Genomic DNA, 72089 nt, shown 5'->3' with positions numbered 1-72089 from the left:
GAAGAACTTTGTTGAGACCCTGAGGAAATGGATGATGGGCTCATGGGCTTCCTTGGCAACCAATGCAAGTGCACTTGCGAGGAACCCACTACGCTATAAATCATAATTTCTGTGAAGTAGGGCAGCAGCCACTATGCCATTTTTCGTCATTCAACGGAGAGCCGCGATACCCGCTTAAACATGTAAGGCTTCATGCGCACTTTGTTGGTGTTGTGCCTGATGACGATGAAGAATTATTGCAGAGCCCCTTGTAGTGGGTTGGAAGCATCCAACAGCCCACTCGTCGCGCAATTCGCATTGTGTGACGCCTGGTTACAGAACTCGCGTTGTGCGGTGCGTGGTTGTTATTTCACTCTTCTACTACACTAAATTACATATGTTAATGTGGTTCCTTCTGGACATGAGGCCTGTATAGCGTCGTTTTGCAAGGCAGTTCCAAGCACCGGCATGGCTCTGAGGTACAACACTGGGCTCCCACGCAGAGGGCCCAGGTTCGAAACCAGTTTCATCCTGGAGATTTTTTCTTATTTCGTTTTTTTTCTTATTTCGAGCGATAGTGGTTACGGACACCGGCGGCGGCGGCGGCGGACAACTACGCCACCAAAAACGGCCGTTGAAATGATCTCATAACAGCTTTCGCTGTAAAAAGCTGGTGAGACACTAGGCGTCAGAGCGTGGGCATCTAGGTTCAATATCCACTACATGACATTCATATACATGTTTTCCCAAGAAATTTCAAGCAATAGCGTGATTCTGTGGCAGAACAGGTGCTTGCCACGCAGACAGCCTGGGTTCAAATCTCACTCGTACACTAGATTTCTCATACCTATTTCATTGGCATCTTTCTCAATGTTTAGGTCACGGACAAGATAATTCTTTGTTCACAATCAACGATGCCGACAAAGATGCCGACACCGGAATTTCTGCGAAACGAGCTCTCAAACGCTATCGCATCAACACTTGTCGCCAAGCGTGAAACATATCGGCTGGAGGCCTCGCTGTAGCTCGTCTGCCTATCCCTTTGTCAGGAACATGGGTTGTGAATGTTGTTTCCCTGCCGCAGCGTGCTTCGCAAGATTCACCGTGTTCAAAACATTCACCAGAGTATGAAGTTCGGCATGTTGGTAATGCATAACTGACCACGTAGTGCATAAATGATCACATAGTGATCACGTAATAGCAGTAGACGACCCGTTTCTTGTCAAAAATTCCGGTTAAGTTCTGGATTTCATCCGACTTCGTTCTAATCAGCACATGTGTGCATTTTCCATTGACGTAAAAGACCTGTATTATTCGCTGCCTCTTGAATCACTTCTTTAATTCGGTTATTAAGGTTTTTCGTTATGTGGACGATTACTTGATTTTTTGTAGTGGTGAGGACTTTGAAAAGGTGGTAACTTTCGTGAGCAAAAAATTTGAATTAAATGGAGGAGGACAAAGCTTTACTAAAGAGGTGCCTCAGAATAATGCAGTACAATTTCTAGACATTTTCTTAACGTTCCAGAAGAACCACGTGTGTTGGCAGTATTCTCCCAGATTTTCGAAACCGATGTTACATTTTTCGTCAAAGCACTCGAAAGTTGTAAAAAACGGCATCGCCATGTCTTGCCTTAAGTCAGCCCTCACCAAGTCGTGTGAGCACAAAATGAGTGATAGCTTTAACGCAGAGGTTACACGTCTTTGAGATGTAGGGTATCCTCGTGATGCAGTGGCCACGGTCGCTGAACGTTTAAAGAAGTCTATTGTGTTAAGTGCAAGCATGGTTGTAGAAAGCGATAGGAAGAAACGTGTCGTAGGTATACTGTACATTCATCGCGTATCTCACAGGCTAAAGAAAGTAGGAACTAGATACGGCGTTAATGTTGTTTTCACGGCCGCCAATAAGCTAGGTAAGATTTGTGCCGCTGTGTAGAGGAAGAATGAGGGAGTAACAGACAAGAAGCGGACCGATATTTGTTTCGTAAAACACACCAACAAATTCACTGATTGCCGTACGAGTGTGGTGTATACGATTCCTTTCAGCTGCGGCCGCTTCTACGTAGGACAGACGGGCCGATGCATCAACCAGAGATTGTTGGAACATAAGAGATCGCTTACAGGAGGCTCACCTTCTAATCTGTCTTTACATTGTCGAGATTGTAAGTGCACGCCAAAATTTGATGAATGCGCAGTGTTGTACCGGCATAGAAATGAAGAAACGCGCCTCATGATTGAAGCATGGCATATCGAGAATAGTGGTAGTGCATGCGTGAGCCAACCGTCGATTAACTTGCATAAAGATGAAATCAAATGCCTTAACAGTTATCTTCCACGTAGACCACCACGCGTGCCGGATTGATAGGTTCGCCTGTTGCATGGGCATGCGCAGATAAGTTTTCGTGCCTTCTTTCTTTTCAGCCGTTGTGCGTCTCTTCAGTTGTTAGTCGGCGTTTGTGGTGTCCTGACTTTTTTCTTCTGTCCGTGTTTGCACGCCCTGTCTTTTTAGAATGAATACTTACCAACTAGCTCAGCTCTCTGTTATTCTAATCACTTCTTTGTTGTGTACAAGAATGCATTGATAAGGTAAATAGTATAGCGTTTCAGAACAGTGCTGGTGTGCCGTCTAGTAGTTCTTAGAACTTTTATCCATTTACTTGAGAGCTACCTTTATCCTTTGGGATGGGAAGCCTCATCTCCAAAAGGAGGGTATATGCATCGGGTCATGTATTGCTCCAATCTTAAGTGACTTGTTTTTAGCCAAGCTTGACAGAACCGTTTCCGGCGACCTATGTGACAAGCATATCACGCGCATTTTTAGATTTGCTGACGACTTCCTCATTCTTCTTGACGGTGACCCCATGTCCTGTGCTCTAGACATCCTCAGTTTCATTAAAGAGCGGTTTAAACCACTCTTGCTAACTTACGAGTTGCCAACTAACAACACTACGATTTTTAGACATAGCCTTTACTTTTCACCAAGACTACACCTGTTGGGCGTACCAGACCAAGAGCAACAAAGCTCTGCTTCCGTACCATTCCGCCCACACAAAACTTGTTAAAAGAGGTATTCTAAACTTGTACTTTCGCAAGGCATTACGGAAGTCTTGCCCCCATCTAATGGCCGCCAGTTTTAAAGAGCAAGCAGAGCGACTTTTGAATGCCAGGTACCCCTCTCACATACAGGTTTCAGTCGCGGGAAGTTCGGTGAAGAAGCTTCAACTATCGAAACAAGCGCTCCCACATGTTGAGCCAGTAAGGCCTCAGAGGCTTGCTGTAGTCCCATATCTACATGGAGTCTCCCACAACTTGAAAAAGGTTGGGGAGCGGGCCGATGTGAAGGTGGTTTTTTTCTGCCCCGAAAAAGCTGTCGTACGTGTGCACTAAGGATGTTTCAAAGGCAAAAGGAGGTTGCTCAAAAAAGCAGAAAATCCCGTTCGTCACGTGTACAGCAAATGCAATCTATCAGATACCTCTTTCATGCGGCAAGAAGTACATAGGACAAACTGGCTGCTGTATTAATGACTGGCTCCGGGAAGATGCTTGTAATCTCAAGAATGGTCGCGATGGTTTCTTGGCATTGCACTGCAGCACGTGTGGCTGCAAACCGCTTTTTCATGACAACGTTATCGTGGGAAAAAACAGAAATAAAACGACAAGGGAAATTATCTAGGCAAAGAGAATTTGTAGATTAGGGCTGAACTGCGTCAGCACTCCCTCTCTCGGGCTTTGTTAAAAAAAATTGTCTTTCCTGAGAATGTAAGACTTTCGCGCATGACAATTGTGGGCTTCTTGAATGATTTGTTTGCTTTTCGCATTTCGAGAGTATATATGTTTGCGCTTCTCGAAATAAACCTTCCCTGAGGACCTCTTCCCTGAGAGAGAACAGGCGGGTAAGCGAAGCTTGACTTGTGCGTGCCTGACCTACTGGTTCTCTTTCTTTCTTTCTTTCTTTCTTTCTTTCTTTCTTTCTTTCTTTCTTTCTTTCTTTCTTTCTTTCTTTCTTTCTTTCTTTCTTTCTTTCTTTCTCTCTTGTAATTCCGGCTACTGGGCCCTCCATCATAGATGCGCCGCTGCGTTACACACAAGGGCACAGACTGGTGATGCAAAACTATCGCTAAATTAACTATCAATAGCATCGACAGTCTGTTTGAAACTATCCATTGTGTAGGCGAACTATCGATAGTACTGCAATCGGTAGACTATCGATGGTATTATCGATAGTGCAATCCGTTTTCTTATCGATATTACCATTGGTAGTATTACTAAGCATTCTTTAATAATGCTGCTCTCGCCGGACGATATTACCAGAACATTTGCGATACACTACTGTTCGCAAAACTAAGCTCGTTTCGTTTATGGGCCATTTTCTGGTGAATGAAATCTATGATTACCGCACTGAAAATGCCAGAATATGTCCATTGATAAAGTGGTACTCAAAATAAGCAGTCACACCTTACCAACAACAGTTAGTTCGTGATATTTTTTTAATCACGAAATGCAACATAAAGTCGAAGTCGTGACTTTCCGTCACATGTAACGGCTTCCGTTCCGCTATCGCTGAACCGTTCATATTAATTATCGTTTGTCAGCCACGCACACTGGTGAAGGAACAGTAGCATGTAAACTTTCTTGCCCGTCAGCCTGCTCGTCCTATCTGAAATGATCTGTCCAGTCACGGAGAACACACGTTGTGGAGGTACTGACGCTGCTGGGATGCACAAGTACTTCGTAGTCATTTGAGATAGCGACGTTGTCGAGCATTGCCAACACTTCCAGAATTCTAAAGGGTTGCTCTTCCTTTCGTCTGGGTGAAACTCTAGGTACTGGCGAACACGTAGCTCTGCGTTCGGGGTTGCTGTTGAGGGTTCCTGTTGGTGCCACTTAAGGAACCGCAGAATTCGGCTTCCTGCCGCAACATCGTTAAGATCGACCTGCTGTCTATTTGTTTCAGCTGCAAGGCCAGCTGGTTTTTCCGACAATCGCCGGCTTAGTTCACCAATCAAACAAGTTTTGGCGCGGTCTGCGTTTATTCGCATCGAAAACGCTCGCTCCTGTAGTCGTGCGTCCAGCAGTGTTGCCAGAGGTGTTAACTGTCTGTTTTCATGAGTGTCCATTTTGATGATGCAAGGAGGATATGCACTCTAGAAGAACTTCTTTACCAACTTCAATTTTCAACTCTGACTCGAAACGCCCTTCCAGCTCTCGTGCAATACCACCGACCACAGAAATTGCCAAGGAAATGGTATTTATACTCATCTCCAGACACTAATTTCGCGGCTTCCTCGAATGACTTCAATGCTTTCAAAACTTTCTCAATGAGTGCTGTATCATCTGCTGGTAACGGGCTTGGTGCCCGGGGCAACTTTCATAGTCTCAAAGACCGCGCTTCTCCGAACTCCAAGGTCCCTTTAGGTGCGAAGAACCTTGTGCGCTCGTGATATCGGCGTCTCCTGTCGTCCTAGCCCGTCACGGTAAAGCAAGTGGCAAATAAGACGGCGTGTTCGCTCACCAAAAGCTCGCGAGAACGCGCGCTCGCCCGCGAGAGACATGCCCTTCTCCGAATGGCAAGTAAGACGGCATGTTGGCTCACGAAAAGCTCTGTTTCTGCGATAGATGCTATTTGTAGCAATGAAAGGACGCTGTCATCTCATTGCTATTGACGTGTCTCTCTGGAACACGTCAATAGCAATAGCAATAGCAGGTTTTGCGTTAGTGGAGCTGTAGCTAGCCCAATTATGTAGCACATAAAAGATGCTAAACCACCATGTCGGTGTTTGCTGTTTGAGCTTTAGCGAGGGAACCTTACCGACACGCTCTTGCTCTTATCGGAGCTTGGCGGTAGGTGCTTGACACCGAGCGGTCTGCAGAATTGCTGACTGCTGGTTGTAGAAGTTATATCACCTGGGTCTGCAGAATTTCAGACCAACGTGATACGACCTACCGATGTTGCTTTCTCTGCTCGTTTTTCTACGCCCGCGGGCGGACTGAGGTTCGTTTCCAATTCGCGGACGCATATGCCGCTTCCGTTCACGATTTTTACTTTCATTAGCTTGCTTTGCTGATCCGTGAAAAGATATAGTAGGTCCGAAACTGCATAAAAAATAAAGAAAGAAATATCGGTGGTTCTGGTCACTTCATATTGTAGTAAACTATATCGAGCGGTAGCGCTGCCTTGTCCGTCCTGTCATATTTGTCATCGCCAACATAGACCACGCACTCGGGGAACCAAGTTTATGCTGTGATGAGTTCGCGCGGTTGGTTTTATACTATTGATAGTACTATTGAAATTACAGTCGATATTACGATCAACATTATTATCGATAGCGCTATCTATAGTTCTTGTTACCATCGATAGTGCGATAGTGACTCAACAATCGATAGTATCGATAGTACCATCGATAGCTCTGCGTCACTAGCACAGACAAACTTATATTTGCCGGTGTGACCACTGCCTCCTGGACCACTCCTTTTTTGTATGAGCTTCACGCTGAATTTTCTAAGGTCATAGATCGCCAACGTTGTTCCACCAGCTACTCTGCTAACGAAACTGTATTACTTCCTCATCGATCGATAGAAAAGCCAACAAAATACAGCAGATGTCTTGCTAAGAACTGCCCTTGGACAATAATGGCACCAACAGCTAGCGCTTCGGGTACGTCTCAGCTATATATATTCACTGAAGCCTGGAATGCACCGCACTTGCACCACCACCGCCGGAACCCGGTCCCCCGGCACTGCGCTGCTGTTGCCACATCTTTTCTAACACTTCACCAGGAAGATAGCATTTCCGCTGGATACCATAGCTTATCGTGGGTCTGGTTGTGAATCGATAGATTCACAGCCAGACCCACGATACTTCCGAAAAACATGAAATATTGTGTTTACTGTGCGTAACAGCTGCAAGCAGAAATTATGACTGGGGAAATTTTAAAGGTGCCCGATCGCATGACGAGAAACCTGCAGCAGGACTGATGCGTGCGCGGCCGTCCCTAATTGTTTTTAATTTTTTTTCAGTAAGGTATCTTTTCTTGCGGACGTAGGTTTGCTATGCAAGCAGCGTGTTAATTGCTGAACATTGCTCGAAATGAGGTAATGTTTCATGTGCTTTCAGAATGTCATATGCCGGAAGCCTTGGTAAATGTCGTTTTTCTTTCTCTCCTTGTTATTTTTGATTGGGCTCTCCACTCCCCAACGCAGCGCAAAACGCGACCGCTTTTTCGGGTTGGCGAGGCTTGTTACCCTGAATACGGGCAAGGTTGTCGCAGCCGCTTCTGTAAATTCCAGGTGCACAGCTCTACTTTCAAGTAACCGATTAGAATCTGTGGTAGCCTGGCAGTAAACGTGTTGCGTTGCTAATCTCGAGGACGCAGATTTGTTTCCCAGTCCCCGCGGTCGTATTTAAATGGGTGCGAAATGAATAAACAATGGTAAACTTACGTTTCAGTACACATACAAGAACCCGTAGTAGCTAAAATTATTCCGGAGGACCTGTTCCGGCGTGCCGCGTACCTAGTGATGGTTTCTGCGTTCAACCACGCAGTTTACTTTATGAGCATTGTTGGCCTTCTGCAAATGTCGTTTCACCGGTTCATCAGACGTTTTATTATATCACAACCTATTTATTTTTAAATTGCCTCTAGTATACAAAACATAGTCTTTGATCTGGACTGTTAGCAAGTAAGCATTCATTGCACTGAAAATAGAAAGGCGTAATCACATCATCAGGTTTCGCCTATCAGATGTGTAATAAGCGCACACTACAAAACCCGATTTGAAATATGTGAATTTAGATGGCACGTGTCCACTTTTATCAAAATTTGAATGTATCATATAGTATAATGAGACACATACACGGAAACCTGCGCTAAATGTTCGCTATTTTTATGTTGCTTTCTTTATATCTGTATTTATATTTCCTGTTGCACGAAGCATAGGCCTGCGCTTGGCCGCGAACTTTCTGAGCGCATACTTGCCAAATGGCCCGATCCCCGGAATGTGTTATCCGTGAATATGACTTGTGATTGTACCAGCAACGTTTATTGTGCGAACTGTGCTGCAGAATTATTAATGAAAAGCTATCTGGAAAGAAGTTGCTACGTATATTATTGATTTCGGCATACTGCGAAAAGATCGTCTCTCTCTGATATTAACGAAATCATCACGTGGAATCCTGCTACTTGCGAAGGCTGATTTTAAAAACTGCGACGAACGCTTCCAAGAATAAAAAGAGTTAGAAGGGATCGTGTATAAGACAACCGATGAAAATTTACGCATGGGAAAATCCGTAGCCCCATTGCTGAAAAAATTGCAACGAAATAATATATTAGGCGCAGAAGAGTTTCATAGAATTATTATAATTATGGTGTAGCCGTTATGATATATTCCGGCCTGGTATTTTTATATCGGCCATCTTAGCTCCAACTGGCGTTTAGTGACGGAAGCATTTATTATATTATTTCACCATTTTCTACGTTTATTTAAACGTTAATCAGTATAAACATTTACGAAAACTGGATATTTCATTCGGCAGCCGTTTAGTCGCATACACTCTCGTGCTTCCATGCGAATATCTCCGTCTCGTATTCCCAGCGTAAGCTAAACCCGAAAACGCAAACGATGGTGCGGCGGCCAAGCCAGTGCTCAGCCTGAGTGACCAGGGTTTTGGTTAGGGATCTATCAGTAGTGTGTCACCCTGGCCCGCCGCTGTAGACCGTTTTAGCTGAACGCCTGTTGAACACAGCGCTTCACAATACGCTGCATTATCGATCGTCACCGGGTCATCAAAGTGAGATTCTTGGCTGTAATAAAAGTCATGCTGCGCCGGTAACCCCCTGGCTGCTCATGTTACAGTGAACTCTCAATTGAGTGAACTTCAAGGGACCTAAGGAAATAGTTCACTTAACTGAAAGTTCACTAAACTGAATATTCACTAGAATATGGAACAGCATTGGGCACAGCAGACATTAGAGTCAAAAGTGTGAAATGCAATTTATTTTGAAAAGAAATCTGTAATTTTCATTTGGACTGGTACCCTTAAAGCGCAAGAAGAGACAAAACTTTTCAGAGTCTACGTTTCTGTGCACTGCCTCTGGCCCAGCTTGTTGCTAAGACACGAAGTCTCGCAACTTTCTAACATACTCTACCGCCTCGGCTAGAGTTACGGGATTTGAACCTGCCTCAGCCGTTACGACTTCCTCGTCGCACTCTTTTTCTTCTGGTTGATGTTACAAGGGCGCACGGCGCGTGAAATGCGCTGTTGTTTCTCGAAATGAAGATGGCCGCACAATGCCGATGATGCCGATGAGACAGACAAAAAAAGAAGGGGCGAGCTGATGTGCACGTGGCTCGTTTTCGTCACCCGCACGGCCGCTTTACCTCGGCGGCGCCGCATGCACAAGCGATGTCGCGCCGCCGCCGATGGATGGGCGATTTAGTGGCGGCTCGCATCGGCTATGCCAGTGCTGCAGTGCACAAAACTTCGTTGCATTGATTTAAAAAATGAGCCTGGGTCCGCGGATCAAGTTCGTTCAACTGAAAAATTCACTATTCTGAAATTCGTTCAACTGAAAGATTTTTGCATAGAATGCATAAGAAAATCGCCGGGGATTTTCAAAAAGTTCGTTATTCTGAAATATTCGTTAAACCGACGTTCGTACAAGTGAGAGTTTACTGTAGTAGATAATACCGCATGGTCTTCGTGTCTGATAACCGCATGTGAAAGAGAACAAAGAAGATTGGACTGAGTCGCTTCTTCGCTAACTTAAGGAGCCGAACAACGCAAGGTTGTCTTAAGGGTGACAGGCTTAGTGGAGGTGCTGGGTACGACTCACGACTCACCCCTAAGCAGAAGGCCCCGCTCAGTAGCTCGAACACAAGCCCTGTGCCCGTGAACACCCCAGTTCACAGAGCAAGCCGCCGCTAGCGAGACCTTCCAGCGTGGACATCAGAAGAGGCTACTGAGACAGCGACTATGACTTCGTCGCAAGTCGCCATGGAAGCTCCTGCGTCTTCTACGCCGATCTACTGCACCGTGCAGCGCCCGCTGATTTCTAGTCCATTTCATGGTGGGCTATTTGAAGATGTGGACGGCTGACTTTGTGAGTTCGCACGTGTCGCAACGATCAACCTTTGGGAGGACGCCGCCAAACTCCGGAATGTGTACATCTGCTTAAACGACGGCGCCTGAACATAGTTCCTGAACGAAGTTCGTGTCTTGACATCCTGGCGCAGATTCCAGCACCGCCTTTTGGAGACATACAGGAGCGCCGACCACTGTGAACGTGCTGAGCGTGCACTGCAGTCATGCATTCAGATGCCGAATGAGACCGTCACGCTGTATGGCTAAGAGATGACATGGCTTTTCAAAAGCGCGGATCCCGCTATGCCAGAAGAAGAAAAGCTGCGCCATGTTACGCGTGGTGCGAACGAGCAGCTTTTTGCAGGTCTGGTGCGAAATCCTCCAAAGGGTGTCGACAAATTTTTAGCTGAAGCTGCAAGAATGGACAAAGTACTTCATCACCGGTCGACCGGCAAGTGAACGCCGTATGATGTCCCAAATTTTGCCCACCTTTGGTAGAAAGAACGGCGAATGAACTCGCAAAATCATTCGCTCTGTAGTCCGTGAAGAACTGGGAGAAGCTGTACCGGACAAGACCAACCGAGGTCGGCTTCAGCACCCGTGTCATCCCCAATGAGGTCCAGCAGGGGTTGCACACCCATCGTTAACAACCGATGCCAAGCGGAGCGGAACCGGCTCCTATGTCTACTGATAGTCGTCGCCATACGTGTGCGAATGTCTTGCGGAATTCCATGCCGCTTTCTAGCCCCGCAGTTCCGATTCAGGCGATGCTGCTCGTCGCGACATCGACCTTCGCCGAACACCCACGCGGAAGTCGGATCTCTATGTCCGATGGACGACCCCTTTGCTACCATTGCTGTGAGGCCGGTCACAACTACCGGAAATGTCCGCACCCTGTGTCCGTACCCGGCAACTTAGACTGCGCGGTTTCTCCATTAAGTCACCTCGTCCCCAAGTTGGTCAAAGGCCAAGCGAAATCTAGGAGTACCTCGCTCAACAACGTGCACCCTTTTCACGACGTCAATCGTGGTCACCACCTCCGCGACAAACCGAAGCCATTGAGCCACGTGCCGGGACGATGGCACGGGGACCCTCCCCAAGCTCTCGTCAGGAATACTGAAGGCAGCGACGTTTGGGTCGAGGTCGCTGGGACTCAAAGTGCGGAAGACCTCCCATCGGCGTATTCTGCTGGAGGACACGTTGAGCGCTGCTGGGTCGGAGTACTGCAAGAGTGAAAATTCGTGCGCCAACGAGGCGGTCGCCTGCCTCGTCATTCATGACTGTTCTCGTCGGCTCATTCTCGGCATTGACCTCCTTCGATAGTACGGCACAATTTTAAATCTCAGCGAGCGCATGGTAGCCTTCTCGACACAACGTGCAACAAAAGGAGACGCCGATAGCTGTCGTTTACCTGCGCTGCGTGTTGCTGACGACAGTGTGACGCTGCCGCCGCGAGTCACTGTTTTTGTAGAAGTCACGTGCGAAGACGTGCGAGACGGTGACGCGAACGAGGAAAGCAACCTGTCGCTTTGGATGCTTCAATGTTTATGCGCAGCCCGAAGGGTTGTGCGTGTTTGATGGATGGTCACTCATATTCCTCACTAATTTAAACTATGAACACGGCATCTTTTTTACGGCACCACCGTGGCCTATGCAGACCCTTTATTCGACGTGACCGAGTGCTTTGGGTCCGAGGAAATCAGTGGTGATGATAAGTTTCTTGACCGCATCGACGTTAATTCGACGCTTTCGGCCGAGAGGAAGGCTTCGCACTACATGACCTTCTGAGTGAACTTCAATCTTGCTTCGCCTCTTCTTTTAAAGTCCGCCAAAGGCCGCTCACGAAGCACCGAATTATTACCCACAGTGACGTTCCCTTTTCCGACAGCAGCCTTACCGCGTTTCTGCTGAAGAATGCGGCGCTATTTAGACTTACATAAAGGGGATGTTCAACGATGGTGTCATTCAGCCGTCGAGCAGTCTGTGCTCCTCACCAGTCATTCTAGTGAAGAAACACGGAACGCTACGATTCTGCATTGATTACAGGAAGCTAAATAGCGTAACAAGGAAAGACGTTTACGCGCTTCCACGGATCGATCACTCTCTCGACAGGTTACGGCACGCCAAGTATTTTTCGTCCATCGAGTTCGCAGATAGAGGTTGAAGAGCGAGACCGAGAAAGGACGGCGTTTGTAACTCCAGACGGGCTTTATGAATTCCGTTTTTTTTCTTTTCCTTTCGGCCACTGTTCTGCTGCAGCCACTTTCTAACGGATGATGGAAAACGTTCCCACTGGCTTGAAGTGGCAAAGCTGCACTGTATACCTCGATGATGTTGTCATCTTCTTCGAGATTTTCGCAGAACATATGAAGCGCCTAAGAATGGTTCTGGAAGCCATTCGCTCTGCTGAACTCACTATAAAGCCCTATAAATGCAATTTCAACATCGAAGAGCGGAGATTTTAGGGACATGTCGTCAGTGCGGATGGAGTTCGGCCTGATGCAGACAAAACTGCGGACGTCGCCGCCTTCCCTATTCCGTCAGACAAGATAACAGTGAGACGTTTCCTCGGCTTGTGAGCCGATTATGGTCGATTTGCCGCCAACTTCTCAAAGGTAGCCGAACAGCTCACCCGATTCACTCGAGATGAAGTGCCCTTTGCCTGGACCGCAGAGCAAGAGACAACAATGAGACAGCTACGCCAGCGAATGCATACAGCATCTCTTCTAGCCCATTTTGATGAGGATGCTGCTACTGATGTCCACACAGATGCCAGCAACGTCGGACTTGGCGCAGTCCTCGTACGAAGACACGCCGGCGTTGGCATGTCATAGCTTACACCAGCCGTACACTCGTTCTGCTCGTTGTCCCCACCAACATGCGTGATGACATTCACCTTGCATGCCACGACGAGCCCACGTCAGGGCACTTAGGCTACCCTGAGACTCTGGCCAGAGTGCGCCAGCAGCACTCCTGGCCACGACTGTCGGCTAGCGTACACCGCTATGCGAAAGGCTGCCGCGAGTACCAGCGTCGCAAGACTCACCCTCTAAAACCCGCCGTTCTACTTCAACCAATTACACCACCGAGGGCACTGTTTGAACTCTTGGCAATTGACCTATCTAGGACATTTTCTTTTGTCGTCCTCCGGAAACAAATGGATTATTGTGGCAATGGATTACAAGACTTGATACGCTGAGAGAAAAGCGTTACCCCACGGCACGGCATCTGAAGTTGCTAAGTTCGTGCATCATAATTTACGACGCCCCGTCATGTGTGATGATGGACAGAGGCACGTCATTTGCAGTCCAAAATAATGGAGGACATTTTCAAGTGTAGCTACACATGTCATCGAAAAACAACAGCTTATCATCCACAACGTAATGGACTGACAGAGAGGCTCAATAAGACCATACCAGACATGCTGCGAATGTACGTGGCGTTTTCTTCCATACGTCACGATTTCGTACAATACGGCGACACGGGAAACAAAGCGATTTCCCCCTTTCTGTTTTCGCTACGGCCACATGTAAACCATACTCTGTGCTATGTTTCCGTGCGATAATGATGATGAACTTGGTTCATACGCTGAGCAATACACTCAGTACGCCGAAGAAGCTCGTAAACTGGCTCGCATAAACATCGGTCACCATGAAGATGCAGATGCGCGACGTTACAACCTCCACCGTCGAAACCACTGGGTGTGGACCCCCATCCGACGACCAGGCGTTTCTGAAAAGCTTCTGAGCCGTTATTTGGAACTTTCATTTTTCTTGTGTTCGCATAGCGCAGGTGTAGGTGCGTCCTCCTTAGTTTTCCTGCCGGTACTTGGATTCGTTCTGTCTGGTGCCCTGCGCCTGCGTGGGTCTCCCTTCATTTTTTTCCTTTACAGTATCGAGTCACTGCTTTCAAAGGGGGGACTATGCCGCATGGTCTTCGTGTCTGATAACCGTGCGTGAAAGAGAACAAAGTAGATTGGACTTGGTCGCTTCTTGGCAAACCGAACGAGGTAAACAACGCAAAGTTCTCCTACGCGTGACAAACTTTTAGTGGTTCGTGGCTCAACACAGCAACTCTTTTTTGGATTCAACCCTCCGAACTCGAGAGCTTAAATATGCGCCATAGTCGTCGCTTCCGTATAGCAGCGCTTGGTGCGTTGTTGTCATGTTGCGTTGCTTTTTACTTTTATAACGTTTTATTCACTATTTCGCGTTTTGACGTACAGAGATGAATGTGGTGAAGATTAATGGCTTGAATGATTTTAAACTAAATCTAATGAAATGGAACAAACGCGTCCGACACGAAGCTGCTGAATCGTCATTCGTTTTGGAAACGCAGAGGTTACCTGACGAACAGTTAAACTTCGACCATGAATGCCACGTATTTAATCGGCTCAACTTCGCTATAGCTTAGATTATTTTTACCAGGATAACCCTTTGCTAAATGTCATCAACGTTTGTCATTGGGTTGGAGGGATGAGGCACAACGTGTCACTGGTAGCACATGCACGTGTAAAAGCTGCACCATCAGCAAGAGCAATAAGTACTTCATTTCTTTGCATGAAGCAAAGCTGTAACTATTTCTATGAAGACAGGTTTCCCTTTCATGCAATTTACGATTAAGATGCAAGATGAATCAATCATCATAATGTTTTTCATCGCGCCAGCGTCATGCGCTGAACATTAGTCTAATATGTCGCAATGAGCAGACACATAAATTAGTGTGAGCCAGCGCACAAAGTCCTCACCCTGTAAAAACATGAAGTGTTGCGCTGCGCGCGTGTAGGCATCACGAACCTCAAAGAACTATATGTACAGCTTACTTTGCAATAATCTGGTGTCGAAATAATTGGCGGATTTGTAGGATTTCACGTCCCGAAGGAACTTAGGCTATAAAAAACGTCATAAAGGATGACCACGGATAATTTTAGAAGCCTGGTTTCCTTTAAGGGCACTGAAATCGCACAGTACCCGAGCCTCTGGCATTTCGGCTCGATCGCACTGTTAGTGTCAATATAGGGGAAGATTACACTGTTTAATCTTACATGAGCTAAAAGGTGCAAAATCTTTGAGCAGGCTCCAGGGGCTGTCCTGAAGAAAGAATCTATTTAGTTATTGTAGATGTATTAGCAGATCTTGCGATATCAGTCAGTGCGCGATGAAGCCTTGAAGATGAAAATAGCCTAGCAAGCAGCAGGCTATACAATAACTGCCTTGCGCGTTTACGCATGATTTTGTTAGATAATCAATTCTCGCCGTTACTGTAGGCGGACGTGCCATACTACTCAGGCTCGAGCAGCATAATGACGTGTGAGCTAATCAACAGCTTGGCAGAGCTTAATAAGGCGAGAATAAGAGCCCACAGTGACACTTTCGATGCGCCTTCAGTGTATGCTATTACGAATATGTTTGATTGCTGAGTGTATGCTTGATTACGAATATTTCAAAATGAAGCTGCAGTTTTGCACCATGCTGCCATATATGTGTGCACTGGGCATATTTTCTTCTATTTTGCTTTCCGGTGAGTACTATATTCATCATCATCATCATCAGCCTGTCTACGCCCAATGCAGGGCAAAGGCCTCTCCTATGTTCCGCCAATCAACCCGGTCCTGTGCTTTCTGCTGCCACGTTAAACCTTCAAACTTCTTAATCTCATCTACCCACCTAATTTTCTGCCTCCCCCTCACGCGTTTGCCATCTCTTGGAATCCACTCAGTTACCCTTACTGACCACTGGCTATCCTGCCTACGTGCTACGTGCCCGGCCCATATCCATTTCTTCTTGTTGATTTCAACCATGATATCCTTGACCCCCGTTTGTTCCCTGACGCACTCTGCTCTCTTCCTGTCTCGTAAGGATACACCTATCATATTCCTTTCCATTGCTCGCTGCGTCGTCCTCAATTTAAGTTGAACCCTCTTTGTAAGTCTCCAGGTTCCTGCTCCGTAGGTAAGTACCGGTAAGATGCAGCTGTTATATACCTTCCTCTTGAGGGATAGTAGTAGACTACCATTCATGATTTGATAATGCTTGCCGAATGAACCCCATCCTATCCTTATTCTTCTACTTTATTTCACTCTCATGGTTCGGCTCCGCGGTTACTCCCTGTCCTAAGCAGACGTATTCCTTTACAACTTCCAGTGTCTCGCCCCCTATCGCAAAGCGCTGTTCCCTGCCAAGATTGTTCCACATTGCATTAGTTTTATGCATATTAATTTTCAGACCTACCCTTCTACTTTCCGTATCCAGTTCAGTAATCATGAGCTGTAATTCGTCTTCCGCATTATTCATCAATGCAATGTCATCAGCGAATCGCAGGTTCCTGAGGTAGCCTCCATTAACTCTTGTCCCTAATTCTTCCCAATCTAGGACCCTGAAAACCTCCTGTAAACACGCGTTGAATAGCATTGGAGAGATCGTGTCTCTCTGCCTTACGCCCTTCTTTATTGGGATTTTGTCGCTTTCTTTATGGAAGACTAGAGGGGCTGTGGATCCGCTGTAGATTTCTTTTATTATGTTTGTATAGGCTTCGTCGATGCCCTGATTCCGCATTTCTTTAATTATTGCTGCATCAATGAAGAGCAAATGCTGCCTTTTGTTGACGTGCGCGCATTTTTTTTCTAAAAATATCGCCCTTGATATTCGAGAAAAAAAAACACGTTCCTTAGCACGAACATCAATTTGCACAAAACCAAGTCTGTTCTGGAATATTGTCGAAACTTTTTAACCTAGCAATTGGTGCACCTAGGCGTAGTTTTTTCACGACCGGAAATTCCGTTCAATACGCTGCAAAATTCGATGAAAATGTTTAATGAGAATACTGAGAGTGCAAACACAATTATGGTGATCATTCCTCTTGGAGAAAAAGAGTGCAAGAAAAATCTATGTCTGAATTCTTATCTGCACATCATAACCTCGGCGTGAATATGAGGTGCGCTGCATGAGGTGCGTGCCTCAAGGGCAGCGCACGTCATATCCACGCAGAGGTTATGATACATTGCATTTGAGGCACACTGGAATAATTTTGATTAGCCAGCATAATTTCATGCTGACCTCAATTTCAACACACGTGCATGGGCATTTTTGTATGTTACCACAATGATATGCGGATGTAGAGGCGTAGAGTCCAGCCCACGCCCTCATTTATGGCTGCACAGTGCCATGGGCAAGAACCCACCGCGGCGGTTGATATTATTACGCAGTTTAGGCGACTGTTAACTTGGAACGAAAAAGAAAATTGAACTTAAGTTCTTCTTTTCGAGTGTATTTCGTCCTCAACATTTACAGCGCTCCTAAAGAGCGGGAAAATTGCTTCGACAGACTACTCAAAGACGCACTCAAGGAAACGAAGCAGCGGTTACTAATTGTGGATACAGCCTGGGAATACGAGAGTGCTAACTCGAAGGGTCGACGGTTGGCACTAACGATTGTAGTGCAAGGATAAACTGTCCTGACAGACAAAGCCCAGCCAACGAGAACAGGCAACAGTGTCAGTCGATCCCCCTGCCCGGACCTCATGCCGATAAATGATAATAGGCATCAGGGATGGCACAATTGAGATCAGACATTCATTAGTGATTACAACATCACAGAAAGAGGGCTGACAAAAATGCGAACAAAATTGAAGGAACGTAAAATACGTTTAAGCCATCGGGGCAAGTTTCGAAAGCTGCATGAGCAACAAGGTGTTTATGGGTGCGGTGAAGGGAATGTGAAACAAAAAACTCTTCAAAAGTGCGTCAGTCAACTACTCAAAACTTCCTTGCGACAACACCAACACTTCAGCGCAACATCACGACAAACCGCCGGCACGTCATCACATCACGACGTTGACAGACACTTATTACACCTACAGAAGGCTCGCCACAGCCTACAGAAAAGATGCAAAACTCAGAAATGCAATAGATAACTCAAACAACGAAAGGCCACGTTAAAAGCTCAGCTGGAAACTTAGCCAATCGACCTCAGGCTAAACACCCGGAAAAGCCCATGCACAAAAACCCAGGGTTTTCTGCACGCTGCCAAAAACTAGGTAATGCTAAGAAGGCTCACCGATCTCGATGAAGCCAATTCAACGAGCAGCAAAACTTTTCAGAAGATCTGAAGACAAACAAATGGGGACGATTTGGACTTAAGAACAACTTAAAGCCTACATTCTGCACCGTTATCAAGAGAACATCCTTATCAAGCGAACATTGGGAGGATGCTGATATTACCGTGATCATGCAAATCAAGCAAGCATAAATCCTGAAATCATGTGAGGCCCACCTCACTGATATCATGCTTAGGAAAATTATTTGGAAACGTAACTTTGGCCATACCTTCTGCCATATCTAGAAGAGCAAGCTTTACTGCCGCCCACATTGTTCGTTTTACGACGGGTGCTATCCACTCAGGACGCACTGACCCAAATTAAGGGGAAGGCAATAGAACGGATAATCAGCCAATAAGCGAAAGCCATCCTCGCATTACACCTCAAATGCCCGTTTCATAACGTAGCTCACGATATAATACTCACCATTGTAGCATCAACCAACTGCATACGAGCTTCTCTCAAAGATCGCACACCAACATTAGGAACTGCATACGCACGGTCAGACCCCGTCCCCCTTGCTGGAAAAGGCACACCACAATAATTAGTACGCTCTCCTGCGCTATTTATTATAGCAGTGAACAGACAGCCACTACAAGATGCCATACTGGGAACCGGGCATGCCTATTGGCTGATATTTCGATCTCAGAGGCTCAGATGCTGATTCGCAGGACACGCTACCAGTGCAGTACATTATCACCCAACAATATGCACGAGTAGGCGGAAGTATGCACATAGCACAAGAGAGAGAGAGAAAGGCAAGGAGGTTAAGGTGGGGGTTCCACTGCAGTGTAGTTTCATTCTGAGCCGCCAGAAGACGCCACCAAGTCACGTTTGGAAAAAAGAGAGGAAAATGCGCTCTCCGGCCGTCGCGACAGCGAAGAGCCTCTCCCTGCTGCAACTAATCCACTCTTTTCAGGGGCGCCGCTGCTCCTTGGAAAAGTTTCAGATGTGCTTCACGCCCCCCCCCCCCTTCCCGCCCGCTCCCCCCCCCCCCAAAGAAAAAAAAAAGCACGGCCCAGAGAGCCTTCGTACTCCCATGCCACTGTCTAGAAAAGAGGTGCCTCTTTCTCCTGGTAGTATAACTATTTACGCGCCGCTGCCGCAAGGGCTGCTTTTTTTTTTTCTCCCTTTCAACGACTCCTCTTTCTATCTCTCCTTCTGTGATGACCCTCGCTCACTTGTCCCTGTCCCCAGCGGTGCGGTTCTTTTCACGGGAGGAACAATTGCGCTGCAAACCGCTCACGTAGGCTGCCTGGCCAGCTGCTCTCCGTGACATACAGTGCCGAAATGCGGGTTTGGGTGACAAACTCTATCGCGGAGGTCACATCACAAGCGAACCATGAGACATCACATCCTTCCGTGTACAGTGTACTTATGTAAATAATCCCCTCTGTCGCTGTCGTTTACTCCTACCTCATTTACTGATTGTCACTACTCAGTCATCTGCTTGAGCTAGACAGCGGTCATCATAATAAACTCTCATTTTTCTTTGTTCCATTTCTATGTACTTCCTCAAGTAAACAGCCACTTACGTCTACCACTCTATATGCCGTTACACACCCTGACACAATCGATCTATGTACTAAAGATTTTATTTCTCTCGAGAAAGAATTGACAGCAATATTTTGTAGAGAGAACGCTATAATTATGCAGTAATTATTCTCCAAATAATTGTGGTGACATGAGGGCTTCTATTCACAGTTTATGAATTATTTGCAAATGCTCAGGGAAGTTCTGTTCGCGTACACACACACACATATATATAGAAAAGTGAAAAAAAAAACACGTGTGCGAAGCAATTTTATTTACGTTTCACTGGAGGTCTAAGCTTCATCAGATAAAGCTCGGACACCGAGCGGAACGTAAATAAAATTGATTCGCACGCGTGTCTGACTTTTCTGAGAATCTTTTACCGAACCTAGAAACCCTGCGTCGTTTCTGAGTGTGTTACACACACACACACACACACACACACACACACACACACACACACACACACACACACACACATATATATATATATATATATATATATATATATATATATATATATAGATATATATATATATATAGATATATAGATATATATATATATATATATATATATGATATATATGAAGATCGGCCTCCGATCGAAACGTCGACAAACAAACAGTTTTTTAGAAGCGTATACCTTTTTCCTATATATATATATATATATATATATATATATATATATATATATATATTTGCGCAGTAGAATTGACAGCAATCTTTCTGCGCCAAAAGTATGCAGAAGACATCGTTCATCGTTGTCACTGCAATTGTGCTGGAACGTGAGACATGGTGGTCTGACAGGAAGAAAAAGAAAGAATAAAGACGAGACTGCCTCCAGGATAGCATTCAACTCTGTCCCGTTGTCAAACTCTGCCGTTTGTGATACCTGTAGAGGGTCGTGACGCTATTTCTGCGGCCCTTGTTGGGAACACGGCACAGTTTTACCCTGACCTGCAACACGGGGTGTAAGCAAACTGCCAGCTGCCTCAAGACGGAGAATCTGCTTGCCAAAACTTTCCTGTACTGAGTGGAAGCAAGATTTGGTTAAAGCGTTATGCAACATGCTTTACAATACCACGCTTTACCAGTTTGCTGTGAGAGGACGAGTACGGCAACAGAGGTTTCTTCCCCCGTGGCTCATATGCCCAACAGACGTGTTCAGCTGCATGTGTACCGTGTAAATTTTTTGCGCTGAGCAGTTTAATAATGGAATACCAACTAGCCCAATCCCACACTATACTTCAGCGCCTGACCTGTCTGCTCCCTTCCAATCCCTTCTAGAGTGTTTGTTTTTGCTTTGCGCTAATATGAATACCTTATAGCGAAAGAGGCACGCCCGGAGTTCGCACGACGGGAGGCCACCGTTACTCTCTTCGTGATTTACGGCCTGTGATTCGACCGGGACTCGCAATACCATCCCTGTCTGACGTATTACTGCAATGCGCCTTCCTAGCGAATTGCCATTGTTAACATGAACGCGATGCGCATCTGTCGCTTTCATGTAAACGTGTTTTATGCACAGCGATACCAACTATACTTTTTATAAACTTATCGTTTTCGAAAACGCTTCTCTTCTGTCTGGCTACTAGGCGCAAGTCCCAGTTCGGCTACGTTGGCTCGTCAGCCTTACGACTCACGCTACGAGTTTACGACCCGCTATCCTCAGACATCGCAAGTTCTCAGCACGGCAGACTTTTCAAAGACGTTGAGTTGTTAGCTCCTACGTTTCTCCTTCAGGCGAAAGCGGCGGCTGATTAAAGCACGAGCTGAGCAAAGAAAACAGAGAGGAGGTGTTCGATCGCGTGTCACGAGCACAACAGCATGCACTGCGCAGATATCGAGGAATAGCTGTTGATTTCAGCCGCCAGTGCAGCAACACAAGCCTACAGGCACGCGCCTAAGATTCCCGGCCGGAGGGCTATCAATCGGATGTCACTGTCTTCCGACGGCAAAGATGTGTTGCGTGGACGATGTCATACTTCGGGTTTCCAGCTCACCACATCAGCATTGGACGCAAATTCCCGCTACCGCAAGAATTGCTGCGTAGTCACCGATATGGTCTGCGCACAAGGATATACAGCAGCGAATGAACCGGGACCCCAAGCGTATCACGCATGTATGCCACCTGCCGTTTGTAAAACCTTGCCTGAGGAGGTTACTGAAGAAATAAAAAAACTTAGGAGGCCTACTATTTAGGGCCGAAACATACAAATCCAAGTGCCAGAAGAGATGTAGAGTAGACCATTCGGAAAATCCCAATGAATATGTGCCCGCACATGCCACAGGGTGACCGCAAATACGGCCGAAGCTTACCACTAAGGCTTTTTATATAAACTTTATTTGTGATTCGAGCAAACAGGTATACAACTTTAGGTGTGAAGTTTGCGATACTGGGCTGACAGAAACCGCGTTCCACACCCCAAAGTACAATCATTCAAAGCAAGAGCAATGAATCAGAGAAATACGCAAAGTGAGCTCGCAGTCCTAGGCTGTAACCGCAGGCTGTCTAGTGCACGGAAATATATACGCGGGTGTTCCTGGATTTCGTTGCCATGGAAATGCGCCTGTCGTAGGCGGAAATCGAACCCACGTCCTGAAGCGAAACAGTCCGATGCATAACTTGCCAAAGTATATGATAGACGGCGAATCGGAGCGAGCGTATCCTGCCAAGTTCCGCTTGTAGCCTAATCTAGCAAGTACAGAGCACAGCAAGCCCAGTTGAACGGGATGGGTTACTTTCGCGCTCACGCACTTTTGCCCGGGGAAAATGCTGCGACGCATAAAGGAAAGGAAGCCGGTACCAAAGAAATTCGAGTGGCCTACATTTTTTAGAAGCGGAGGTATACATCTTAATTGTGTTTTAATTGTTAATTTAGTTAGTTTAACTCTGCGGTGTTTAGTTTGTTAGCAGTGGCAGAAAGAACACGCAGCAAGTACAAAACAGTGTCGTGTCATTCCTATATATGTGTGCCTTATCTCGTATTTATGATGTTTATTGCTGTGGATTCATATGAACAAGCCCAGCAAACCACACCTCTGGAAAACGACATTTTTTCTTCAAAAAAGGAAAGAAAGGAAAGCTGAGGTGCTATTCAAAACATACTTCGCCCACGCAGATCTACCTCAGTTCCCTCGCATCGCACGCGCACTGCCCGTTTTTCTGCTTTCTTTTGTCTGCCGTTGCACACCCCTCGGTTTTAGTGGTCGCCCGAGTGGGGCCACAAACATACGCACGCACACGAGGGGGGCGTTCCGAGAGTACGGCTTTTTTTTTTTTTTCACTTGACGCCCCCCTCCAGCCACACCGGCACTTGCCCCCACCCAAGCTATGCCAGCTCTCTCTCTCCCCCCCTCCTCCAGCCGCGATGCAAGACGGCTTTGCACCCCCCAAGGCGCCCATGCTTCACACTTGCTTTCACGCTCTCCCGCGCAGCCGTCTGAAAGGCAGACAAAAAGAGAAGACTTGCAGATGCTGGGGCATGGTCTGAAGTTGACATTCTCCCCTGAAGTAAAATGTTTTCGAACGCCACAGTCGGGGAGACGGGGAGCTTTCCAATGCAGCGCTTTTCGTGTTGTCCGTCTAGGTGGCGCTAGAGGAAGATTTTCGTTGTAGTGATAGGAATAATGCAGATTTCTCAGTGTTCCTGCAGTATTTGTGTGTGATTAGTGTGTATAATTATATAAGGAGACCGTAACTATTATATTTTAAGCTATGCATGCGGAGATTTCAGCGCAGTTTGAAGATTACTCCACTTTTGTTGACGTTTTCAGCATGAAAATTAAGACAGTTTACGAGCTTCGTATCGCATTTCTGCTTGCTTTATTGAAAAACGCTAGGTCCAGGAAATAGATCGGGGACTATAGTTTCTCTACGTGCAAATTCGGCCATGGAACTTCAGTAGCTTTCCACGAAATGGGCCACGGTAGGTCCCTATATTGAGAATATCGCCCACTTTAGATGAATATAATTTAAAAGTAGCACGTGCACATCGATGACATTGGGTATTCAGACGGAAAATCTTATCCTCTACATACGCCCCGAAAATGAACTTTCTCTAGCGAATAGTTACTGGACAATCTGCTGCGGAAGTTACTAAATTTGGCTGTTTTCAAAAGCTCAGCAACAAAAAAGTAGAAGTCCAACATCAATTTGCTACGTTGAGAAATAGGTAAATATGTCTTGAATGTGCTGCGCAAAGAACAGTGCTGTAACTGTAGCAGATTTTTAAAAAAATGGTCACTGCTGAGGCACAGTCAGCCAAAACCGTGTAACTTGCGCTTATTCTTGGCTATCCATCCCCAAATACTAATGGTTGACTTGTTTTAATCAATATATTTGAAAAGTACAAAGATCAAGCTTTTCAATGATATAAAGTCAACTATGTAAAGCACGGAGAACAGCCGCCGCGTCGGTTGGAAAGTGACAAAAAACGACGTGTTCGTGCCGCCGGAGTGAGACCGCCGCCTTAACCAGAATTGTAGCATCCGGTTGCTACCCTACACCAAGGGGATTCCTCCTCAATGGCTCAATGGCTAGTAAGAATTCCTCAATTCCTCAAACTCCTCAAAAATTCCTCAATGGCTATAGCAAGAAAATTCCAATAACGCCTACCTTGGACCTGAGCTCACGATCGCTTCGAAAGTGAATCCAAGACATTTAAAGAAGTTACGGTTCCTGGGTCTACTCATCCAAGCCAACGCGAAGGCGACGTAGACCATGGCGCTCCCTGACAAAAAAATCCACGCATATCCACGAAGTTAATTTTGAAGAGTGGGGCGCAGCTCGGATTGTTTTGGTAAACTGGAATCACCCGTGACATTGTCCACTCTTTGTCACGCAAATACGTGACAACACGTGTGTAGAGAAAAAACATTTATTTGTCATAGTTAGCATGTCCTGTTGAGTTCTGGATTTCGTTTCCTTTTCATTATCACCGCTTTATGATCCGTGAAGTGCAGAGGAAATAGTTCTTCAATCAAATCTAACCTGAAATTGGCAAAGACAAGGTCTAAGCACGTCCCCCTTATGGTTGTTGGCTGTTTGCAGTCATGCGAAATGCATCGTAGAGCCTATCGAGACGTCATATACTGCACAAGCCAGTCGTTGTCGGTGATGTCAACGTAAAAGTCACCGACTAGCACGAAGGGGTTGTTCTTGTACTTTGTTTCGTAATCGCTGATTGCTAGATCGACGTACTTTTCTACGCTGCCTCGGGAGAGATTCGGAACCAGGTATACTGTCAAGATGACGGCTCGGTTGGATAGTTTCACTGCAGTGTGTTCTCCGTTGTGAGAGGGTGTGCACCGCAGTGCCATCTCGTACACTTTTACTTCAGCGCGCTGTCGCGTATTTTTCCACAGATGTTTTATTGTTTTATACAGTTTCGATTTTTGTTCGGTTTTCTGTGCATCCTCTCGTGTATTTTTTTTTTTCGATTTTTCGGTGGGCCCTCTCATGTACTTATTTTGTTCTCAGATATATTTAATTCAGTTTTGGTTTTGCTGACGCGGATGGCGCAGTGGCGGTCAAAGCTAGGTCTTCAGGGCTTAGCCCTCAAAAGCATATTAATGATGTATCCGCATGATCCACAGGGTAGCCAGCAACCGCCATTCCCAACAATAATCGGGCGTAATTTGCAGCACATGCGCCCTAATCATAAGCCGCATCATCTATCATGCCACTGACCACTGACTCATTCAAACACAAACCCTAACAGCTAACGTCATCATGATCTCCGTCACTATGTGCACAACAGTGAAATGGTCACAGGCATCCCTATCTACGCATGAGTATCCTGAATATTTGCAGCTGTGAATAGATGAGTTTATGAGAGAATTTATGGAAGCCCAGAGGGTAGAACAGGTTACAAAGGACTGTAGTGTACACCGACTGGAAGGCGCGTCCTCAACAATTAGCATACCCAACGTGAGCGTTCGTCAGAGTGGCATGCATACCTTGAAGAAGCATCCATAAAACCTTAAGGTGTGGAATGTGATAGGACACTGCGCTTATTTACGGTAACAGTGTTGATACTTTGATACGAAACGCCTCAGACTGCCCTAACCGCTTGGCAAAGTGACAGCGTGGCCAACTGAAGGACCAAAGCTGCGTTATCAGCAACAGTATGGCCTGAAATTACACGTAAGTCGAAGAATGGCATAGCCTGCGCTGTTAGCACTTCAACCCTCATCCTAACCTCTTGGGAAAGTGGCCGCGATGGGCCAACTGCAAGGACAAAGCGGCGTTTATCAGCAACAATATGCCCTGACACTTACATGTAAGTTGAAGAATTTGCCATAGCTTGCACTGTTAGCACTGTCCCTCAATCCTAACCTCTTGGCAAAAGTGGCAGCGATGGCCAACTGCAAGGACAAAGCTGCGTTATCAGCAACAATATGCCCTGACAATTACACGTAAAATGAAGAATGTGGCATAGCCTGCGCTGCTAGCACTCAACCCTCAATAAGATAACAAATACCATAACCGAATGCCAGCAAGCACGTAAAAGTGTATGCGCAAAACCGTATCTCCCTGGCTGCTGAAGAAATCCTTCACCGGAAAAAAGACGTCTTGTTAGTAGACCTTGTTTGGACGCCTGGGCATGCGTCTATCCCTGGAAATGAGCGCGTTCATGCGCACTCCTGAGGCATCACCCTCGAGGCAACTGCCACGGTGGTCTAATGGTTATGGTGCTCAACTGCTGGCCCGAAGTTTGCGGAATCAAATCTCCGCCGCGGTGGCCGCATTTCTGTGTCAATAGCCCGTGTCCTTATATTTAGGTGCGTGTTAACGATGCTCGGATACTCTAAATGTCCGAATGCCTCCACTACTGCGTCCTTAGTATTCATATTGTGGTTTCGGGCCGTAAAATCTATGCAGTTATTATTACTCACCGTCCAGGCGCCAGCGTAAAGCGAGGACAACCCAGTTAAGGGGGGAAACGATATCAGTCACATAAACAAACACATACTAAAGCACTGCAGACTATCCTGTAAAACATTCTCTCCGCCATACGTAAAGCATCATCCATGCCATTGTTCCCGTTTGGCGCCAGCTCCAAACTAACACGTTCCCAAACCTTGCACTTCGCCACACGTTTTACCCTTTCTCACTATCCTGACCGTTGTCCCTTCTGTGGAGGACACCCAAGCTTCTGCCATTCCACGTGGGAATGCGACAAAGCGCCCGGCCTACCTAGGACACTCAATCCTTTTCATTCCCTGTGGGAAGCCGCTCTTTCTAGCACAGCGGGACGACCAGCGGCGAGTGATTGACCGGGTCAGCCGAATAGCTGGAGCAAATTGAGCCGTGTAATGAGCGCTCCACCTAGTGGGACTTCACAAGAAAAACGCAGCAAAATTAGACTTTCCTGCAACCACTACTAGTACTACTACTAATACTACTACTACTACTACTCCTACTACCACTACTACTACTACTGACTATCACTTTTCTCGGTCAGTGCAGCCATTGCCGAATGACTCCCGTGATTAACTATTATATTTTGTAGTGCCTACATAACAACCACTCGGCAAGTAGTCACAATCGGGCACAGTTAGTGTGCGTGGCATCAGTAATGACAAATTATTTATTATAATCTAGCGCATTGAAGACATCCTTGATTCCTAATGTTAATAGCAGAAGCATCATGATTCTACAAAGTTGTTTCAAGCAAAAGGCTTTTACATTTTACGATGAGATGGAAATCACACAATCACCAAACAAGATGGCACACTGCACTCAACGCTTCCCTTTTGTTCACTACACTGCTATACGTTCTTCCATATCAGCCATGTGAGCAGCAGAACGAAACGAATCTCTCTATAGCAGGGGTCGGCAACCTTTTGAGGCGGAGGGCCAAGACTTATGAAGCCGACACGGCTGGGGCCGCAATGCAATATATGTGGGGTGTGTGGGGGGGTGGAGAGGCTTTGCAGATAAACAGAAAGACAAATGGGCAAATTGACAATAATAACGTAGAAAACACAAAAAGATATGTTTATTTTCAGCACGCATGTCGCAAGGTAGCAGTGCATAAACATAGTGTACAAGCAAAAAATGAGCTCTGAATGTGACTTCTGGAGCTGAACATCCTTAGCGAACTCGCAATATCTACATTTAGCCTGTTTCGCAAGCGAGCGACTGAGAGGCGGGGACCCGCGGTGATCGAGCGGCACCAGGACGCTCGGACGCGGATTCGTTTCACATCACTGCTCTTGCGCTGCGCGCGCCTCTACGATGCGCAGTGATGGTTGTGCAAAGTGCCCGTTACCTGGGGGTTTCCTTTCTCCGTGTTCGCTTGTTTTGGTGCGTTTTGGTTGCGAGTTTCACCAGCCTTCTACTTCGGTGCTCGATTTTCACGTTTATTTCTGTTCAAGCTTGCTTTTTTTTTACCACGCAAGTATTCTTGCAGGCTCATTAATACACTTGGCCATAGAAAAGAAAAAGAAAAAATTACACCATTTCCCGCTAAAGGGGACCATGAGGCGATGCGAAGCCGGAGCACTTGCACGATCGCGATCCGTTGGCGTTCTTTGGGCATGGTACCGACCTCGCGTCGTGGAACAGGAAGAGGAACGCTACGCGCGTCTTGTCTTCCCTCTAGCCTGGGCGTTAGTTCCCACAGGGCGAGCGGGGAACGCAGTCGGCAGGCGTGCGAGAGGGGGGCAGCGTAGGAGAGGAGAGAGAGGGGGAGGGGACGCGCATGCGCTGGTGCTCATCGCGGCATTGCGCAGGACAGAATTTCGGCATGTCTAGCCCGCGTTTCAGAGGAAGAGTAGAAAGGGGGAGGGGAGAGGGAAAGTGGAGAGGGGGAAAGAGGAGAGAGAAGGTGGAGAGGAGAGGTGCAGAGGGTATGCGCATGCCCAGTAAGGGTCGTCACGCCGCACACCACCACCCCCGGATTGAACTCCGCCATAAGATACTTCGCATCTAAAAATTGGTTTTGGTAGTTTTAAGCTTTCACAGGGCATTCGGTGGGTTTTGCTCTCGAATGCCGCAAGGCGTTGGTGCGCCGTCTGTGCTGGCAACCGCATGCAAGCGGCCCATTCGACTATATTGTGGGTTTGTGAAGGAGCTCGTCTCTCTCTTCGCCTATGGGCATTCCAGAAAAGAGGCGGCGGCAATTTTCGTCTTCGGGGTACATGGCCATTCAAAAAAAGAAAAACAGCAAACTATTCGAAAGTGCTGGACCAGAGCAGTAAACAAGAACAAGAACAAGAATGTCCGGACCTATGTTGGTGCCACGATTCGATAAAAATGTAAAAAAAATATTGTTCATCTCTCCATCATAGAAATTGGAATAACACGAAAGTAAAGCGTGCCCTTACAGAAGTAACCGAATGTTTACTGCACATTGATGTAAGAGAGTTTGCACAATGTGTATTAATGTCTGGCAGCTATAACACCGTTTAACGCGTACTTAGCTTCAGGTGCACGTTACAGAACCCCTGGTGGTCGAAATTTCGGAGCAACTCCACTACGGGCGATCCCTCATAATCACATCGTGGGATTTGGGACGTTAACTCCAGATAAATTATTATATTTATATCACTGTTTTACGTGAGCCACCCCTTTGATGATTGGTGGTAGATCTACATCCCGACGACTAAGGTCCATGTTAAATGATTAATCAAACCCTTGTGGTAGCTGTAATAGTTAACGGTGGAAGCGTAATCAGAGAACAAGTTGTGACAGCCAGAAGAGCGTGGCATATTGGATGCTGAACTTGATCGCCATCCCGCGGCATGTTAAAATGTAATTGAACACCACGACCGGACTAGAGGGAAACGCAGAGCGCGTCCTGCTGCCCCGGTAGCCCATCTGCGATTTTTCTCGGGGCAAGTGCCTAGGCGGGGAACGCGGTGTTACAGCCAGGTGAGGCAGGCGCGCGTCGCCGAGCTATTTTTTATTTGATTAGCGTGATGCTATGAGCGAGGCCGACGCTTTTACGACGCTGGGGTAAGGTCACCACCTCGCGGTGTGTTAAGGCATTGACAAAATTGAACTTCTATTGAAAACGCGCCGAATGGGACGGACGTGTAACGCGTTGCAGGTGCTAATCGCGGAGACCACAGTAATGACGAAATACTTTAGCGCTCCTAGAGGGCAACACCGCCCCACCGACCGGGAGAGTGGTAGAAATAAAAGGCGCGCTTGTAAAGCCTCTAGAGTCTGTGACCATGGCGCAGTGGATTGCGTGCCCGGCATCTGTGGTTGCGGGCCGAGCGTTCGTGGGTTCAATGGGGGTTGAAGGAACTTTTTTCTTTGACATATGATCGTGTAAATTTTTTCTACGTCATTTCCGTGACGGAACTACGTCACGGAAGTCTTGGTGGACCCCGGCATAAAACACATTCGTGTTGAAAAACAAAAATGGCGCGTGCAAACGATTTTGTCTGCTTTGATGGAAGCGCCGTAGAGAACAACAAAAGGAAACGAACGGCACTTCTACACTGCTACGTCGTTGCAGCGGATGTCGTCTGCGAGGAAAGCGAGTTTCTCCCGGCGCGCGCGCCCACTCCTCAACTCTACCCGTGCAGTCACGTGCTCCTCACGTCACTGCTCCCTTATTGGTTGACCTTGGGCAGACGCTCTGTCGCGAGCGAATTTTTTCATCTGTAGCGAAGATCGCAGCGTCCTTTGGTCGCTGTTAAAACCTATTTGTGGGCTCCTGCGACGGCAGCCGCTTCATTCTTGGAGCAAAATCGCTGTCATGTGAAACAGGCTTTCAGGTTGGTGGCCGACAGGCGCAGAAAGTTGTGGAGGTGCTCATTGGTTACTTAGGGGAGGGGGGTGTTATGACCTTACGCCCGGTGCCGCATAATACAGCCTCGCGGCCCGCAGGTTGCCGACACCGGGCTTATAGCAGTGAAATACATTGTCACACCGATGTTCGTTGTTTATAAATCCGACCACACAAAGAAAATGTTTTAGGGGCGTAGCTCCTCTAGTCTAACCTTGTCACGTCTCCGTTGCCGGCGTAAACGGATCTCCCGTATGATGCAATAGATGGCGCTGTCATATAGAAGTACATACAAACTGCAGTTCAGGGGATATTCTAGATGGCGCTGTACACAATCTGTGTCGTCATCACCATTTCTCGTCTCATTTCCTTGATGGCGTTGGTCCAATAGAATTGTGTGCAATATGGCGCTTGTGTGAATCGACACTAGATGGCGCTGGAAGTGCCGCTGCTCTCCGATTGGCTGCTGCGCGGGCTGCGCGGGGATGCGCGGGGAGCGAGCGCCTCTCATTCTCCTGGATCGTCGCCGTACGGGTCGGAACGTTGGCGGAGCATGGACGATGCGCAGCGGCGGGCGCTTGCTCGGCGGCAGTGTTTCGCAGCGCTTGCTTGGCGGTGCGTGCCAAGGACGCCGCTGCGAAACAGGCTCAACGAGAAGCGAATCCCGAGACCATGATTGCTTGAGGAGCTGCGCCCAAGCTCGTCATCATTCACCCGTCGATATGCTGTATTTTTTTTTATAACTGTACGTTTATATAACAGCGTGTTTATATATCACTGTGTGAAATATACTGGCACTTTTAAGTCCTATGTTTCTGCATTTGATAAACTCGCACTTTAGAAAATGTGTAAATTGACTATAACCTTTAGCTGACGTACATAACCAGCAAATACTCAACAAAATTCATTCTTTCCTAAAACACCAAGCAGTGCGCACAACACAATTAGGCTGTTAAGAGAATTGCGAGTAGCGCTCGACCATTGTCGCTCTTCTTGTATTTTACGATCAGTTTCATCATGAATATGCCGATAAGAGAAGCACAAAAATTAAAATGCTATATTCGCTATGGTCTTGGCCAGGGCTGGGCTACCAGCGACCACGGGCCCCATGCGGCTATCAGGGCAGTATTATGCGGCTCACACCACGACACCACGGATAGGACGTTAAAAAACGAACACTAACGGATGACAAAGAAAAACTAAGAGAAAAAGTTCCGTCGCCGGCAATTGAACCCTGACCTTTTGGTTCGCGACGATGCGTGCTGGGTGGCGTCACCCATGGCGAAATGGACGCTCATGTACTATGCTCCACAAACGCGCCTTATATCTCTCACACAATCTGTCTCGCATGATGCTCATGGTCATCTGTGAGCAAGGAACTGAAGTACAGCGTCATGACGCTAACGAACGCCAATAGGGAGCGATTTCGCGACGACGCAGTTAAGGCATCTCGATACCAGTGAAGAGCGCAGGCCACGCTAGCATCGAGAAGTCGCCCTAGACGCAGTTACCTTCTTCGGCTTTCGCTACGTGTTCGCGTGTGACGGCTGGTTGTCGGCGTAGTGTAGCCACTACATACACCAACAGTGTTTCTGCTCCGCCTTCTGCTTCGAGTGCGTTCACGGCTCAAGCTACGAACCTCTGTCTCCCGTGTTGCTGAAGCGCATTGTGGTAATGTATGCATGAGCATAGGCGTAGTTTACCCCATTACTCGCCGTTCCTCCCCTCAACTTACGATGCTTCGAAAAAAGTGTATGTCGAGTACCAGTATTTATTATGTGGCAGTGTAGATAGCTGGGCCAGTTGGTATGAATCCATGGGATTAAACAGCGCAAAAATCAAGACGACGCACACAGGAAGATGTGCTTGTTGTTGCCATGTTGTTGCCACACAGGAAGAGGTATTATGTGCTTGTTGATGCCATGTGTGCGCACGATTTGCGATATGCTGGGTCCAGATATATGTTGACAACTTCAGCTACCAGGACGGTTAAATCAGGGTCTTGGGCGTTAGTTGTCGGGATGGAGCTGTGCCACTAGTCGTGAATGTGGTTGCATTCACGTGAAACGGTGCTATGGTACCATGGCAGTTTCGTGGCAGTTAAAAGCCATTCGACGCAAAGAGCGCAGCTGGCCTGACGTCATGCAAGGCTGCGCTCTGGGATTGAGACCACTGCGCGCAGCGCCCATGGCAGTTTAAAGCCGTGGGTGTAAAAAGAGAGAACTTAAGATATAAAGAAAGAGGAAGCAAGCATCGCGACCACACACCGTGCCACCTCGCCAAGCCACGAATGCGCAGTAGCTAAGCCACGCCATCGACGGAGACACCGCGCGCAACCTCCGTTCTAGAGTGCATAGCCTGGCTGTTTCTGATCGTGCCGAGGCACGTCTATAGACTGCTAATTAGCATTCTAGTGGGAAATTATCGTCAGAACATATAGGAGAAAATAAGAAATAAGTAAATTATAATAAAATTAAGAACGAACCAGAGAACAGCCATGGAGCGTCCTAAGAAATTGCGTACTCCCAGGAGGAAGCCGCGCATTTCGACGCTAGACGTGTCAGTCGACGGGAGTACGAGCGGCGACGGGCCCTTGCTTCGGCGTGCCAAGCTTTAAGGGACTCAGAGCACACTTCAATATTTTTCGTTTGCATCGATACATCAATCTATTTGCTGCTATAAAAATTGATCTGCCCATATTTATTTTGGCCCATATGTAATCCTACGGAGTGTGCGTGCATGAAACCCTACTACTACACATAGATACAGCAGCCACCACACTAGCGCATCCCCTCAAAACCGTTCACAACGCGAACTGTGCATATTCTCTCGTACGCAGGGGTTGATCATCAAGAAAACTCTCGTATTCGAGCGTTAAGCACTTTATTCACTACAACACAAAGGCTTCGAGAACTAAGCTAAACGCCGACTGCAGTAGTAAGTAGTAGCAGTAGTAGGAGTAGTAGTGGGAGGAAGGGTGAAATATTGATTGAGAGTGAAACAGCGTCTGCACTTCATAAGGGAGTGCGGAGCAGCGTCATAGGTAAACGAAGAAAGGAGTTAAACAAAGCTCAGATAAAAGAAAAACTCGAGATGACTGCAGTCTGTGAAAGTGTATTGCTTCTTCGCGAACTATGGAATTCACTAATTTCGATCATTCTTTTGCATTCACCTCAGTTCAGCATTACACGCACTACAGCGCTGCAGCGCAGCTGAAGGCGTGCTCCGGTATCTCTCTTTCGTCGTTCTTCATAGGCGCGCTGCTCCACGACCGTGCCATTTGTGCGCCTGGGCTCAAGCGACGTGCAAACAACACCATGAACGGTTTCGATCATTTTAATGCATTAGTTCTTCGATCGTTCACCCGGGCAATGCTTCAGTTTAATGCTTTGAATACACGTTTAAAGCATTAGAGTTATATAATCTCTTGTGGCCGGAAATGAGTGGTGGAAGAAGTAATGTATTAAGGTTAATACTTCCACTGGTCTTTAGATGGCACTATGGGTTTTGGCATACGGAAAACGAGCGGAAGAAATCAAGGTGTGTCAAGGGGTGTGTCATATGCAGCTCCAAAAAGGTAGGCTTGAAAGCACGGAAACAACACGACAGTAACGCCGACTATGACGGAAGAGGCGCGGAGCGGAGTAGTGTGAGGAGCCAATACAAAATTTACGTGCGCATGAGCAGGTATGGGGCACCGCCTGCGAGTCGGTACACGTGCGTGTCTATGCGAAGGATACTGTGCGCCATCCTACGAGGCTGAGCGGGGCAAATGGAACATTGGTGAAGAACCAGGTGTTGTGTGAGGGAGATGGCATTACCGCTATGTCACGTCGCCCTCGTTCTCGCTTTCACAAGCATGCGTTTTTCACGTCGTTCTTGTCTGCGCAAGCTCTCGCCTGAATTCCAACTTCGTCTTAGTCTTAATAATATATAAGCAGCACAAATAACCCGAAATGAAAAACTTGGTAGTATAGAGTTGCAAACGCTCAGAAGCCGCGTTTCTTACCCACGGAGTAAACTGGCGCAACCTAGACAGAAGGCCTGCTAATTCTCTTTTATGGCATCGAGGTGCTTCGACTAATATTTCGAAATAATCGTTTTCGTCATGCCAAGTTTTGCAATATAAATTTCCGTCTAAGAAGCTCCCGCTGGTGTCGCCGTCGCCGTTTAATTGAATACGTCACATTTAAAAAAAAATTGGCAGATACCACGTGTCGTGGGAATCGATGTTATGCGAAGCGTGCGCGGGATGGTGACACATTGAACGAAACGTTACGGAATGGCGCCAGAGAAATATGGAAGTGGTATACGCACTCATATGTTGAAGAGTCGATACTATTATATAGGCAGTTGTTTACAGTTGCGTAGCGACAGCAACAGACACATGGGTGTTACGAACACCAGACGCAGTAAACTGATATGTAGGGCTTATATTCATCAATACTGGATAGCGCGAATCCGAACAGGCCAACGAAGCAACACAGACGCACAGGACAGGCGCAAGTCGCAACTAAGCTTCATTCAGGAAAGTTGCCCTAGATATATACACAGCCGAATGGCACGCGCAGGCGCACTGCACGTACGTTACAGTCACAGTTACAGTTGTAATGCTTATACTTGTCCGTTATGACGGGAGAATGCACGCACGTTTCGCGAACCCGTGTGTATGTGTAGAAGGTGTTCTGACAGTACTCGAACAAGGTCATCATCACGGTGATCAGTGAGCACCAGCAGCTGGACCGGACTTGTTAATCGGATCCGTTCATGACCCGGTTACGAGGTGTCTAGTGTAGTTAACTGCGAAGTATAGTACAGCTGGTGGAAATCGTTGATGCCGCTAACTATGAAATGATCTTTGATGCCTCCTGTCATGGAATCGGCAGCGAGGTCTTTTGAGGCCCGTCCACATCCAATCCGGCTTTCACGCAATATAAGGACCAAGCATTTTTCGGTCTTGATAAGTCAATGGTCAAGACACCGGTAATGATGAGAGGCCTGGTTGTCTCAGCAGATTTATTGAAGGAAGCAGTGACGCCGGTTTTTGCGTAATCCCCGTGGTCCACGTTGCGGACCATGTGGACGCGTGGATGGTACTTGAGCATCTTCCAGCGGTGTTCTGTCTTCAGTTTCCTCACTTTCCTTGCGTTCGCCGGGTTGGTGTAGCGGTTAAGGTGCTCGGCTGCTGACCGAAGGTCGCGGGTTCGATCCCGGCCGCGGCGTGTCGCAATTGGATAGAGGCAAAATGCTAGATGCCCGTGTTCTGTGCGATCTTGGTGCACGTTAAAGAATACCCAATGGCCAAAATTTCAGGAGCCATTCTCTACGGCGTCTCTCATATCATATCGTGGTTTTCAGACATAAAACCCCAACAATTATTATTATTATTATCACTTTCCTTGCGCGTCATTGTGTGTGTTCACGGTTATTCTGATGGTTGAGACTCTGTATCACTTGTGGCGCATACCCGCATAACATTAACTCTTGTTTACGGGTATGTGCCACACGTGACTGAGAGAAAGGGTTTCATGACGTACGCGACAGGTATTTTGCGTACTCATGTAATGGCCAGTGAATCGTGTTCGACATACACTGATCCCATGCTAGGCCAATTTGGTATATTACAAGTTATGGAGACGACAGGAGAGCGCCCAGGCGTAGGCGGCTAGATAGATAGATAGATAGATAGATTGAAACGGCTAAAGTGCCCGAGGTTCGCTAAGAAATGCTTCGCATTTAATAATAATAAAAACAAATTCAACGCCAGCATATTCAAGTCCGTTACTCCACTTCCAGTTGGCCGGATAACTATTGTCGTACAACACATCAGGTGCAATGCTATGAAAGTCAGCGAGACTCCTTGCAGTAAATGCGTTCGAAAAAAGAAATACTTTACGACCCATATTGTGATTCCCGTTCGGTTTTTAGTCTCAGTAATAAATGAACATGTTTTTGCTTTTAAATAAACAAACTCCGATTTTATACGGTAGTCTGTAGATCTTGTGGATGGCTTAGCGTCTGTGTTTTCATATTCCGACCTCCACGGTAAGTTCCAGTAGCACGCAGCCAGAACCAACCACGGAAGCCACGTTTACAACGTCAAAATCCAAGCGCGAGACGCGCGGACTTTAGCATTTTGCTGGCCGAACTTCTTGAATAACTTCCACAGCGTTGCATCTGATGTATGAAGTGGAATGTAGCTGCCAGGTATGCAGTTACGGTCTTACGGTCTCTTCAATTTTTAGGGGCGAAGCTCCTTAGGGTGTGGGTCGTTCCTTCCTCTGTAGTAGTAGTACAAGAGAGTAGTAGTATGTATGTAGCCAGCTCTTTAAGGAATTACTCACTATATGAGCAATTCACTAGATATCATAATTTACAAAACATCGTAGTGTTCATTGATTTAATCACACCAAAGGCATACTTGCGGGCGATATACTCTAGTGAGCTTTCAACATTTCGTCCTAATGTGCATGATAACAAAATTATTTCTACGAAAACGCAAAGCACACCTTGATCAAGATGTTTGGTTCTGGGACGCTTTATGTGCAGTATACGCCGTGCATTGTTCGCGAAGCCGGAGCGCTTGCACGATCGCGTCCGTTGGCTTTCGTTGGTCATGCTACCGACCTCGCGTCGTGGAACGCGAAGAGGAACGCTACGCGCGTCGTGTCTTCCCCTCTAGCCTTGCCGTTATTTCTCACAGGGCGAGCGGGGAACGTGGTCGCTTTTGGCGCGCTTTCTCTTTCGCTCGGGAGCTGACACTTTCCATGCATTTCACCGATCTCAAAGCGGTGATAATAAAGGGACCACGTAAACCAACAGTACAATAAGAGTTTGATGTTTAATATATACACGGTTTTGAACACTCTATATATGATGTGCTTGGCGAATTTCACGGAAAACTTTCGCGATTTACCGATGATTCCCTCCGGAGCTTCGCCCCACTCATCATCATTCCGCCCGTGTTATAGGGCCTCTAACAAAAAAAGGCCACTCAGGGGAATTGAGTAAGAAATGATCGTTAGCGTCCTAGATATCATATCACTTCACAGAAGTTGGTGGAAAACGGACACGTTTTATTCTCGTTTGCACACTAACACTGAATGAAATATGCAAATGCTACTGAACATTGCTGCTCGTGGATGTCAACAGTGCTCCTTTATTAGTTGCATTTTAGTTTCCGGAAAAAGTGGCATTACACCTGTGCGTTGCTGAAGTTTGAAAACATTACAAAATTATCCTCTCTTTATCCTTTGTCATAAACGAGGTGCCCCATCATTAAGTTTGGTGACACGTCGAATGCCGTGCATTGTACTTGGATTTCAAATTATACGGAGAATTTTTCGAAGTAAGGTTCTATTTTGTAACCTGTACGCGCGATCACATGGCAAGACCTAAAATGTAAGATCCATGAGGATGTAACTAAACTGCATGGATTTGACAATTCGTCTATTCTCTTAATGTATTAATGTGACCTGGTTCAATGATTTCATAATAAGGTCACTGGTTGTTGGAGATGCGCGCTGGTCGCCGGTCGATGTACTGTGGCCGATGATGCTCAAAGTTAAATTTTTCAGAACATCATGTCGTTGCCTTAATATAATCACTTCGGATACTCCGGTAAAATGACTCTTCATTTTAAATGCGAAAATTCTTGCGCTGTAGAAAAGCTAGCATCGACATATTTTATTTGCAGTAACACATTTAACAATGCGGTATGTTCTCCGAGTTTAAGGGAATGGCCCAAAAAAGAAAAATAATATTCTTAATTGCAAGGGCAATGGTCGTATGCCACTTTGGTAAAATTAATTTGCCTTTCTGGAATTGCCGCAGAAGTGACAAAGACGAGTGGTGAAACTTTTGAGCGAATTTACTACGAAAGTGATGATCCAGTCCATGCGCCCCAAGAAGACGTATCAGTAGAATCAGCGAACAATGTTTCTGCGGCGAGGAATCTTTCTGCGACGACTGAACACTCCGGAATTTGGGGATTTTGTGAGTATTCATGTGCATGTAAATATATTTCTTGTGTCAGAAGTAAGACTCTAAAATAATATAAATTGCATTCGTATACGCATTTCAGTATACGCATTTCAGTGATGCAAGAGCAAGGTTGCCGTTAATGGCTATTTTGCCCCAGGTTGTCTACATTACATCCCCATCTGGCGACGGATAATTCAGGCTCGCTGTATGGCTACATTTTGGCTACGTTGGAGCTTGTGTTCTGTCGCAAGAGGTCGCCATTTTCTTAATATTTGTAGATAAAACACAGTTTGCAAGCTTTTCTGTCCTGTCAGCCGGTGCGTGAGCGTGTCCTTCCCCCTCAAGCGGCTGGTGCTCAGCCAGGCAGGGCAACGCAACGCGCGGCGGGCCGGCATATGCGGAGTGGAGAAGTTGCGCGCGTGTTGGCAAACGCATCAGTAACCCGATTCTCGCAGTAGCCGCTATTTATGCTGGTGCTACGCGCAAGTTTCTATTTCTGTGGCGCAACGGTTGTTCTTGTGTGACCTTGACAAAAATAGAGGTCCCCAACAAAATGAAGCGGGGCTGTTCATTTTCACGCACATTCCACTGTCTAAAATTGGACTGGTATTATGTGAACTCTATAAACAAAATTCGATCTGCAGCTTGAAGGAAAAACTGCTACTACGAATAATGTTCCTCACCGAGTTTTAGGCTGGAATCTTCCATATTTGCTTTCTATCTGGCAAGAACTCCATTCTACGTAGTCTATATGAAGGCGCACTGAATTTACCACAATGTATTTATTTGGTACTTATTTGCGGCTTGAAGACGAAAGAATAGAGAAAATATGCGCTCCCACTTCCATGGAATTGGTCATTCAAAATGGTGATATCTATTGTTCAATAGTAAATATCACCGCGCTTGCACCATGTGTAAATGGTTGAGCAGCGATGCTTAAACGCGCGCCCCGGCTGTTTATCACAGGGTTTAGCACGGAGCGATTCCACCCAGTGAAAGTGTATTACTAACGAAGACGTGAAATGTGGATCTGAATTTTAATGAATGGTACGGAAAGCCACAGAATTTTCACAAAAGGTACAGAAAGTCGTTTCTGAATGTTGCCTATGCTCCACTAAAGATTTTCATTTGAGTACCATGCCTCTTTTAATTTAAGGCAGCCGTAACTTATGCGCCCTAACCTGCGTGGCAGCAGAAAGCACAGGACCGGGTTGATTGGCGGAACATATGGGAGAGGCCTTTGCCCTGCAGTGGGCGTAGACAGGCTGATGATGATGATGATGATGATGATGATGATCCTGCGTGGCCTATCCTGTGCGGCTTTTCAGATATGTGCAACAGAAATTGGGAAAATCCCACTACTCAGCATTCGTCCACTAAAAATTAAGAAGGAAACAGCCCAGCAAACGGACATACGCCCTAGGAATTTGTGCGGCCACTCAGAAAACTATCATCATCATAACCGGGCATGTGCCACAGAAATTGGTAGAATCCCACTACACAACACTAGACCACTAATAGGAAGAAGGCAACAGTTAGCCCAACACTATGGAACAGGGAAGGCAACGGCGGCTGCAAAAGACCCCGAAGTGATTGAAGGCCTACCCCAACGACGAGCTGCTCATAGATTTATGAGAGGTACGAATGCTTGGTTTCAGCGCGAGCTCATGTGTCTGCAGTTTGAACAACCATGTCGGTTCTGCTACTGTATGAGAAGTGCGATCGCTTGGTTGCAGCGCAAGTTTCTGCCTATGGTGTTTGGACATCCGTGTCCTGTCTGTGACTGTGTGTGGTTTACCTAGAAAATCTCTGCACTGATAATCACCGTAGAAAGAACCTAGCATTGCCTAGCTAAGGCCTCGCTAAACCTAGAAGCAACCTACAAACCGCCCTCATCGCCTAGACTAAGTATATAAAGAACCTACCAGCAACCAGATTAGTCTTCGGAATTGTCTTCTTTCGCTGTGTCAAGCCTCACACGGGTGCGTGCAAGCTTCACCAATTTTTTTTTGCTGTTACATGTGTCGTCCCATTGAATGACATCTTAAAGTTTAAGAAATGAGAGCATGTGTGGCTTGCCTTGGTGCTTCGTGCACAATACAGAGAAGGCGTTTTAGCGGCATGCCTATTTTTCCTATATTCATTTCGCGACAACTCAGTGGACCAGTGGTTGGTAGTGGGATACGCCCAATTTCTGTGCCACATTAATGGTTGCCCACGGTCGCTCCTTCATTTTTAGTGGAACAGTGGCGGTTACTAAGGCTTATCCAATTTCTGTGGCGAATAACTGCACCAGAGACAAACTGCTTATGGGCATGCGTATGTTTCGGCAGATGCAGCTCATGTTTAATAATTCACTTATAATAGGCCAATGTTCGATTTGGCGATGAAATTAAATGTAAAGGCTACATTGCCTACATTAAGCTACAATTATGACGCCTATCGAAGTACACCCAATGGCAACCCTGTACACGAGCTCGAAGTACGTGAGCTCTTCCGCGTACGCGAAACTAAATCCGTCTCATATTTCAACTTAATGTATACTGTTACGGAGAAATAGGAGCACTGGCTCACTTCGAAACCACATATCAGATCACAACGCCGTCTTCACCTTCCTCCCAGACGCCTTTCAGTATATAGGTCACTATGCACTGTTACAGTCGTTGAAAACCACGCAACACAACCCCAGGCTGCAAAAGCGCTGACCCGTGGCGTCTATGGAGCAAGAACAGAGGGCGGGGGGGGGGGGGGGGGGCAACGCTTGAGCCTTGATACATGGATCACGTCACGGGATAAGAGAGTAGAAGAGGTTGCGGAATTATAAGAAAGGATTTCGCTTGTAGCTTCTGTCACTTGTCGAAGAAAACGGTATGGGCCCGTGTAACGAGGAACCAGCTTCTCAGAAGGGCCTGGACGTCGCGTTGTGGACCAAAGAAGAACGCGCAAACCCGCTGGAAATCGTTCATCGCGATGCCGCTCGTTGTAACGGTGCTTCTATGTGTCTTGGGAAGCCAATCATATGTTGGGGGCAAGCTGACGGGTGTAGTCACCGCGGGCAACAGCGTCGTGTGTGTATTCCGTGGTTGACTCGGCGGCAGTCGGAAGGTGTCCAATGGCAAAGTTGGTTCGCGTCTAGACAAAAAAATAAAACGGTGAGTATCCAGCATTGTCGTGCTGCAGAGAGTTGTACGCGAGCGTCACGTAAGGCAGTGCAAGGTCCCAGTCACGATGGGGTGCTACAAGGTCGTGAGCTTATGCTGGGTGGAGTAGGAACGCAGGTTATCGTTAATCACTTGAGAAAGAAAGGTACGGCCTTGGTGTGTAAGCATTTCCCGTGGGTCACCATGCACTGAAATAAACCACGAAGTAAAAAAAGTTAGCGACGTCTGTGGCGCAGCTGGTTTTCAGGGCTCGTGTGATTGCGTGGCGGGTCGCGTAATCTGTAGCAACGACAACCATTTGTTTCCTGAAGTTGATGTTGGAAAATTACCGAGAAGGTTCAAACCGACACGGAAAAAGGGCTCCAATGGGGTCTCGATAGGCCGAAGATACCCGGCACGAATTCCGGGCGGCTTCTTGCGGCACTGACAAAGTTCGTCGGCGTTGACATTACGCGGCGCAGAGCGGGCAATGTCAGGCCAGTAGAAGCGGTGACGCACACGGTAGTATGTGGGAGAAACGCCAGGTGAGCAGCGGTTGGGGCGTCATGCAGCTCGAGGAGGACGTGGAGCGCAGGTGCTCTGGCGCCACCAGTAGTAGGCGCGGTGCAAAACGTTGTACCGGCGGTGCAAAACAAATGTAAAGGGCAATACATTCTATGAATGATTCGTTGATTTTCGGTGTAGCGAAATAAAAGCCATATCTAGGGCAAGATTTAAAGCCGAATGGAGCATATTGCGCATATGGAAAATCCCGACTTCGCAAAAATTTTATGCAAAACATGCATTTCTGCGGGATTCGGGTTCTGTAGTGCCTTTCGAGGCACTCACGAAAGCAGAACAAAAGATGAAAAACGCTACTCAATGCCGCCGTAAAACGTTCTACGGAAGGCTGCAACCTTAAAATCAAATCAAATCAAATCAAATCAAATTTTATTCATTCATGACATAATGCACAAGATAAGGATATACAGAAGGAGGTCCCGTAGTGTAAACTGAAATGGGACCTCCTATGCAATATTAACATAAATATTTGATTGGCAACGACAGTAGCAAAGAATAAAAATATTACAAAATTCAATAATAATGAGATACAGATACAAGAAAAAGACGATGTTGTCATAAACTATGTGTCATCGATAATAAAAAAATATACGTGCAAATAACATGAAAAGAGAAAAAATAAAACAACAGTTTGAGGTGAGATGGCAAGTCGAAAAACCAGTTATACAGCACAGTGAATGTCACATAACAAGAACTTTTTCAATTAATAATAATATCTCGGGTTTAACGTCCCAAAACCACGATACGATTATGAGAGACGCCGTAGTGGAGGGCTCCGGAAATTTCGACCTCCTGGGGTTCTTTAACGTGCACCTAAATCTAAGTACACGGGCCTCAAACATTTCCGCCTCCATCGAAAATGCAGCCGCCGCGGCCGGGATTCGATCCCGCGACCTTCGGGTCAGCAGTCGAGCGCCATAACCACTAGACCACCGTGGCGGGGCAAAACGTTTTCAATTCATGGCGAAATTTATGGGTTTTTTGGATTTTTATTAGAACTGGTAATGTATTCCACAATGATATGGCTGCAAAGTGAACTGTTTGTTTGCCATAATTAGTTCGCACTTTGGGCAGAATGAAGTTGGTATGCTGCACGAAACGAGTTGGGTTAGTATTAAGTAAAGATGACGAAGGAATTAATGACAATGAGATTTCTTCATTAATTTGAAAATAAAAGTGGCGAGATTGTATTTTGCAAGGGCGGCAACATCGAGAATGTTATTTTCTTGAAGTAACTGTTTAGCATTACTTACGCGTCACTTAGATCATTATCAAAGGAGGTTCTCGTGGATTCTTTTGTTAGTTGAATGTCCAGGTACCACCGTCTGCTGTTTTTTCTGTTAAATAGCAATAGAAACCTTATCAAGGTTAGGTATATGCGCGAAAAGTAGCTTGTCGTTAACGTGCGTGTGAATAAAAAAAATGTATGCCAGCTCAAGCACTATCAAACCTAAGGAAGTGCGAAGTTTTGGCACCCAGCTTTTTCCGTTTGTAGAGTTCCCACTGCTCCGTTTGCCAAACAATTGATGACGCTAATGTTTGAGGTAATCATGGTTGGTTTCCCTGTCACGAGTACAACTTTGCTAGGTAGAGTGACGAACACGGTGTGCGACACGTGGGCTATATTTTGATGCGCTTTATCGGCTTCCTCTTTGGTACGGCAGTTGAGGAACGCGTCGTCTGCAGCTAGTTCCATCTGGTTGTTTCCCCCCATCACATATAGTGACGCAGCGCCGGCGAAGCGCTAGGGGAGGGGCATTCGCTCGCTCGGCGAGGTGGTGGCGCCCTCTTTTGCGCATCGCCGGAGTCACTCGCATGTTTCGGAAAATATTTTTGCGATTTTAGGTCAATTATTGTTATTACGTTTTCCGTTATTTCTGTTAATTTTACTGTTTTAGACTTTCTCCGTTCATTTTAATATGACTCTCAGCATTCCTAGCCTTGTATGGCATGTATTGAGCGCTTTACTGTGAGCGTGATCACACCACCTGAGATTCATGGACGAGCAACGAGCCGGGCACATAAAATGCTCCGCCCTTAAAAAAATTAGCGCGGCTTGCACTATGTAGCGCAAGGCTGGGTCCCAGAAGAGCTGATAGCCACATAGCTGTCCCTGGCTTGGTATGACCTTTACACTCTCACCTCTCTCTTTCTCACACCTTGCTACACTCTACATTGGTATCCTTTTGTGTCATCTTTAGCGCGACAGCCTTAAAGAGCTCATTTCACTGAAATTGCGGTGTCGGCGTCAGCGGTTGTGAGCGAAAAACAAGCGTTGTCGATGAGCTAAACTTCTAGATAGCTGGAAATAGCGGAATGTTAAATAAATTCGTTGGACTGGGAATCTAATCTAGGACTTCTGCGTGGAAAGCACGAGTTCTACCACAAATACACGGCTGTGCTCTAAATTGATTCGAAAAAAAAAAACGCTACATGAACGCTATGTAGTGCGAGTGGCGTCATTAACACGTGTAATATTCCGCGGCAGAAGCGCAGCGAGGGGATGGTTCAAAGGCCCATCAATTACAAAGCACACAGGCATGGTTAAATATGATTATCAGCAACAGCCTCAATAACGCGTGCAGCTGTGCAGGGGCGCATATTGCCTTGCGGACGCGCAGTGGGTACTTCGCCAACTCGCAAAAGGAGAATTTTGTCGTAATGGGCACTTTGCAACTGCACTTGCAGTAGGCACTCAAGGATAGTTTAAAAGGACCAATTTACCGGCGCGCAGACCTTCCTTTTCTTGCGGCACGAAGCTCCGCTGGCGTTTGAGCAGGCGATGCGAAGAGAGCCCAATTACGCATTTGCGCTCTACGCTGGAAGGCGAAGATCAAGCGTCCTCCAAGTTTTCTCTATCTTTATTGTGTCTGTTGCTTTCTCTCTCCATCTGTCTCCCTCTATTTCCTTCTCCATCTTTATATCTTTTTCTCTCTTTCTTTCATTTCGTTCTCTATATTTTTCTTCCTTTCTGTCTTTCTCCATCTCTCTCTCTCTCTGTGGTCATTCCCTCGCCTTCTACCTTTTTTATTCTTCCTTCCCTTTCTTTCTGTTCATTTCACTTTTTCTCTTTCTTGTTATCTGTTTGTTTCTCTGTCTGAGTACTAATTCTCCCCACGTCCTTTACCTCCTCCTCACGCACACTTCCATTTCGCCCATTCTTGCTATGCCCTGCCGGCGTGCCTGGATAGCCGAGTGGTTACGACGCTCTGGTTTGCATAGTGGGTACGCGAGTTCAAATCTCGCCTCACCAAGCAATACTTTTAGCCAAGAATTCCTTTCTTCTTTTACAATGAGTCACCTGACGCTGCCAATTGAAAGAAGACATGTCCCACATCTCAGTTATGGACTATTTCTCAAAGGGATTTGATTTGGCGTTAGGGTTCAAGAGACACATCGACACAGGTTCACTTTTTTGCCGCGGTGATGTTTCAAGGCACAGCGGTCGCGTGCGGCGATTCACGAATAAATATGATTGAGACCAGTCCCGTTTATGTAGATTACCCGATCAAAGCGTTATTAATCGCAATAGGGGAGCAAATAATACGAGTATCAATTAGCAAGGTGACAGACAGTTGACTGCCCGTGAAGCCGCGTGCCGCAAGCGAAACATCGGCGGGCTGCTGTGTTTGAGTCCCCTGACAGCGTTTGCAATATTGCCCTGGCCTGCGTGAATTCCCTGAGCCATGTGTACGTTAATGGCAGTTTAGTTCAGCGATGTTCGACGCTCTACGCTACTTCTTGGCCGGATTCTACAATTGTACGAGGCCCCGTCGAGTGAACATGCGTAGGGCGCAATTACCCGAGTCACTCAATGGCGCTGCACTGCCCCGACTTCCATATTTACCTCGCTAGAGAATGAGCAGCTTTTTATGATTCAGTTAAACGCAAAATGTCAACTGTAAACGCCTTGTTCGGTATCTTTATATTTGCCCTTAGGTCACTGCACAGTACTACCCTTAGGTCAAATAGTCTAAATAAATACACTTTGCAAATCATTGAGAATAGTTATGTATAGTGTGTTCCTTGGGCAGAGTATATAGTTATCGCATTTTTTTATTTTTTCAGTATTCGACATGTCTTGGTTATGCCACCTTGCCCAAAGGCAGTGTGTGCCGAAAAATGGCTGCCCCGAGAACCGAAAGTCGTCTATTTTTAGTTGTCGAAGCGGATATGCTTGTTGTAGGTTTGGTAAGAAGGATTCCTTTCAATGGTTTTGCTTTCACCTATAGACTGTTACGTAAGGCATATGGGCGCCGCCATCATGGGCTGTTAAACGAATGTTTTCTTATTTTTGTAGCCCCTGACGCGAACTGATAAAGTCAGGAAACGCCGAATGCACCAACCCAACAATTTTCATGTGTATGCGCCCGCCGTAACACTGTTCGCTTGGTTGTTCAAGATAAAACACGGCAAGGTTAACAGCCCAGTATGGCGGCAACGAAACCCTTCCGTAAAATAGTCTATAAAGAAAAACTTAAATTGCGTCACATGAAATATTATAGAAGTATCGCATGCGCACAGCTGGGTTGCAGAGAGAAGAATAAAATAGTGATCTATAAATGTCAAATTATCCGCAAGAGAGCGTGTGCAGATCACCAAGTCGAGATTTTCACTGCCGATATTATAGAAAACACTGACAGTTTCGCCGCAAGGGCGGAGCAACGAGTGCGATAGCAACATATAAAAGCAATTGTTGCTGGGCTAGTTGGTTCATAACACTAAACTGCGGAGGGCACGAAATATAGATAGGGCACGAAATATAGATGAACACACAAAAGAAGGACGGCCGCGAACTCTCAACAATCTTTATTGTGGGAACATTTTTCGACAGTGAAGATAGTTTCGAGTCAGCGGTTGTCGTGTGCTGTGTGAGTGTTCTATGTCCCGTACTGAATTCGCGCGCTGTATTTAAGCATTGGAATTTTATGCGCAGAAAGGCTAGCAGCTTGACACTGGCAGTGCTCTGCTTAAGTAGAAAGAAGGACGCACAGTTGTTAGTTCACGCTCGTCCTCTCTATACCTGTGCGTTCTTTTCGTGCGTCCTTCTTTTGTGTTTCATCAACGCGCTACAAGTGTCCACTATGCAAAAGCAACAAGCCCCTACTTTGGCTCTTCTAGCCAGCAGGTCACCCCTTCAGCAAACATAGCTGCTATGCGAGCGGACTGAGCTTCATGCGGTCTATAGCTTCAACTGAATTTGTTTTTTAAAGCAAATGTACAAACCTTCCCCTCAGGAGATAAGCACGGGCAACTATACCTTGTAAGGTCAAGTACAGGGCGGACGCTCACATCCCGACTCCTGCGACAGACAAGCGGGCCGAAAACGTTTCAAGCGCGCCCTTTGCACCACCTCCCGGTTTCTGTCACCTCAGGGCTCTGTCTACCGCCTGTGTTAAATCGTCTATATAAATAGCTCGCCATTTGTATGCTGGAGAGCGCATGTTGCGTGGAGGAAGGAGTTTAACGCGACTCGCTTGGGAACGAGGGGCCGCCGGGTCGAAACCCCGGTCGCGCGCTTCGGGATATATATATATATATATATATATATTGTTACATCCACGAACGGGGTTTATTGAAACGCGACGCAGCGGTACCCTCAGCGGCCTTGAGTTTCTCACCGAGGTTGTCGCTGTCGCAAGGCACGTCTTCTTCCTCTTCACCTCTATCAAGCCCAGACCCACTACACACAGGTGCACATACCCGAACTACGGTTCTAACATCTCTCCGCGCGCAGGCGAAGCCCGCCGGGCGAGTCAAACAGTCTCTCTAGGATTGAATGACTTTAAACGGGCAATATGTGTAAGTTCAGTCTTTGCAGCACGTCGGCCATTGGCGTGGAGGCAAGCAACGCGGTACGTCACTTGGCTTACGCGGTCGAGAACAACATAGTGTACAACATGGTGTACCAACAGTTTTTCACATAATCCACGTTTTCTCACTGGTGTCCAAAGCCACACGAATTCACCAGGTTCATATGTCACGTGTCGGCGTCGGCGGTTGAACCGTAACTTCGAGCGTTCTTGCGAAGCAAGAGTGCGCAAATGAGCGAGACGTCGGGCCTCTTCCGCACGGCACATTGTCTTGGAAATGCAGAGATCATCGTGGTCTAAAAATGGCAAAATTGTGTCGAGTGTATAGCGTGGCGGTCTAACATAAAGAAGAAAGAAGGGACTGTAGCCGGTAGTTTCATGCTGTGCGGTGTTGAATGCATACGTAATGAAAGGCAGAACATCGTCCCAGTTTTTGTGCTCTGATGCGACGTACATGAACAACATGTTTGTGAGAGTTCTGTTCGTGCGTTCCGTAAGACCGTTCGTTTAAGGAAAATAGGGCGTAGAGTGCCGAAAACTGGAAGCACAGAGACGAAGCATCTCTTCGAACACGTCTGCCGTGAACTGGCGTCCACGATCACTAATAACGACTTTGGGAGGTCCGTGTCGGAGAATCACGAAGTGTAGCATGAAGAGGCACACGTCACGTGCAGTAGCCGATGGTATAGCAGTCGTCTCGCAGTATCGTGTCAGATGATCGGTGCACACGACGATCCAAAGATTTCCGTTGGAGGACCACGGAAAGGGACCAACAAGGTCAATTCCAACTTGCTCAAATGGAGTTCTTGGTGGCGGCACGGGGTGTAGTCGACCATGAGGAATACTTGTTGGACGCTTGCGACGTTGACATTCGTTGCAGCTAGACACGTGTTGTTGCGTGCTCTGACGCATCTTGGGCCAGTAAAATCTTTCTTGAAGGCGGCAGAGAGTCCTGATTGCTCCTAAATGGCCAGATGTTGGATCATCACGCATGGCTCTTAAAATGGAAACGCGGAGACGCTTCGGGACTACCGCAAGATATCGCGAACCAGTAGCAGAATAGTTCCTCTTGTATAGTAGCCCGTCGCGTGTAGCCCGTCGCGTATGCAGAAACGAGTAGCCGATGATTTGCGCCCGTTAGCAAGAAGTTCCTGTAAAGTACTGTCCTTTTGCTGCTCAGTCCTAAACGTATTCTTGTCAGGAAATGCTGACTCCAACGATGCGATGTACCCGTCGAAGTTGTCCGCGTCACAGTCCGTTGTGGGAAGCGGCAGCCGCGAAAGGCAGTCTGCATCAGCGTGCCGGCGACCGCTTTTATATGAAACCGTGAAGTCGTACTCCTGTAGACGAAGTGTCCAACGTGCAAGTCGACCGGATGGATCGCACGGATTCACCAGCCAGCACAGAGAATGATGTTCAGTCACGACGGTGAAGGGGCGTCCGTAGAGGTGTGACCGGAAACGTTGTACTGCGAAGACCACTGCAAGACACTCATGTTCTGTAACGGTGTAGTTACGCTCAGACTTGCTTAGGGAGCGACTCGCATACGCCACGACATGTTCTTTGGTATTGGCGCGTTGAACCAAAACAGCGCCGACCCCAACGCCGCTAGCGTCCGAGTGCACTTCTGTGGGAGCCATAGGGTCGAAGTGTCGGAGAATCGGACGGGACGCAATCGGAACTTGAGTTCACAAAAGGCGGACGCACATTCCGGGGTCCATTCGAACCATACGCCTTTTTGAAGCAGGCATGTCAGTGGGTGCGCGATGTTAGCGAATGGAGGAATAAGGCGACGGAAGTACGAACATAGTCCCAGAAAGCTCCGTAGTTCTTTGACTGAGAGTGGCTGGTTGAAGGCTTCCACTGCAGCCGTCTTCGCTGGATCAGGTCGTATGCCTTCTTTGTCTACCAAGTGCCCTAGAACAAGTGTTTGGCGCTCTCCAAAATGGCATTTCTTTGAGTTTAACTCCAATCGTGCTTTTCTTAGACATTCTAGCACAAGGTCGAGACGTGTGTTGTGCTCACGGAATGTGCGCCCAAAGATCACTACATCGTCCAAATAACACATGCAGACTTCCCATTTCAGGCCGCGCAAGATGCCCATGAAGCGCTCGAACGTGGCTGGCGCATTACACAGCCCGAACAGCATCACATTAAATTCGAAAAGTCCGTCTGGTGTAACAAATGCCGTTTTTTTCCTGATCTTCCTTGTGCATTGGTATCTGCCAATAGCCTGACCTCAAATCGACAGATGAAAAGTTAGAAGCCGATGAAAGGCAATCTATAGCATCATCGATCCGTGGAAGAGGATATACGTCCTTTTTGGTGATAGCGTTGAGGCAATGGTAGTCAACGCAAAATCGCCATGAGCCGTCTTTCTTCTTAACCAGGATTACTGGGGCTGCCCACGGACTGCACGACGGCTGGACAACATTTTTCTTTAGCATGTCATGAACTTGTTCATGGATAACCTTGATTTCCGAGGGTGACACACGGTATGGCTTCTGACGGATAGGGCGATTACATCCCGTATCAATGCGGCGCTGTATGCGAGAAGGAGGAAATGATGGTTGATCCTCCTTCTGGGCAAAGTCAAAAACTTCGGAGTGTTTCGTGATAATACTCGCCAATTCACGACGCTGGTTAGTGCATAGCTCTTTGTTGATCATAGCCATAATTGAGGAGTCTATGGCGTGCACTTTATCAGAATTAGACTCATCTGGGGAATCGCGGCTCTCGGCAAGGTTGGCAAGAGAAACGACTTGCTGTTCACGAATCGCCGCCTGCTTCAGACCCTCCGGTAGTATCGTGGGTTTATCGGAACAGTTGATGTTCCATAAGCTAGTGCACCCTTGAACAACTGACAGCGTGCAATAAGGTATCAGAACATTTTTCTTCATGCAACTAAGGTGAATCGGTTCCACGGTAGCGTCAAATGTTTTGTCGGATGTGGGGGAACAAATGACTGGGACACACTTTGCTGACAACGGCGGTACAACTGTATCCATGCATACGTAAAGGGCACTTCCGTGACAAGGCGGATGTTCCATAAACGCAGACGGAATGCTCGAATCTACGGTAATTTCTCCCGTTCCTCAATCAACATTAGAACCGCACAGCTTCAGGAAATCTAGGCCCAGTATTACGTCATGCGTGGCATGAGGTAGAACTGCGAAATCTGCGTTAATGACATGACCACCCAAACTAACTTCCACACTACACACACCAACAGGATGTAGGAGCTCACCACTCACTCCGCGGAACGTATCAGTACGGTCCCAGCAGAACATCACTTTTCGACCAAGAAGGCGCTTGAACGCGAAACTCATAACTGAAATGGTTGCTCCTGTGTCCACTAAGGCCAGAGTTGAAACGCTGTCTATCCACACACAAACCTTATTCTTGAACGTACAAATGGACGGAGGTATTTCTGTCGAAATCGAAGAATGTCCAGCGACCTCACCTCCAACGGCCGCGTCGAATAGTTTTCCGGAGGGGGCGACTGGTATCGGCGCCGAGGAGACGGCGAACGGATTCCTCGAAGAGCAGGCGGTTGTGTCAAGCTGCGATCGGAGGCCGGAGAGGGGTTTCGCAACATCCCTGGTCTTAGGTTGGCCGAGCTTCCTGTGAGAATGTAGGTACTTGAAGCACGAGGTCGGTCAGATGTCTTCGAGCGGTCGTACCGCGGCGGCTGGCGGCGATGGCAGTACCTCACAATGTGGCCTTCGACGCCGCAGCTGTATCACACGGGCACAGGTCGTGCAAATAAATGCTGTTGAGAACGCTTCGCCGTGAAGGGTCGTCTCACCGGATGCGGAGGTTCAGCAGCCTGGACTGTAGCTGTCTGTCGCTGTGTGCCGCGGCCGGGACGAAAGCGTTGCGCATACTGCTGTTCAAATGCCAATATGTCTGGATGCGGCCACATTCTCCCTGGTTAAGTGGTGTCCGCAACGCACACTGACGGTGGCAAAGGAGCACATGGTGCTACTGGCGTCGAGTAGTGCGGAGAATAGGTGACGTCGTGTCACCGCATTCTTCACGCACAATTTGCCGAATAGTTGAAGCAAGGTCTGCGGGCGGACTCACATCGACGCTGGCGACGGTTGTGACATTAGCCAGACGCTCAAATTTCGGTGCAATGCGACGTGTCTTCAGCGTCTCAAAGGTACGGCACTGGCGCAGAGCATTCGAGACAGAGGTAAGATCTTCTCTACCGATCAGCAATAGCCTCAGCGGCCTTTTGTTCACACCGAGGTTGTCGTTACCGTAAGGCACGTCTTCTTCCTCTTCACCTCTCTCAAGCCCAGACCCACTACACACAGGTGCACATGCCCGAACTACGGTTTAAAAAAATATATATATATATATATATATATATATATATATATATATATATATATATATATGCGAGGATGAAGTTCAATGGATCCGGTGGGAAACGCATTTGACGTTAGTCAAACTTGTTTTGCACGTTTTGTCTTCCTTCCTCAACTATCTATATATATATATATATATATATATATATATATATATATATATATATATATATATATATATATATATATATATATATATGTACACAGACGTTCTGACTGCCACCGCCATTATACGGAGACTCTCGGCCCATATATAAAGATAGATAGATAGATAGATAGATAGATAGATAGATAGATAGATAGATAGATAGATAGATAGATAGATAGATAGATAGATAGATAGATAGATAGATAGATAGATAGATAGATAGATAGATAGATAGACATGGTGACGCCGACGGTAAAAATGCTCCGGTAGTGTCCACATAATGGCTACGGCAGTGAAAGCGTGCTGTTCTTAGCTCCACAAGATTCGTGACATGGCTGGTTCAATGTGATATCAGTTTGCGTGGGTGTAATCTGCGCTTCAGATCTTTATCCTGCGAACTCTGTCTCATTGACGTTGTCTATGAAGCTGCCATCCTGCTTAATGGTATGAAGCGCCCGAAGTCTGGATCACGGCGCTAAAGTTCACGAAATAAGCACGCACATAGTTACTCTTAGCAATTCACTTAGCAATACACATAGTAAATCAATGAGAGAAGTTGCATTTCTAACGTGTTCTTTGTGCAGAATATGTAGTTGTTGCAATGTTGTAGTTTTTCTTCAAATTACTTTTATGCCTCAAAGAATCTACTTGAATAATATGTCGTGATGTTCTACAGGTTTGATCTGATGAACGATACCTGAATTCTTTTAGCCCTGCCAGCGTAGAGACGTTGTGCCCTTGCGAAGGAAATCACGTGACGCAACCATATAAACTTAGCTACTGTTTCTTGAGGAGGTACTTCGGCAATGACATTCACAACTGTTTCAGGGCCGGCTGCAATTATTCTCAAGTATGCATTCGTCACAGTCCTGTGCACTATGTCTCAATCTCTGGAGCTACGTAAATTTTACTGCGTAGCAGAGCAGCACCTCAAGCTCATCAGAAAACAAAAGCGTCAGGGCAGTATGAAGATTCATGTGAAGATTCAGCAATTTCATGACATGCTGAAACGTGATGGCAGGAGAGGGAGGCAGCTTCGTTAGGTGCCCTCTCATGTGTTATTTATGCCAAAATGTGGCATTTCGGATGCGTTGTGCTGTATTCGGCAAAGTGACCAAGCGCCCCATACTACTTCAGGCGTGCACGGTTTCATCCACATGTGTTTCATGAACACTCGCACACTCTTATAATGCTCATTAATCCGAAAGAAAACGTGAAAAGGGGTCTTGAATGGCAACGTGTCTGATCAAACGTGGGACGTCTATTTCTTGCGTCATTAGGAAAAAAAACAAGGCTGATCCCTCCGTCATGGGAATTGGTATAACACGACAGTGAAGTGTGTCTTCACATATGTAGTTGTGTAGTTGGGTATATATTGCGCATTGATATATGAGAGTTTGTACAATGTCTGTTGGTGTTTGGCAGCTACAGCACCATCAAACACGAAGAAGGACGCACGAAACGAACGCACAAGTCTACTCAGGACGAGCGGGAACCAACATCTGTCGCAGTTGTTACATTTTTGTGTTTAAGCAGTGCACTCATTTTGCAAACGCGGCCGCTACAACGAGCGAAGTGACGTTCGTGCGCTCTGTGACTTCGACGCTACCTTTGCAGTTAACGCACAAGACGTACAAACCGCCCCCATCACGAGATAAGTCCCGCGCACGGGCAACCACGCCCTGTAGGGCAAAGTACTGATGTATATATACAGGTAGGAGGCGTGCGAGCATCACAGCGGGCGGGGCGACGACCTTTAAAGCGCGTCCTTCGCGCCCTTCGCGCCACCTGGCTCGTGATAATTAGAACACGCTGAAGTGATACCGAGCTCTGAGTACCGACATCGGTAAATGGTGTACATAAATAGCTCGCCGTTAGGGAGTTGAAGAGCGCACGCTTTGTGGCCGAGTCGCTTAGCGCCGCGCACTGTAGAGCGGGGGATCGTGGGCTCGATTCGAAGCGACGGAACTTTTTGTTCCAGATATTTTCTTTGTCATCTGTCAGTGTACATTTGACGACGCCATATCCGTGGCGGAAATACGTCAGTGAAATCTTGATGGGCCCCGGCATAAAACACTTTCGTGTTAAAATCTCAACTACTAGTTGTTTCAATAGATCGGCGAAGCTGCTGCTGTCTTCCACATTTTAACGCTCTTGACGCTGTTATGTTTCCAAATTAGAACAAAGTAATACTTATCTGTACTGAAATTATTAACTGTCCACCCCGGTTGTAGAGTAATTCCGGTGCTTAGGACGTCACAATATCAACCGTGTTCCATCCTCCCTTCTCGCAGACCGATCATAGCTTCAGTCTCTGTACCACAGGACAATTCCTACGGGTCACAAACTGTTGACATACTTCAGGTTTCGCCTTAAGCCTTTCTCTACCGAAGATGAGATGAGCTCGTCCGCATGGTTTGCACCGCTCCCACCGAAAATGAGCTAGGCTCATCGACGACGGAAGAAGCGTTTGGGGGCGCCGAAATTAAGCTACCTTAATTCATTTTGCTGAGTTCTCTTTGGCTTGAGCAGATGGCAGAGAAAAAGAAATAAAAAAACGCACTCAAAGCATGCATCTCCGTCAAGAAGACTTGATTCTGGTAACAGGAATTAGGATATGGTACACTCCTCTGAGCGCGAGCGAGGCACGCGCGCAGGCAACAGCTTCGCATAGAAAGAAAGCAGGAAACACGCTTCTTCGCCAAAGTTTTGCGGAAGGAAGAATTTCAGTTGTCGTATACTCTAAAAAAAGAGTATGTGTGACTCCTTTCGGGTAGTCCTGGCTTGCCACGCATATGACTCTGTTTAAAGGGGTCATGAACCACTTTTCCAAGTAATGATCTAATGGCCTCAGTATCGGAGTGTACTGCCTCCCGAATCGATTGCCGCAAAAATTTCTCGAATCCGTCAAGAATCAGCGGAGTTACGGGGGTTTGGCGCACGCTCCCAGCGCTTTCTCTCTTTTCTCGTGCCGGCGAGCGCACTGGAAGCTAGACAGGGAGGGATGGCATGGGGGAAAAAAGTTACGCCAGCGCGCGTCATGAAACGCGATCGCTCTCCCGCTGTGATTCGCTTGCGCGAGTGCGGCTACCTTGTACTGAGGAGTGCGGCGCCGGCAAGTGGCGGCACCCCGCGGCAAGAAGCGCATCTGATCCGAACGCCGCTCTCGATTTACGTCGGCTATCGGCCAATAAGCATGCTATGTCTCTTGCGACGTACAGCGGACAGACGCCCCGCCCACCGACGAGAGTGAGAACCGGCCTCTGTTTGAAAAGAGGGTGTCTGGGGAAACGGCAACTTCGCGTTCCGCTTGTGGCCATTACGCGGCGCGCACGACTGTAATATTTGGCAGAGCAGTTCATAGCCGTGTCAGCTTTCCGCAGGATGTGTTTTTTCAATCAGCCCAAGGGGTGCTTCATGACCCCTTTAAAGAGGCACGTTAACTCTTTTGCGGGTCACACGGCTCTCCGAAGTGTGTAATGACTCACGAAGGGAGTTGATGTGCCTGTTTTAAGAGAATCATATACGTGGCAAGCCAGAACTCCCCAAAAACAGCCAAATGACCCTTTTTTTCTTTCTATACAGTGTACGCGTGCCGTAGTGACTACAAAGAACAGCATGCTTTCTCTAAATCATCGTATTTGGACAACGATCGCGATTCGGCAGCCGGCTCCGTTACATGTAAGCAAACCCCGCCGGCACGTCCGAGTTTTTTTTTTTTTTTTTTTGACGGGCTCGTTTGGCTTAGCGCTTAATTTTTTTTCAATATCAGCGATATTTTCTGCACGGAAGACTGGACAAGTTAGGGCACTTTCCGTGGTGCAATGTACTGAAGTCAATTTTCCGCAGATTTGCAGAAAAATATATTTTTTGTATCATGCGAAGAAAGCGAATTTCCATACCTTTTTGGTTGTTTATGACACGTAGAAGCAAATAGGCAAATTTAAAAACATATCGCTATTTTTGCAGTATTTTCGGCCAAACAACTTGGTAAAGAAAGTGTTAATAAGCATTAGCTACAAACGCGCTGAATGCGGTCATTCCACGGCGTGTACTCTTTCATGCGCCAGGTGGCCATCGGCCTATAATACTTGAAGAACAGAGTAATGAGCAAGTTTTATTGCGATAGCAAATACATGGACACTTTCCGCTGGTTTTTGCCGTCACCGTCGCCGCCGTCATGCATCGTATATGTATACGAATGTGTATATACAAGGTGTTTCAAGAAATGTGTCCAGTATTTTTTAAAAAATCACAGAAATAAGGTATCTGCGTGCTACCTGCGGCGTTACCTTTACTGTGGGAGAGGGCATTTTGAGATGCGTACAAACATTAATTACGGCACTAGTTATAGAAATTAGGAAAATTAACTTTTTAACCAGTGGAAATAAGTGGTCCTGTCAAATGGGGGAATGGAAGCCCTTCCTGAGAATAGCCCATGGCCGCTTTGCAATTTCTGAAAGGCGGCCACTGGTAGTCACCGCGGAGCGATGAAATCTGGCTCATTTTGCTGGCGATACCGAAACCTATGCACCGAAAAACGCGTCTGCCATTCACTGCGGAAACGGCCTCCGTGACGAGACTGTTTCCCTCGCACGGGGAGGGGGGAGGAGGATAAGCGAGCGCCGTTATCATCCGTTGATCTAGATACTTCGTTTCATGGCAACGCTTATCCTCCCCCCCCTCCCCGTGCGAGGGAAACAGTGTCTTCACTGAGGGCGTTTCCGCAGTAAATGGCAGACGCGTTTCGGTATCGCCAGCAAAATGAGCCAGATTTCATCGCTCCGCGGTGATTACCAGTAGCCGCCTTTCGGAAATTTCAAAGCGGCTATGGGCTATTCTCAGGAAGGGCTTCCATTCGCCCATTTGACTCGACCACTTATTTCCACTGGTTAAAAAGTTAATTTTCCTAATTTCTATAATTACTGCTGTAATTAATGTTTGTACGCATCTCAAAATGCCCTCTCCCACAGTTAAGGTAATGCCGCCGGTAGGACGCAGATAGCTCCTTTCTGTGATTTTTAAAAAATACAGGACACATTTTTGAAACACCCTGTATATATATATATATAGATATATATATATATATATATATATATATATATATATATATATATATATAATATATATATATATATATATATATATACATGAAGTACCCAAAAATTAATTCAGAAAAATGCTTCCGAAGCGCGGAATCAAACCAGCGACCTCTCGCTACGCAGCGTATGGCGCTAACCACTACGCCAAAAAACGCAGATCCTTCAGGTAGCTAACGGCGAGCGTTATATACACACCCTCTACCGCTGGCAGTACTCAGAGACGGCAGGTGCTCATAAGCGTTTCTTCGTTACCAGCGAGATGGCGCGAGGAGCGCAACGGGCGCATTTAAAAGTCGTCGGCCAGCTCGCTCGCTTCTTCTAATATTTGCGCAAGAAGAACCTTGCCCTTCCGCTGTCAGCTCGCGCGGTTATCTCATGGTGAGGGGGGGAGGGATGTTTCGAGCTTTCACCGTGATGTCCGCGCTGATGTTATGGAGCGTACGAAAGTCACTCGAGCTCAAGGGACGCCGCTAAACGAACAAACAGAAAATGAGCGCGATCTACCAAGTGTCACAGCTCGACAGTTGAAGCACGCTAGTTTCCTTCGCTACTTCGGCCGCCTTTGTAACAGGAGCGTTGTTCAAACTGAGAGCATTCATTGGCGAGCCTCACTTCGTATACCGTTACAGTTTCTTGCTATCGCATTCGTTGCTTCGCCCTTGCAGCGAAATTCTGACTTTTTTTAAGTATAAAGCATTACACTACGTAATATTATTCCTAATAACGAATACGATCTTTTACCCATACTGTGCACTCAGATTTCTATAGCACCTTATCTATATTTAGGCCATTAGCGCAGATATTAACATCGCCGTAGCGAAGTTAGTTTGATGAACGCATTCGCCCGCGAGTGCCTCCTGCAGCAAGTGTCACTAAGCGTTACTGTGTGTAAACGTAAGAACTACACTATCTGTGAAGTGCACTTAAGTTTTCCTGTGTGACAAGGGTACGTTATAGCATGCCAGTCGTTACATCCATTTCACTAGGCATAGGTTGTTTGCCGAATCTCTGTATACTAAGGTTGCCGCATAAGCCTACCCACTTCTGCCAATATTCGGCAGTATTACACCTGACAAATTGTATTTTGACCATTAAACATTATGCACAGTGATGCTTGTTTTCTTGTTTTTCGCTGCGCAGGAAGTAGATGCGAAAGGAAGGGAGGTTACTGCGCTAAGAATTGCTTTGGAGATATCGCTAATGATGACTGGAGATGTCATGACTCGACAATGAATTGCTGTGTAAGTGTGCGCAAGAGGAACCAGATGCCAGCTCATCGCATGCCGGCGCTACTACCTGAATGAAATTTATTGTACGCAACGCATCACTGTAAGGAAATAAACGCTCACGATCGTCATTCCTTTGGCACCAGCGATGCTATAAATCATGGACCTTCTGACTTTTGTTTTGGTCACATGATCCACAAGGTTCTTAGAACTTAGAACTTAGAACTTAGAGCTTGTGTTAGACATTCTGGAGATCTACAGAGCCTCTCCAGACCCTCAATTTCACACACATCACAGGATATACGCAGGAAAAACGCCTGTGATAAGACAAAAAGGCAAGAAGGATGGCGATCTTCTCCTGCGCATTGAAAGAAAATAACAGATGAGAAAGTTCACAAAACGGTTGAAACGTGATGCCTTCAACAGTGTGGCAGAATTTCTACGGTTCCTTTGAAGCTCGCCAGCAATCTAGATGGAATATGCATATACTGTATAGACGTCTGACGCCTCCATTATGTCGTTAAACAGGATGCCCATCCGATTTCTCAATTTCCTGATGCGATCGGTGGCGTTCATTCAGCCGCATGTTTTAATTGAATTGAATGGCGTTCTCTAATTCCGCCGAACCCGGCAATAAAAAATAAGACGATATTTAGGAATTATATTTTTTATTATTTCAATATGCTGTATGTAGCGTGCTAGAATCCTTTGAACGCTTTTTCTCAACAGAAGCGCATATTGGCAAGATTGCAAACCCTCCTCGGCGATATTTTAACTATTCGTCACACATTTGATGAAGACAATCAGCGCCTTGATTTTGTCATTTAGTGGGTGACGAACACTATATTATTACTCATTTCAAAGAATCTGATGGAGCGCTAAGCATTGGGTTAAGGTGACTTCGTGCAGATATATGATATCTCACATGGTCAAAGCATGCTTTGGTAATAAAAGCGTCGCAGTGATGACAGCTTCTACAGGAGGGATGCTATTTTTTAGGATCTACTTTATAACCTCGCCGCTTTAAAATTAGGCTTGCTCACATCGCTTACCCGCGGAAGTGCGTTCTGCTAAAGCAAGCATTTTTTTAGTATCGACAACGGCATTCGAGAAAATGTCCGTCTCAAGGCCATCGGTGTACTATCAAAAATAGGAAAGCGCCGTGAGCACAACGTGTCGAAGGAGGAGAAATATGCGATCCGTTCACTCCGGAATGATGAGAACATTGTCATCCTCCCAGCCGACAAGGGCAACGCAATGGTCGTGCTCGATAGGGAGGCGTACAGCGACAAAGTGCGTCATCTCCTTTACAGCCCGGCCTATGAAACGCTGGCGAAAGACCCCACACCAAGAGTCCAAAGGGAACTGAACATGCTCCTGGCGGATATCTTTAAGAGGCACCCGGAAGCAAGAACCACCTACCTCCAGCTTATCTGCCGGAACGGCTCTGCGCCAGGATTTTACGGGCTTCCCAAGATCCACAAGCCCACTGTACCGCTCCGTCCTATCGTGGATTTTACATCTTCTCCACTCCGTGCGCTGTCCAAGTATCTCCACCGGACTCTGGCGCCGCTCGTGGGAAAAACACCAACCGACATACACAACGCCAGCCACTTCGTGGAGCGCATGAAAGATGTGACAGTGAGCAGTGATGAGTGCATCGTTTCGTTCGACGTCGTGTCTCTGTTCACCAGTGTGCCAATAGCGCTAGCAGTGTCCTGCGCACGAGCAGCTTTGAAGGAAGATAAACTCTTGAGCGAAAGAAGCTGCCTAAGCATCGACGAACTGTGTCGTCTACTGGAGTATTGCCTCAATGGGACATACTTCAGCGTCGACGGGATCTTCTACATACAAGCCAGAGGGACCGCGATGGGGGCGGCGATCTCCGTTACAGCTGCGAACCTCACAATGGAGCACATTGAAGAAACGGTACTAGACTCCTTTATTGGCAAGCCGGAAGTGTTTGTGCGGTACGTGGATGACTGCTTCTGCGTCATAAAGAAGTTAGCCGTAGACAGCTTCCTCCAACATCTGAATTCCGTCTACCAGGCGATACAGTTCACGGTGGAGCGAGAGCGAGACGGGACGCTTCCGTGTTTTGATGTGGCAGTCGGGCGGCAGGGCGAGCGCATGACCTTCTCGGTGTACAGAAAGCCAACGCACACCGGCAGGTATTTGCATTTCACGTCCTGTCATCCGACTGCCCACAAAGCTTCGGTAGTTTCGGCGCTTCTTTCACGTGCAAGAACAATCTGCACGTCGGAGGGGGAGAGAAAGAGAGAAGAGGAGAGGGTCGTCGCTGAACTGCTAAAGAACGGATACACCAAATCTTTCATTCGCCGAGTGTCGCGCCGTGTGCCAAAAGACACGCTGCGCGAACCCCTCCCCCCTCCCCGGCCACCCCACCGGAGACAACGGAATCCAAGAAGCCAGCCCAGCGCATTGTCATACCATATGTGCCGGGCGTCAGTGAAGAGCTCGCCAGGATTCTCAGAAAAGAGGGGGTCACGGTGATATACAAGCCGCGTCGACGCTCACCCACCTGCTACCGCGGCCGAAGGATCGACCCCCGAGGGAACAACACCAAGGCGTAGTGTACAAGGTGCCGTGTTCGCAATGCCCAGCTAGCTACATAGGCGAGTGCAAGTGCTTCCCAGAAAGAATGCGCCAACATAAGAACGACGTCAGGAAGATGGAAATGCAACGCAGCGCTCTTGCAGAGCACTGTGAAAAGCACGACCATAAGATCGACTTCGACGGCGCTTCTGTTCTGGAAACAGAAAGGAATGTGGGAAGGAGTCTCTTGCTCGAGTCGTGTCACATTCAAAACACGCCGGCGAATGTGAACCGGTCCCTAGGAACAATGCCCTCGGTTTACTTTCACGGCCTCCGAAACGTGAGGGAAAGGGAAATCCGGAGCCGCGGTGGAATAAGTCGGGGAGAAGCTTCCAGGACCAAACCAGTCACCCCCTGAGGAAGGGGCCGAATCGGTCCCGAAACGTCGGGCTCTCTTAAACTTGGCTGGAGCCATATTAACCTCCTAAATATTCTAACCAGGCAGACAGATTTCTGTCGAAGTGTTTAGATTTAAGGATTTAAGGACGTCATCCCATTGTGAGGCCTTTTTTTGGTTGTTCCCTCTTCTGTAGTACTTTGTATTCAGCCAGCTCTAGTTTATTTAATTGCTGACTAGATGGCATTTCATGTATTTTTTAGAGCTCTAGTGTAATGAATTGCTCACTAGATGGCGTTTTATGTACTTCTGAGAGTTGCTGTTTAAAGATGACAGATGGTGCTTGTATAATGCGAATGGCGCATGTCATTTGGATGGCTGCGATCGTAAAATACGCTAGCTCTTGGCGCGCTTTCTCTTTCGCTCGGAGTCACCAGATGGAGGCAGACAAGGCGCTCGCTCTTGGCGCGCTTTCTCTTTCGCTCGGGAGCGCACACTTTCTCTGCATTTCACCGATCACAAAGCGGTGATAATGAAGGGACCACGTAAACGAACAGTACAATAAAAGTTTGATGTTTAATATATACACGGTGTTTCACGCTCTTTATATGATGTACTGGGCGAATTTCACGGAAGAGTTCCACGGTTTACCAATGATTCCTTCCGGAGCTTCGCCCCACTCATCATCATTCACCTCGTGGATATGCTGTGATTTTTTCGCAAGCTTAGCTTCTGTAATGCCGAAACCAATGAAAATGTTGGGTTAGGCCCCCCCCCTAGCGCCTAGCTGTTATGTATATTTTCATTTTTCCTTTAGGCCATAATACTACACTTCAAGCAGATGCTGCAAATAGTACCGCCATGCTTTCCTTGCCGTAATTATCTCTCAGTTCATAGGCTTGTCTCTAGCAATAGCTAGTCTATAGATTTCTTCGAAAAAACAAAAAGCTAATCCATCGAGTCCATCGTTCCGCGGTGCACGCGGTTCACCGTGCAACGGCCAATGAGAAAGATTATTCTGTCCTCGGCGGTGGTAGCGAGAGGGTACGCCCCTATCGCTACACTTCCCTTGATCGGAATTGCATTACCCTTGGTTCCTGTCATTAAAACTGACATTAGCAATCATTATCCTATTTTCGCCATCTTCACCTCGCCGAACAGATCGAAGAGTTCGTGACACTTAGCCATGTATTATAAGAAAAACTTCATCGAAGACGTGAATAATACTGATGATCCGCAATCGATCAAGTGGAAGACCCAGAATATGCACTTGAAGGGCTCTGTAACTGGTGGTCAATCGGCTCATTTGTTCAATTCCTTTGAACGTGCATTTGGATCGCAAGGACAATGCACCAACACCCGCATGGTGGTGGTAGCAACTTTATTCACAACTCCCGCTAATTCGTGGCCACGGCCTAGGCCACCGCAGAGGAGAACCGGAGACCCCGTCTCCTCGCCGTCTCACGGGCTTGCTGGATGACCCACAATTGATCTTGCCGGTTTGAGCTGCGCAGCGCGGCCGTCCACGCTGTTCCTTTTTTTTCACATTCAGCCTGCGCGTCCGTGAGCAGTCGCGAAGATTGAAAATGGACGCATTCCTGACGAAGCGGAAAGAGCACACCGCCGATTTTATTACCTTTTGTGCACCATCGGCCAAACGAATGTCCAAAGTATTGCAAGCGCCCCTACCGAGCAGGGCAGCCTCGCGAGAGCCGGCGATAAGACCAGCATCAGAATATCGAGTAGAGTCATGCATATGTGCCGACGACTCTCGCATCTGCAACGCGTCGCAACCGCTAGCGCGCTCCGTGTTACTTTTGGGGGATCGGCAATTAGAGCACCCTTTATGCTACGAACGGGCGATTGGAATTTTTTTCTTTTAATAACCCTTCGGCACCGTTCAGGAAATCGGCAGAAGCTTTTTCCGAGATGCGTTCATATTTGCATGCACAAGAAGACTGAGAGGTCGTTAAATTTTTCAGCATTCAAATGCTTAATCAGACATACGGTGCTGATAAATCTTCGAACCTTTGTATCACTGCTTAATCTATTCCTGTCGATACAAGCACTCTGGTTCCTGTGGGAAACCGAGTTCTTTGTGTTTGCGATTACATAATTTAACAAAAGATCCCACGGGAGCTGCTGCACCTCTTACTATTGGCGATTCCGCCTAGCATGTGCGCTTCTGCTTGACCTGTAATGTCTTTTCACGGCGACAAGCAAACGAGGGCCAGCGCTGACATTTGCCTGCCACTAAAGAACGTTTTCATTTGTGAAGAATGTATCTGACTTCCGAACAGTATATCCCCGTGAACGAAGAGCAGTGTCGTGCGCACTGCGTCAATGTTTCCTCCAGTCGACCCCAACCTGTCGGCCTTCAAAGGTCCCGTCTTGATAAAGTTGGCATTCGTCTAAAAGCCCATACGAGCGATATTTACTGGTAATAGCTGCACAGTCGCACGTACCAGCAATCTAGCTCATTATTACAGGACGGAAATGCCCCATACTCCAGAAGAACGGACCGTTCGGCAAGCCGGTAAGTTATCTTCAAGCAGTAGCCAGTAGCTAGAACATATGTGGCTGTTTCTGCTGTGTGTCACTGCCGATGCCGATCATTCACCAGCACGGGCTACCACGAGTAATATTAACAGACCGTGGACGCAAGTTCACCAAATGCGTTGTCGTGGAACTCTACGATTGCAATATCCTACCATTTCTACTTTTCAATACTCTACACCCTATCATACTCTCCCAAACATTTTGTGAACAAATCCAATACGAAGAAGCTTGCAGTATACGTGGAATTAGAATACAAGAACATCGATTTCACTTTGTCGTTCATGATGTTTGCTTTCAACACAAAGCTACCAGATGACCTCCTAATCCGAACATACGTTCTTTAACCACGCCGCTGTAAGTTAGACACAATCCTCGCTTCGGTTATACACCCCAGCCCGAATATGTTACTACGCACAACGTTCTGGCACGCTATTCTAGCCCTTTCAGCGACGATTATGATGCACTGTCTGCAAATGCATCAACTTTCGATGACACGATTTCAAAGCACTCGGTTTTACATTCCAAGAAATTAAACGAAGGAATGTGTTGTTTTGTGTTAGTTACAGTAATTAATGCTAATTAGCGTGTAATTAAATATCTAGTTATTCTGTAATCAGTCAGCTTCAATCCTTGCATAAAAGGAATTATCTATTAGGCCCAAAATGCATGCACAGTTTGTTTTTTAGTTGTATGCTTTTCGAGCGAACAAAAAAATACTCTTCCGTTGGTCCGGAACGTCGCACGTCGAACGTTCGTCGAACATGGTAGTCTCTAGCAAAGTGATCATCTGCAGCAATATACAGCATAATGAAGTTAAATAAGCGAAATAAGCGCTAGTTGTCCCCTCAGAAAGGCTGCACGAATGTGCACACTAAGTTTCAGGTCATTTGAAGAAACACGCGGTGCGTGATGCGTCTTCGAAATTGATGTGTACAATTGTACACACCGTGACTGAAAGGGCTAGTCTGTGTGGCATCCTTTCCTGCTTAGCCAGGTAAACTACGCAGCATTAAACACTATTCATGTAAGGTACCTCACCCTGCTCAATGATTAGCTTAGTGAGAAGACACCTGATTGACACAGGAAGCTTCGCTTGCGCGATGAAAAATGCCACGACGCCTCAGAAGAGAGACAGAGAACCAACCAGCAGTAGAGGAATAAGACGGCTTCGCTATTGAATTCAATGCTTCATCCACTTTCCTGCTTTGGCACCGAGCCGTTCCGATAAGATCCTCCCGTCTTGTAACGACATGTTCTAATATTTTTCCTACAAATATCTGATATGTCTAGCACACATTATTCAGGGTAGGGTAGGTATATTGATTCAGGTGCTGTAGAGGTATATTAGTGAGAACTGACAGACAATAATACCGAGGAAAGTATAGGGAAATATTTTGTAGTAATCAGAATATAAATGTGAAAAAAAGTAAAGCGGACGAAAAGATAACTTGCCGCCGGCAGGTACCGAACCTGCGACCTTCGAATAACGCGTCCAATGATCTACCACTGAGCTACGCCTGCGGTCATCCTCCCGTCCACTTTATAGGGTATATGTGTTCCTATAAACCTAGGAGTGTTAGTCAGCGCCAATCGCAGCCATGGCGGCTAGTGTGGCACGCTCTTGGTATATTGGAGTTTACACCAGCCTCGAGGGAAGGTGTCAGGTTCGAGCCAGATCAAATGTGAAAAAATAGATTTAAAAACTTGGGAAGGTGCCTTATGAAAGCAATGTAATAAATATGTATGCTAGTATTGAACACAAAATCAACCGATCAGCCCTTTTATGGCCATTTAAACTCAAGAACATGACATAATAAGCCACAAATAACAGCTCTGATGCGCTTTATTTCTGAGAAATATTCCCAGAGCACGTGGTGAGTGACGATATATAGCTCTGGCTGCCAAATAAGGTCACATGTGTATCATAATCGTAACGCCTGAAGATACATTGTATGGCACCGAGAGGAGTTTCACGTAATAAAAGTTTATTATCATATGCTGCAAGAATATTGACGGCAGTGTTGTTTCTCTGCGTTTTGAAAACACAGATTTAGCGACTCCTGTGACCCTGAAGTGTCGTAAGTTGATTGATGGGATATGTCGTTCGAGAGTTACAAATAATGGAGACGTGTTTTAATTTAGATCGTGGAAGTGCTGCATATGCTCGTAGCTCACTAGTAGAGCTGGTGGTTTTTTTATTACTTTGCTTATTCAGCTAGGTGTAATGAATAGCTCTATTGAAAATAGGAGACTAACAGCGCTGTTTTATAATATTAGTACACTTTATTTAATGAATTGATCTTTCGCGAAACTCGCCTCTTTGTAGCTCATTGTTTCTTCAAGTGCTAAGACTATCTATGCAAATATAACTATATTTCACTTCCCGTAATACGTGTCTTCATTCGCCAGGACCTTGGGCAGAATATTATTGGAACACATTACCCAAGTACTTTGTATCGCTCACTGTTCTACGGGAGTTATAAATGACGCACAACTCGTGAATAATGTTGTGCTTAGGGCATACTGGTAAACGTATTTTCTGCTATGTTTAATAATCACGCTGTTTATTGAAGCTATCGGCAAAATTTATCAGCAAGATATGCTGACATAAAGAACGTTCAAGAACTTATGAAAACAACGGTGACCTGTATGTTTCAAAGACACTGCAGTGTAACCGAAAAATTTCTGTGGGGCACACGGAATATTGAAATCACTGTATTATCAAAAGCATTGACGCTTTGTGTGAAACTCATTTCATGTTCATGTAACGATGGCATGGCTTGAAATCTCAGCGGAGGCGCTGAGTAAATTTATTTCTTACTGCACTGTAGCAAAGACAAAACCTCGGTGTAAGGGTATGCCATGACAAATGCGCTTGGTTTCGCAGTTGCAAACTACAACGAACGTCATCCTGAGCCTAGTCTGAACATGAGAGAGAAACAGACATAACGGACACAAGGCAAAACTGAAGTTTGGGGGCATGCCTGCTGGCGCAGTGAAACGTTCTTTCCTGATCAGGTTGGCTGCATAGCAGTTAACAACAAGTGAATGTTTACGTACGCCCGGAAACGGTACATTTGCTTAGGCAATGTACAATGTACCCATACCTATCACAGGGCCATATCTGAAAAGCGCGAAACACGAGGTTATACACAGTACAACAGTTGCTTCGTTGCGGCTTTTCGCTGCAGCATTCTGCTTTACACCCATCCATCTGTAAATGAAGTCTCTGGAACGTCTTCCACCAAGAACTCAGTATCGTCAGTTAACAAAGCATCGTCACTTAACAGTTTACAAAGAACATATTGAAAAAGACAATTTCAGGCGCAGCGCCTGCAAGCGAAAACGAATCACGGACTATCCAGTCCTAAAACACGGAAGTCACAGTAAAAATTTCCCGCCCTATATGCTAACTCTAAGCCTTCCTCTATGATTCATAGATGTAGTGGCACCATTCTGGTGGGGTTTGGCGAAGAACTACCTCTGATGCGAAATAGCGTCAACACTTGTGCTGAGGCTTGTGCACCTAAATTCACTTCAATTTGGAATGAACAGGAAGAGCCGGAAAGTGCGCGGACAAGCTTGTGACATTGTTGCCAATTTTTTCACACGCGTCACTCATGTGATAACAGTTCAGCTGGACACACTCGCTTTGTCTCTTTATATTGCATGCTATTGACGCAATGTTTGTCATGTTAAATTAGATATGTGGCGTCAGTAAGCTTGCGAAATTCTGCGTGTAAATATGATTGGTAGACTGTTGCAAGTGCCAGAATGCATGGAGTGAAAGGAGCGACTAGACATGTGCCCGAGCAGCCATACTTTGTTTCGTTCTTATATATAGGTTAGTGCTCACTGGTCAATTCCATAACTTTTCAAGTAGTGCTCTGAGCTGCTCACTATTGTACTAAATAAGGCAGCATTTGTTTTGTTTTCATAATTTAATATGGCCAATGCATATGTAAAGGTGGCATCTGTCTTCAGTGAGTCTTTTCCCCAATACGCAACGCACCACGTCTGATAATCTGTGATCGGGTACAAGCGCACTGCAGTGGCTTTTCAAGCGCTACTACATTTGTGCGTTTTTACTTTGAGATAATCTGCCCTATCCAGTGTGTCGAAACGGAACGAAAACCAAAAACCAAAATCGAAAAAAAAACTATATTCTTGACCGGAACGAAAACGTAACCGAAACTTTATCTATTATTTCTCTCCGGAGCGAAACCAAAAATTTTTAAAACATTTTTCGTTCACGAGAAAACTTGGTAATCCGGAACTGAGGTCATGCAACGTGAGCAATAATGCGTATATCAGGGTACAGTATTACACGTACATCAGACAGGAATTCCAAATCAAATATATGTTGAAATTGTGCGCAGAACGAAAACAGTGGCAACCAGAGATGTTTATATTAACGCCAGTGCACTCTTGCGCGCATGCCACGCAGGCCAGCGTGGGAGGGCATTGTCGGCGCTGAAGGTTGTTACAGCGAAAGCTGTTATGAAATCAGAACAGCTGGTTTAGGCGCATAGTTGTCCGCCGCCGCCGCTGTCCGTAACCGCTATCGCGTGAAATAAGAAACAATGAAATGAGAAATAACTGTCTAAAACCGGATGGGATCTAACACGAGCCCTCTGCGTGGCAGTTGAGTAATTAACCACAGTGCCAGGCTAGCGCTTGTAACTCTTCGCAAGAGTACTGTATACAGGCGCCATGTCGGGCAAGGAATCGTGTTAACATATGTAATATAGCGTGGGAGAAGAGTATAACAACCTGGCGTCAAACAATGTGAATTGCGCAGCGAGTCGGTCGTTGAATGCTTCCAACCTAATACAAAGGGTTCAGCCATAATTCTCATCATCATCAACCACAGCACAAAGTGCACATAAACCTTACAGTTGTGTAGCGGGTACCAATATTCTCCGAAGAATGACGAAGAATGGCATAGTAGGTGCATCGCTAATTCAGAAAAATTACGACGATTTATGGCATAGTGGATATCTTGCATGTGTACTTTTATTAGTTGCCCCAAGAGAGTCTGCAACGGGCTCTAGAAAGGCCGCTCTTCTAGCTTTCGCTGTGACTGCCCTGCGTGTTCCGCGCAGGCCTGGCGATATTTTACAGCGAAAGCTGTTGTGAGATCATTTCACAGGCCGTTTTTGGCGCCGTAGTTGTCCGCCGCCGCCGTCGCCGCCGGTGTCCATAACCAATATCGCTCGAAATAAGAAAAAAAAAACGAAAGAAGAAAAAATTCCAGGATGGAACGAGGTTCGAACCTGGGCCCTCTGCGCGGGAGCCCAGTATTCAACCTCTGAGCCATGCCGGTGCTTGAAACTGCTTTGCAAGAAGGTCCTATACAGGCTTCATGTCGGGAAGGAAACACATTAGCATATCTAATATAGCGTGGTAGAAGAGTAAAATAAGCACCAAGCGTCGCACAACGCGAATCCTTAACCAGGCGTCACACAATGGGAATTGCGCAACGAGGGTTGTTGAATCCTTCCAACCCATTACAAAGGGATCTGTCATAAATCTTCATTGTCATCAGGCACAGCATCAACAAAGTTGGCATAATGCCTTAGATGCGTTTAGCAGGTACAAATGCTCTCCGTAGAATGACGAAAAATGGCACAGTGCCTGCTGCCCTACTTCTCAAAAATTACAATGATTTATAGCGTAGTGGGTTCCTCGCAAGTGCACTTGTATTGGTTGCCAAGGAAGCCCATAAGCGCATGATCCATTTCCTCGGGGTCTCAGTAAAGTTCTTTGCCCCCCCCCCCCGTCCTCTCCCACGTCAACGTATATTATACAGCATGACGGGAGAGGGAAATAGCGATCGGGCGTCACCCAATGCAAATTACATAACTGGTGGGCAGTTTAAATCTTCCAACCCATTACACAGGGCTGAGCCATAATCTTCATCGTCATCAGTAATCGCGTCAAAAAAGTGCACATAATGTCTTACAGACGTGTAGCTGGTGCCTCGCTTCTCCGCAGAATGACGAATAATGGCTTAGTGGGTGCTTCCAAACTTCACAAAAATTGTGATTTATGGCGTAGTGGGTACCTTTCTAGTGTACTTGCATTGTAGCCCCAAGAGAGCTTACAACGGGCTCTAGAAACGCCGCTTCCCGCTTTCGCTGTGACTGTGCTGCGGTTTTAGCGCAGGCCTGGCGTTTTTTTTTTTTCAGAACAGTGGTCTCGCACATCATGAGTACACATAGTGACTGGCTGCTTCTGAGATCGTGCTCACTCCCTTGACACAAAGCGTTGAGCCCAGCCGCTAAAAAAATCATAATTGATTTTTGAGAAATATATCTGTGACTTTGAAGAGTATACTTGTTTGTGCTAGTTGTTAAGAGTTCGTGGTACAGTTACTTCCGCTCCTCTGAAGAACGTGGGACGAAATTATTTAACTCCTGTCCCACCTTTTAAGAGGAGGGCAAGTAACTATATCACAAATCTAATGTTTTTCATGGTTATCATAACTTCAAATTTTTGCATCAAAACCGTTACAAACCGTTACGGAACACTTTCTGTTTCGTTCCGGAACAGAAACGGAACGGAACTTTTTACAGTGGAACGGTACTAAAACCGAAACGAAAAACATTTCGTTCCGACACCCTAGCCTTATACTTCTAAACTTGAAAATTTTATCTGCCGATCCCCTAACAATATGCTTGCAGTATACACCGGATTAAGTCATTGGGGCATCAAAGAAATATTGCCGTTCATAGGTGTACTTTAGCACATTTAGCTACAAGATTACTTCCAAAGCCCAATATAATTTTTTAACGACGCCGGCCGACATTAAACACCTGCTACCTTTGTGGACTGCTGGTGAATAAATAGATAGACCCATGTCATACCGTACAGGCTCCATGATTTCATCAACAACAAAGACGAGCTTCGAGTACTCATGAAACGCAAGATATTATATCCGACACCGTCATGTAACATATGACCTTGTAATGTACTCTCGTTATAGAACCCAATACGGATGTGTTACTACGCACAAACATTTGTCACACTTTGCTGGCTTGTGTCCCGTCCTTTACTCTTTAGCGAGGTACAATACAACAGTATGCATCACCGCCCACGGCCACCTTTATGCACCTACACAAATAAGCTACTTTGCCTGGTAAATTAATACGCTGAGTGACGAGGCACTGATTCACACAACGAATTTTGCTGTCCTGAAGAAAATATAAAGGCGCTCAGGAGAGAGACAGAGAACCCACAGAAGCGGAAGACGAGGACTTCTTTATTCCTTTGACGACTTCACCGCACTGCATGCTCTGCACTGAGCCTTAGGAATAAAATCCTTCCGTGTTGTAATGAAATGGTAGGTATACATCTATACTACAAAAATCTGAAATGTTTGTCACATTGACCTCGGCGATGTATGTATATTGATTCGCGCACTGTAAACGCAAATTTGGGAATTACACAAGAGGGGGGCGAGTCAACCAAAATGTCGCCTTAACGTTACTAAGGTACAGTGTTATAGCGTCATGCACTGGAAATGTATAAAAGTACAAAACATAGAAGTAATCATACAACTCCGCCCACCTAAAATTATGCACATAGTATAATGAGTGCGAACTTGAAGTCATTATGCAGGTTATTTTATTAAAATATTTCAAAAGCAAGTTACAATTGACGACACATATGAGCAGGAACAAAATATGGTCATATGTTCAGCATAATGATAATCCTTCAAGATATATTGGGAGACCTTGAGGGGAGTTTCATGGAGCGAAAATTTTATC

At 46.5% G+C, this 72089-nt stretch overlaps 1 long non-coding RNA gene across 1 annotated transcript; it reads left to right on the top strand.

Moving 5' to 3' along the window:
* Nucleotides 1–15475: 15475 nt before the first annotated feature.
* On the top strand, nucleotides 15476–58946 carry LOC119381300 (uncharacterized). Its single transcript, XR_005181368.1, has 4 exons — nucleotides 15476–15577; nucleotides 38269–38430; nucleotides 46209–46331; nucleotides 58720–58946. It is a non-coding gene; the product is annotated as an uncharacterized LOC119381300 (long non-coding RNA).
* The last annotated feature ends 13143 nt before the right edge of the window (nucleotides 58947–72089 follow it).

The sequence above is a fragment of the Rhipicephalus sanguineus genome, chromosome 2 (assembly GCF_013339695.2).
Source record: "Rhipicephalus sanguineus isolate Rsan-2018 chromosome 2, BIME_Rsan_1.4, whole genome shotgun sequence".
In the NCBI taxonomy this organism is placed as follows: Eukaryota; Metazoa; Arthropoda; class Arachnida; order Ixodida; family Ixodidae; genus Rhipicephalus; species Rhipicephalus sanguineus.
This window is presented reverse-complemented; position numbering and strand designations above follow the sequence as displayed.